The sequence below is a fragment of the Ambystoma mexicanum genome, chromosome 6q, assembly GCF_040938575.1.
Source record: "Ambystoma mexicanum isolate Mex_15411 chromosome 6q, UKY_AmexF1_1, whole genome shotgun sequence".
NCBI classification, from domain to species: domain Eukaryota; kingdom Metazoa; phylum Chordata; class Amphibia; order Caudata; family Ambystomatidae; genus Ambystoma; species Ambystoma mexicanum.
Genome location: NC_090937.1, coordinates 451,406,930 through 451,479,018, shown reverse-complemented (window position 1 = coordinate 451,479,018; position 72,089 = coordinate 451,406,930).

The following is a 72,089-nucleotide window of genomic DNA, read 5'->3' as shown; positions in this document are numbered from 1 at the left end:
CTGGTATATACCGCAACTGTGTGGCGCTGTTTCTTCCACTGCAGCGCGATACGAGGACGGTCAGCATCTGGTAAGCTTTTGTTTTATCTCTGCATTTTGCAGTAACACGCTTTGCTCACCATAGCACCTAGAGACTGAGGGACGCATTGTAACTATGCCTCCTTTCTCTATTAGGTTTTACAGTCAACCTTCACGAACGCAGGGTCGCCGAATGGGAGGCAGTGAGCGATCGCCTCCTTAATCACACATCCGAGTTTTCAAGTTTTGTCATTTAGCCTCAGATCCTTTTTTCGCTTTCAACATCTGGGTAAACTGTGTCACAGGCTGTAATAATTCACTGGCTTTACTTCTAGAGTCTGTTAATTATGCCCCTTGGCTGGGGCTATTGAAGAGCCTTGTGTGCAGTAAGAGCCTGTAGCCTTTGAACAAATTATATATATATATATTTTTTATATAGTGAATTATGCACCCACCGCAGGCCAGCTCCCTTTCTTCCGGGTTTGATCTTTTTCCTTTGGAAGACCTTCTCATACCTATGATACCCACCCCAATTGTAAGTTCAATTCCTGAATGGGGCATTTCTTATTTCTTTCGAGGACATGCATAAATCTGATTTCTTGGAAAGCAATGTTAGTTTAAAAGAGGAACAAGGATGTGTAAGAGATATTTTGGTGAATAACATCGAAGTGAAAATTAGGAATGCCAACCCATAAAGAGCGGCAGGGCCCAATAAATTAACCAACATCATATTAAAACAAAATTCAGGGTTGTGGGCCAATATTCTTCAGATAGAATTTAAAAATATAATGGACACACATATTATTCCGGATTCGTGGAAAATGTCTTATATGGTTGCAATTTTCAAGAAGGACTCGAGACTGTCACCATTGAATTATAGAACCATCTCAATAATGGATGTGGATTCCAAAATGTTCGCTTTGATTGTGCTGGAACACGTAGAGGAATGGAGCTCGAGTAACAGTATACTTGATTATAGACAGATGCCCTTCTGAAAAAATATGGGCACGGGTTGTATGGGGCTATTGGTGAGTTGTCTCCAGAGATTAGCCTGGTATTCTACCGACTCTGCAATATTTATGGCCTCAATGGATCTAAGCAAGGCGTTCGATGTGGTAAATAAAATTCAGAATGTCAAAGGGCTTATTGAGCATGGTGATGCATCTGCATAAAGACTCGAAAAAGGCTATATGAAGGATCTCAGGGAAGAGTGTGGTATCATTCTTGATAATCTGGGTCTCTCTCTGGACATACTAAGAACTAACCTGACGAAGGTAAAAAATATTAATAAGAGCTTGGATTGGGAGAGGAATAGTTTGGAGATACTTGACTCTCTGATTTAAGCCCAAGTGGTATCCCCAAAAAATATTCCTGGCTCAATGGAGACCTATTTTAGTAAATATTGCAGCAGAAAGGTGAAAATTGGGATCATGATGTTCAGATTTATAATGTCTTGTCAGCAAATGAAATACATTTCATTTGCAATCCGAGGGAAGGGACTAACGGGATATGTAGACAATGTAAAAACCCTCTGGAAATTGAATCATTGTTTCATTTATTACTGTTGTGTCCGGAACTGTTGTCTAATAGGATAAAGTATGTTAAAGGTTTTGTATTAAAATCAGATAATATAATATGTAAAGGGTATTGGGGAAAGGCTGAGCATGTGTAGAACTTGGGTAGTAGTATATACCTGTTAGATTTTTAGGATATGCATGAAATTAGTACTGTACTATGTTTGTCATTTGAGGAAATTCTATTGATCTTTTTTATTGTTGTTTATTTTTCTTTCTCTGTATATGTATTTTTGATATTGATATTGTTCTATTATATATATTTTTTTTAAAAAGACTTTTGTAAAGTTTTATTTAAACCATATACAAAAGAAAAATATAGTACATTTGGGTAATGTCTCTCAGGGAACCCGCCCAGCCAGAGCCTCTGAGGGTGTGCTCATTTTATGATAAAAATGGCTTCTCCGATGGCTAAAGTCTCCCACGATCGGGCATATTGAACTTCAGTGAGCGCGACCGTCCATTGCCCTTGCAAATTTACTGGTTTGGTCAGCTTCACAGTAAAATTGGCTATTTTCTTCCCTGGGAATGTCTTGGCAGAAGCGTTGCTGGGGAGCATAATATAGAAAGGTGCAGACTCCATGTCACCTGTTACACACACGTGGCCTCTAGTGATCCGGTGGGCACTCGACTGTTGGATTTGTCAACCCACCTTAGCAGTTTGACTAGATACTGTTTCCTGGCACCATGACCTTTACTCTTTATTACTGTTTTGATTCTTTAACTCGCTGTTGGTCTTTACTGACTTTCTGGATCTCCTCCTGTAAAAAACACCTTGAACACCCTTGCCTCAATAATAAATTAGTGTGTACATATAGAGGCCCTCCCTTTGAGTCACTCCATCTACAATAAAGATCTTGTTGCTCTAGTTCTGCTCATAGCCCTTTGTATAGATAGCCATGTGTTTTGAGATCCGCACATGATCCCCTTTTTAAGGGGCATAAGCGTTGTCTTTTTAAAAAGTCTTTCGCTGTACAGTTTTTTTCCAGACCTCATGGGAATTCTATGGCATTAAGTCAGCGGGGGTGGTTTTATTAGATCTGAGATGCGTGTTGTTATACACATTTATAAAAGCGGGTAACACCTCCACATACCCATGGGTGTTTTAGCTATGAAAAATTGCAGGGCCGTATTTTAAAAGTTCATAAAATGTTATAAAATAGAGGCTTTAACTTCAGAGTGTGTTGCGAAGTGATGCACCCTGTGTTGCTTTAGAAGAATCTGTAGCATCTTATTTAAAAATTCCTTACTGACTTTGTCTGTAGTTTAGCGGGGGCTCTGCCTTTGTATGCATTTAAAAGCCATCACCACGCTGTGACCAGTCTTGTTCTTTAAAGCCTCAACATAGGAATGTTTTGATAGAACATCGATGACGGCTAGAATGTAGTGGAAACCAATGCTGTCTTTTCGGAACTGGCTCAAACTCATAATATCTGCCTGCCATTGTTGGTCAAAATTGGATATCATGCTCATTCGTCATTTAAAATTTTGTTAGGCTGGCTTGTGTAGCTTGTAGGGTTCCTCTCCAGAAAGCCACGTCTTGACCGCTCCTCATGAGACCTTCTCACCATCGGTTCGCAAGTTTACGGAACAGGTGGTCAACCCCGTCCTAACTACCAGCACCTCCTTCGTCATAATATATTTTTGACAGGTTCAGGCCAGACATGTTCACCGGTAACTGCTCAACATAAAGACGCAACCAGGTTTTATAATCAGCAGATTTTTTAACATTTAATACATGTATGTTTATTCAAAATGTATTCGCATTAAAATAATAGAACAATCGGTCCTGGTATAGGCTATGTGGTACATGCGATTATTGCACAGATACATTGCACGCCACTGCTTCAATAAGCAACCATGTCAACATTTCATTAGGTGTTCAATTAAATATCCTACATCCCAGACCACTTAGGAACTGTTTTCTCAATGATGTTTCTAACAGCTGTCAGACACAAGCGTCTAAACTGCTTAATTTTCAAAAGGGGGTTATTCATTGATTCTATGCCCCATAATGTTTTAGACATGTATTGTTCAGTCCCCACGTCGATCCTTATCTTTTTCAGCAGCTGCGTCAAGCGCAGCAAATCTACTAGACATTTAGGGCTCAACACATAACATATTTTACATAGCAAATTAACTGCATTGGATATTTCAAAACATTTGTGAGCGTCCTACTGTGAATCATCAATTTTATGTCCGTAGCACCATCTGTAAAAATGTTGAATATCACCACAGGAGAGAGCCGGTGTGTCTGTATCGTTCATCATTAGCGAGACACATTCCTTACAGAGACTCTTATCCCCGGACTTCCAGTTCATTTTGAACAGTAGGCGCAATGAATAAGAACAGTGTCTTTAACGCTACCAGTTTCCATTAGCAAAATACATTCCTTACATAGGTAATTGTCAGGATTCACTGGGTTTTCAAGTTGGTTAGAGCAGCAAACACAGCAACTATTGATAGTCTCTGGTGCACCTTGGTGCTCAGCACCCCTGCACACAGGCCCCTGTTTTTCATCAAGTCCCCCGGGGACGGTCTAGATCAATCTCAGGCACCATCACTGCATCCAAAATCCTAGATTCACAGTCCCTGTCTTCGAGGTCACCATTGGCCGTGGATGGTTGCTCCAAAAAAACATTGTCATCGTCCCAAAACTCTTCAGGGTCATAATCAGCCATTAAATCCAAGACATCTTCCATCCCATCATACACCGTAAAACAATCAGAAATATGATTATTGTCATAACCCCCGCGTCTTCCAGGGGGTGTTTCCCCCTCATTGTAACTGTAGCTGAGCATAATTGTCTTTTGCTGGATAGTCCCTGGGAAGCTGAAAGAGCGCCTGTGTTTTCCAGGCCTACCATTGACCTCCCCAGCCCCAAGACTATCAAAATGATACCACCACTCCCCACCAGAAATAAAAAAGATATTACTACAGAAAAACTTATCCCCCTCCTCCTGCCCACTATTAACGGTCTGAAGGACAACACTGACCCAGATACACTAGTAGACACCTTTAACAAAGCTATGTCTCACGCACTAGACACCATTGCACCTGCAAAATTACGCAAAGCTAAGCAAGAAGCCCACCTCAACGCCTGGTTCACCCCCCACCTTAAGGACCTTAGAAAGCAGAAACGAAAACTCCAAACCATCTGGCGTAATTCGCCCACTAACGACAACAAAGCCAAGCTAACCCAAGCTACAAAACACTACAAGTCTGAAATCATCAACACCAAAAGAAACGTATTCAATGACAGAATTACCAATGCCAAATCGAATACCAAGGAACTATTTGCCATCCTCCGGGAAATGGAATCCCCTATCCAACCATCTGACACGGTCCCAAAGGACAAGATATGGTGCACTAATATACAGAATGCCCTATCAAACAAAATCTCCACCCTCCAACTTAAAATAACGAACAAAAAAGACGCCCTCTCTCTTACTGATCAACAACTGCCTCCAGTAACTGAACCTACCACTATCCCCCCTTTTAGCTTTAAACCGATCTCCATCATCGACACTGAAAAGGCCATCCTCTCACTGAAGCCCTCCAACTGTAAGGGCGACAGCTGTCCAGCTCAAATAATAAAGGACCCTGCCAGAGACTTAGCCCCTTTCATCTCAAAGCTTATTAACTCATCCTTCAAATCTAACACAGTGCCAGCCAACTTAAAAGAATCCTGGGTCCTCCCCCTTCTCAAAAAACAAACCCTTGATCCTTCTATCCCGACTAACTATAGGCCCATTACCACGGTGCCCTTCCTACTAAAAATTATCGACAGAGTAGCCTATCTCCAAATTCAAGAGTACCTAGAAGCTAATCATCTACTAGGCTCACGCCAATCGGGCTTCCGCCCTCTCCATGGCATGGAAACTGCCCTGATAGATCTCAAAACCAAAATTGAGGAATTTAAGGATAATGGGAAAACAGCGCTGCTACTCTTACTGGACTTGTCAGCAGCTTTTGATCTGGTGGACCATGCAGTCTTATGCAACCACCTCAAGCTGGCTGCCAACTTCACAGGAGATGCTATAGCTTGGGTCCAATCCTTTCTAGCCAACCGGACTATGAGAGTGTTCTCCTCCACCACCTGTGCTGACCCCATCCAAATCACATGTGGAGTCCCACAGGGTTCCTGTGTCTCACCCACTATGTACAATATCTTCACCAAGCCATTGTTCGACAAGTTGGACAGTCTGGGCGTCACCTACACTAATTACGCAGATGACACCCAGATCCTCATACCCCTTTCGGGCAACTACGAAGTGGACCTGGCTCTGGTGAATAAAATTTACATCCTCATTCAAGCATGGATGGCCACACATGGCCTCTGCCTGAACGACGATAAAACTGAAATCCTGCTCCTCGGTTCAGACCACAAACTATCCAAACTCACCCCGGACTACACCTCATTTAACATTGATAACAATACTATTAAGGTTATGCGCGAGGTCAAAACGCTGGGTTTTTACCTTGATTCAGCTCTCACCCTCAAAAAGCAAGTGAATTCCCTCGCCTCCTCAACCACCTACAAGTGTAAACTCATCCGTGCCGCCAGACCCTTCCTGTCCAGTGCCAGCTGCCTCACCTTGGCCAATGACCTTGTCATGTCCAGACTCGACTATTGCAACGCCTTATACTCAGGTGCCAACAAGTCGGTCACTGACAAACTCCAGAGATTGCAAAATAACGCTCTTAGAGCAGCTCTGAACATCCCACGCAGAGAACATATCTCCAAACACCGGATTGAAGCCCATTGGCTAAAGATAAAGGACAGAATCCTTCTTAAAACTACTTCCCTCACTTCTAAATGCCTCAACAATCAAGCACCCCCCTACCTAGCGGAAAGAATCAACTGGAGACCCTCTAACCGACTGACGAGATCTGCCAATACCTTCCTACTGGAAGTCCCCAGATTCAAACTTACCACAGCGGGCGGTGCAAGTTTCCCAGTTAGAGCTGCACAATCATGGAACACACTCCCACCCGACCTTAGATGCCCTTTACCCTACACAAGATTCAGATCCTACGCTCTCAAATGGCTGCACAACAACGACATGCAACGTCCCTCACCCTAGTGGAAACGGCACAACCTGTTATAATGCTGCTCTTTTTGCGTTTAAACTTGATATTTTATATGCATTGTATCACCTACTGTAACCAACCACTGTTTTTCTGTAATAGCCTGTGTCAGGCTTTGTAACTAAGTTTCGAGTCCTCTTGTACTGTTGCGCCCAGATGCCCACGGGCTCGGAGCGCATTACCAAATAAATAAACAAACAAACAAACAAACAAACAAACATATATCCGGTTTTAAGCCCCTCCTCCACACTATCCTAGCATTCGGGCCATCCCTTTAGATCAAAAATTATATCAAACATTCTTGGGATTCTGAAAATATATTAAATGTTTGTAAACATTATTGGGGTTCAATAAAATTGCTATTGAAAACTTTGGGGGGCTTATCAATTTGATAAAAAATGTATATCCGCTTCCTATCACCCCTGGGTGGAACCACTCTCTGACGTCATTGTCGCATCACTCTGAGAAACCCTAGATTCACAGTCCCTGTCTTCAGAGCTCACTTCGCTCTCAGCGCTTGATCGAGCAAAATCTGCGAGCACTGCTCCCAGCCGTTCCCATCTATATATAGATTTCATATAAAATGTATATTCACTTTATATCAAAACAGATATAAAATAAAAAACACTTTATAGCCAATATACCCTTGATATAAAATCGATAACAAATATTTTGCTATCCTTTTTATATCAAATTTATATTAAGTTTCTATCAAAGCACATCAAAAGGGGCGGGACTAAAACCGGATGCAGGGGGCGTGACCACCTGTCAAAATGTAACCTTGTGCAAAAGTGGGCCCCTTGCATGGGATTGTTGGGATAGCATGGAATGATTATCACAAAGATCAGTGCGAGGTAAATAACTCATAATTAACCCAGGTCATACTTTCCACATACCCTATACCATTCGTATACCGTCCATCGTAACTCTTTACCTAGACATGAGCATGCACGAACACACACACATGGAGGTGTATCATGCCCTGCAAAATAAGGGCTGTCAAAATCGCCAATTTTTTAACTGAGCAAAGGATAGCGGATTTGGGATAAAAGCCACTCCCGCCATTCCACCTGTGGAGCAAAAATCACCATTTGGCATAACAAAATACCACAATTTGCCAATGGATGCAGGGGGAAACAAAGACAGAGCTCAGCGAGGCCCCAAGCATAACCTGAGCTATAGCCCGGGAGGCATGTGTGGGGGATGAGGCAAAGCCTCTGAAAAGAAAGCCATGCACCCAAAAAGAGCTGGGAAAGAAAATGGCAGCTCCCGCCAGCATGCAACGCCATTGGCTGGCAACATTCAAAAGAAAGGTTGTGCGGGGAGTCAGCCAATGGGGGACAGGGGACGCAGGATGCAAAAGGACCAGCGCCCAGTGTTGCCAACTTAGCGACTTTGTCGCTATATTTAGCGACAAAGTGCAGGTCCCTAGCGACTTTCTCCATAGAAAGCGACTAGCGACTAATCTAGCTACTTTCTCCCGAGTCCCATTGGTTTGAAGACGTACACTTTTTTTCTATTGGTTTGGAGACTTGCACGTTTCCAAACCAATAGAAAAGGGTGTACGTCTCCAAAACAATAGGAGTACCTCCAATCAATGCCCCCGTCCTTGCAGCCAGGCTCCCACACAACAAGTGAAGTCGTGTCACTGAAGCCGCGTCCTGCGAGCGGCACGAGAATGCGGCGAGATTTGTCCCCAATGGAACGCTGTATTATCGGGCTAGGAAGTCAACACGATTTCAAAGATCGTTCTGCAAAACTGTAGAGATAAACATTCATGTATGTAGTGTATGTGCTTCAAGCTGACGGTAGCAGCAGCAGCTATTTTATCCTCAATTCATTTACGCATTTTGGGGTTTAAACAAATCATTATCAATGTCAGAAAAATGCATTTAGAATTGATACCTTCTATGTGAATTAATGATAGGTGCACGTAGGGTTGCCAGTGACTCCATACAGCAGCCAAGTTTCCCACTGCATGCTGGGAATTGTAGGCCCACATCATTGGTCCTCTCTCCTACGTCCATTGCACAGCTTGCAAAGGCAATTATGCAAATTAAGCAATGATGTCATTTAGCGACTTTTAGCTACTTTTAGGCCAGCCTCTAGCTACTTTCCGGACTGAGGAGTTGGCAACACTGCCAGCGCCACCTGAAGAGCCTTGCAGCTGCTGCAACAGGTAGGAGCCAAGGTTATGACGTTCTTTTGCTGCAGGAGCATGAACATTTCGGCCCTTGCCAAAGAACTATCGAAACCGTAATGCAACAAGTGTCTACTGCTTCACGTCACGTGCAGTGGACGCCATATTCTTTCCACAACATTCTGGAATCAGTATAACATTTGTTCAGCATTGCGTGTGTGCTGCATAAGTAAACCATATTCGTTTCCCCTCTGTGTGTGGCAGCATGTTGTGTACTGACACGGACGCGTGGAAACAAATTGAAGAATCCCAGTCTTTGGTTTGGCGCTATTGTGTAATCTTGCAGTACTGCGCGCAGTTTCTAATTAATACCTCACTGCAGTAGCCCCCACTTTCCGCACGCCCCTTCCGCAAGCCTGACACTTAACCAACATCATCAAAAGCAAATGTGCAACCAGCCTCGTGTCCCTCACCGCCCGCCCACCGTGGCTCCATTGAGCTTTATCTGAAACCTCCGGACCAGAGAACATTTGGTGTCACGCTCATTTTCACGGGAAAATGCGTTTCCTGTAGAATGGAATCGATGTGCTGTTGTTTTTATAAGGCATACACCAGTGTGTTGCTTTTTAGAAGAAAGCTATGCTGCCTTTGTTCAGATTAATCAAATCAGGGTCCATTGCTCTCGGAGTTGCCAAGAGCTCATGAGAAAGTCATTTGCGGGGAAAGTTAGTTTCGTTTGGTGCACGGTGCCAATGTTTGTTTGCACCGTGTCTACTTGCAGATCAGATCACAGATGTTCCTGTTTGTTTGTTTTTGGGATGGGGGCTGGAGGAAGGATCTTTTGGATTTTGGACAGACAATCAAGGCATGCTCCAGACTGATGAAATCTCTGTTATGTCCCACCACCCACTCCACTTCACTGGCGCGCGCAGTCAGGTGAATTCAAGATGGCCCCAGAGGCACACGCCCCATCCATCTGAGCGCGGAGAATCCAGACCACCCTGAAATTATAGCTCTAACTAAATCCAGACTTGGCATCTTGGGAGGGAACGTTTGCACTTGCTTGAGTTGTCCAATATGTCAAAGAGTCCTTTCAGCTCTTAAAACTCCTCATAAAGTAGTATGCCAAAGTTTCCGGAAGCTCCTCATTCAGCACAAGGAAGTACTTGCTACAAGCTGTTTTCTTGGTCCCCCATCTGTGTTGATTATATTAAATAGTTGCGCATGAATAGATCATATGACCTACAAAGTGATTGTATCAAACTGCAGGATAATTCCATGACGTCACGGGTAAATTATGTTTTAGGCCAAGTCCTGTGTGATGTTATGTAACGCCGAGGTAATGGATGCCGTTTGGAAAGGTCGCTTAATGATATCAGACAGGTGCGCAGACGCGCTCACACACACACAGCTGTGGCTGGCTTGAAGAGGGCCCATACCCCCGCCGTGTAAATGCATGCTTTTGTTTTGTAAGCGCACGTTGTTGACAAAGTGTGAGGCAGCTCGTGTTCTGTAGGCAGCGGCAGTGCCCGCAGAATAAGGGCAAGGACACTTCTGTAAACAAGCAAATCACCCTAATTCCAGAGCCATAGAAAGAGCAGCGTGATGGAGGATTGTTTTGTAATCGATTGGAGACCTTTAATGTTAGAGAGCAAAGTGAGGGTGATCTCACTTGAACTTATTTATTGAAGTCATGGTACAGAGTTCACTCTTGTTCTAGTTAGTCCTGGGCGAAACAATGTGTACAAACTTTAAGTAACCCACATTTCTGGTGAGTCAGATTCAGTGAATCACCAAACTGCAACAGTTATTCAGCTAAAAATGTTTGACCAAGGAGGCATTGCAGCTGAAGGCAGGCCCGCATCCCTGTTTCTATGTTTGTAAAAGATCTGGGGCTTAGATAATACCGGCTAATGTCAGGACTGTGGGTCTCGGGGCTAGCTAGCCTTTTAGTTGTAGCCCCTGAGCTTCTCTCCAGGGCTGCAATCAAAAGACCCAGGGCAACAGCCCCCTCAACCGCTCCCCCTAGCAACGCCTCTGCCTGCAAGACCCCAAAACATGTCAGAGAGCCCTTCACGAGTCTGGATGGGCTACAGCAGGGCATAGGGACATGTCTTCTCCTCGTCAGAAGTTTGTCTAGATAACTGCGGGCGGGACACTATTAGGCAATCTATAGACAAGACCACTACAGTGCTAACCAGGCAATCTATAGACAAGACCACTACAGTGCTAACCAGGCAATCTATAGACAAGACCACTACAGTGCTAACCAGGCAATCTATAGACAAGACCACTACAGTGCTAACCAGTCGAGTATAAATGAATATTTACTGTTACATTTTCTAGCTACCCCATCCTTAGCAACTAAGTAGTATTTTGTCCAACGCGGACAGGCATCATTCCAAGAGTAGAGTGCATACTATTTCCAGTATGGCCAGACCTGTGTCAAAATAGTATTTGCTCTTCTTCTAATCTACCACACTTACCACTCTGTTCGTCTTCTTCTTTTTCTCTCTAATTGTGGCTGAAGCGCCTTATTCAGCACTACACCACTACTAAACCCGCAGCATTCCCAACCGTAAAGGTGAAACAGGCGGAGCCTAACAGGTACACCTCCTCTGCCTAATGTGGCAGCACAGGCAGCGGGTAGGCTATATATTCAAAGGAGGTTTGGGGAGCCCTTGCAAAATCCAAGATGACAAGACACCTCTGTGGTCTGAACCACCCCTTTTGGGCTACTCTAACTCCACCCTTTCCTCTGTCTGCCTACATCAAAAGGTCTCCAGTAATCAGAACCCCGGTGAGAAGTAGCCACTGTAATTGGAGGACTGCTTTAGAAGCTCCAACCCCCAGCTATCCCAGGGAGACTTTGTGTTCTGGAGAGGAGATGCCCCCAAACTCAGGAGGATCAAAGGGCAGGGTTTCGTGGCCAACACATAGGTGTAGACTGGATGAAACTCCCCCCATACAAACAGAATATATACTCAGCACCAAGCACTGTCATAGAAGGGTCACTGTCTATCAGGATGGCAAGTAATTGACATCAACGGCTTGTGGCTGTATAGATGTGTAAGATAAGGAGCCTCCATGTCAAAGCAGACATGGCATACCTTTTGATAGTAACTTGCCACCAGGGCCCCAGTACACACAGTTATTACTTTGGGAAAGGAGTGTCTGTCATTACAAAGGCAACCGCCCCGCCTCCTCGAATTTTGAGTTCTAGAAGGACAGCATTTAGGAACCAACATGTGACCTTTGGCCTGCCCTGCTGGCACTGCAAGGCAGTATCTGGAGTTTGTCAGGAGACTGTCCCTAGCAGTGTCTCTTGGGTGCACTAATAGTGTGTGACATGGAGCATTAATACAAGTGTGTCTGATTAGCAGAGTTCACCTTCAGAGTCAGAATTACCTACATCATCTTATTAAATGAAAAGTAAAAAACTTTCAGGCTGTTAGTGTCCTCAAGATGGCATTTTGTTACAGTAATCATTTAGAGTGGCTTATGTGTAGTTATCTTGCTATTGTAATGCACCCCCTTTTACCTTCCCTGTAGCCAGGCTTATGCCTGACTCACCCTACTGAAATGGCTTTCCTCAACATGACTAATACCCTTACTTACGAACATCACAATGAGCTCTCATCTCTTCTTATTCTGTTGGATTTGTTTGCCGATTTTCCAAATATTTGTTTATGCTTTTCATCTCATGTCACGGGGGGGGTTCTTCTCCTTTCTGGGTGTGAACATTCCTATTCTGTAACCTGTGTGGGGGACTCTTGCTCCAGGCTCCTACTATGCTGTGTTGTTTCTCAGTGAAAGGTTCTGGACCCTTGTTTATTGTTCCTTTACAGAATTCCTCTTCTATTATCTCTTCTTATGGCTTAGGTTGCAATATCTACATGGATGACTCGCAAATATTGTGTTCTTTTCCTTCATGCTCCGATCATCTTCAAGCTAGAATCTCTAGCTGGCTTGCAGCTGTTTATCCAACAATGGAATGTTGTTCTTTCCTGCTTGTTCTCTTATACTTGCCTTGCACTTTTACAAATTCTTTTTCCCGCTACCTTCGCTTCACTCCCTGCTTCTGGTTGTAACCTTGGTTTTATTTTTGATTCTTCGTTGCCCTTTTCCTCTGATATTTCCTTCTTGGCTCGCACCTGTTGATTTCAACTCTATGACCTCAGAAAAATCAGTTTCTCTCCAACTTTTCAAGCTAATTTTGACCTTCATAATTTCTTGTCTTAATTACTATTCTTGTCTTTTGCTCAGTCTAGTTGCTACTGATCTTCACCATCTACAACCCATACCCAACTTTAATTTTGCAATTTGTCTACTCTTTTGCATCCCTCCCCTTTTTCACAATTCTCTCACTTCTCTTCACATGCTTCCCTTTTATCCTCCTCTTCACTTTTGCATTTTTTCACTTATTTTCAAATGCATTCAGGGTCTGCCTCCTCTGTGTCTATCGTCTTTTGTTTCTCCCTAAAATCCTTCCTTTTTCTCTGTTGATCTTCTCATCATCCTTTAGCTGTTCCTAGGTTCCATGTGCTCCAACCTCTTTTCCTGCCCCCAAGCTATGGAATGCTCTTCCTCTCCCAGTGATTTCAGCTGCTAGTCTTGTTGTTTTCTGCTGGTTATTTAAGTCTGTCTTCCGCTTGCAGTTAATTTGCTAATTGTTAATAGTTCTCTATGTTACTTGTGTTTCTAATAGATTGTTAAAATGTGTACAGCTATCTGGAGAACGCACTTTAAAAAATTAAATAAATTAATACATTATAAAATGCAAGACTTTCCCTCACACAGAAATAGATAAAAATTGCTTTACCATGGATGGACCTCTTATTAGAAACTGACATTAGTTTTGGCCTGTCCATTTTATAAATAGGAACCATACTCGGACAGCTCAAGGGAAACTCATTTGTCTTGGCAGCAAGACAACAAAGAGCGTCACAGGTTCGAATCCCAGTCCCACGCTTAGAGGCTGGTCTCCAGCATTATGCGCGATATAGAAACTCAATTTAATTTTTTATTGCAGGTGGGGACAAGCACTTCGACTATTTCTATTTCTAGCTAAGTTTCGGTGTTCTCATGAGTTCACAGAAATCTTCTACAAGTTTATGAATATTCCCCATCAGGAATATTCTTTAGTTGATCTTCAAGGTGTACATTTGCTACCAGCTCAGGGGATCAAAAGTAAAGTGGGAGAAATCAGTGAGCAGACCTCACTCACAAATACAAAAAAAAAACTTCTACTCTGAAAAATTAACAACTTTAAGTCTACGACAGCAACCGTTTTTGCAGTGCCACAGCTGCAATTAAATTGAATGAGACAAGACTGTAGCAGTCTATGTCCCCGGCAGAAGCAAGGGCTAGCCCAGAATGTGAACAGCCTCACCCTGGGCATTTGAAAACTTAACTAAGTACTAGATGCTTTACTAGTATAGTGTGCTTATTTCCAGGTGTGCCTGTAGCACACATTGAATCTTGTTTTCTGTAAAATCGTTGGGTTTCTTCCTTTCCGTAATACCAAAGCACTCCTATTGAAAATTCCTTGCATTCACACATGGTGTATAGCAGGCAGATTCCGTGGGAGTCCATTATGAAACGCTGCCTGCAAAGCGTAATTCACAGGCACCGTTTGTTTCTCACAAAGCGTCGAGTAAAAGTGAATAGTAAAGGCAATTTCACCTTTGTTTACTCGTCATGCTCACACTCCACTTTTTGAATGTTGAGAACTGCATGCAGTGGACCAGCAGCATCCAAGTGTACACGTTAGTGGTCCCCTGCATGTGTAAAATGAACCCCTGTGATTGTTTGTACACAAACTCTCCTGACATACCACACTGGAGAGAATATACTGTCCTCAGATGACAGTAGCCAAGCATAGGGAGTAATACTATGTGTGTTTGCCTGTTTAACCTATAGGATTGAAACACCTCTTTGGTACATACCCTTATCCTGCTCCATACTGTCTTTACTCAGAGGACGATTTCCTCCCACCTTGTTTCTGCTTTTGTTAACTTGGCTATGCTCAAAATGTAATTACATAGCCTCTAAGCTACGCCTAAAAAACGGTCCTACTATGCACTCACTCTTATTATTTGAACCCTTTAGAAAAAGCCGCCAGTAACAGTAAAACAAGATGCTGCTACTGACTCCATGGAATTATTCCTGGACTTTTCCACTTCTACCTGTATTGTATTGGGAGATTTTAATCTACGGGTCAACAATAAAGACCCATATAGAGAAGATGTAGTGGAATCTTGCTTCCTTTCTTGGTTTCTTTCTGCATCATGTGCACCACTCATCAAAATGGCCACAGATTAGATTGTATTCTAAACCTGAATGGGTTGGTGAGCAACATTGTTGTACATCTTCCATTCCGTTTTGGAATGAACCTTGTCAGTCTGCTGTCTGACCGTCCTTCTCATTCTACTTCCTGATCTACTTCTGAATCATTAGGCCTGTTAGGCTGTAACAAACTCAATATATTAGACCTAGCATCCATACTGGATTTCAGAATGTACCTATTTCGATTAGACGTGATCATCAATGCATTTATACAATGTTCTTATTCATATGTCTGAATCCACTGATCCTTAAAGACATTTTTAAAAAGTCATACATTCCCACACCAAACCTGGTACAAACCAGACTTTGGAACCATTCTAATTGGACTACAAAATGTCCAAGAATCTAGCAAGAATGAAATACTATACAAAGAATAACAAGCTGTAGAAATATACTATTTATTAATTTATTTATTCAGATTTGTAGAGCGCACGGCAGCCCGGGGCATCGTGGCGCTTGTTACAGACAATGTCTTGGTTACATAGGATACAGTAATTACATACAATTATGAATTTACAGTAGACATATATACATTGGCAACGCAGTATATTTACATGGATTCCTGAGAATTTCCTGATTATTTTGCAAGGACAGAGGTTTTTAGTTTCCTGCGGAAAATAGGGAGTGAGTATTCTGCTCTGATGACTGCAGGGAGAGCGTTCCAGGTCTTGGCTGCAATGTAGGGGAAACTAAGACCGCCGGCTTTGGCTTTTTTGATGCGTGGGATGCAGATTAAGTTGGAGTATTGCGTCCTGGTGGGACGGGAGGAGGAGGGTTTGAGGATGGTTTCAGATAGATAGGGCGGGGCGGAGAGAGAGAGGCATTTGTGAGTGAGGGTGAGGATTTTGAGAGTGATCCGTTCTTTGACCGGAAGCCATTGGGCTGAGTGCCTGGCCTGGGTGACATGCTCTCTTCTTGAGATACTAAGAGCGGCCCGGAGGGCATTGTTCTGCGTGACCTGTAGTCTGTTTATGTTTTTGGCTGAAGTGCCTGCTAGGAGTGCGTTACAGTAGTCCAGTTTGGCTCCAATGGTTGCCTTCGCTATAGAGAGGCAGTTGGGTTTAGAGAGGTAGGGTTTGATGGCGTTTATGAGTTTGGTGGTGTGTGCGGATGCGGATGTGATTGCGCTGACTTGTCTAGTCATAGATAGTGAAGAGTCAAGGTATACTCCCAGAGTCTTTACGGCTGTGGATACGGGGATGATGGAGTTGTCTATGGAGAAGTTAGCGTATAGTTTGTCAAGTTTGTCTAGGGTGTTCTGTTGACCGAATATCATGATTTCAGTCTTATCACCATTGAGGCAGAGGCCATTGACTGCCATCCATGCCTTGATGACGGAGTAGATAGTGCGGAGCGTCTTAGCGTCTTCGTTGTATGATCCGGTAAGTGGTAGAAGTACTGGTGTGTCGTCCGCGTAGTTCGTGTATGTGATGCCGTATGAGTCAAGTTTGTCAACTTGGTGAACAAGTTATAGAGTGTGGGTGCAGTGCAAGATCCTTGAGGGACCCCGCAGTGGATTGTCGTGGGAGTGGCGTTGGCGATGTCCGAGAAGACTTTCATGGCTCTTCCCTCTAGGAAGGGAGTGATCCAGAGGGCTGCTTCTTTGGAGAAGTTGGCTGAGTGTGTGAGGTGTGAAGTGAGAGTCTTGTGATCAACCAGATCGAAGGCGGCTGAGAGATCTAAAAGGAGCAGGAGAGCAGGCTTGCCTTTGTTCATGATTTGGGTGATCTGACTCTTCAGATCTAACAGGGCTGTTTCTGTGCCATGTCCTTTCCGGAAGCCCGATTGCCTAGTCCCGAGGATGGAGTGGGTTTCCAGAAAATGTTGGATTTGGCAGTGTGCGGCTTTGTCCAGCAGTTTTAGCAGGAAAGGCACCGTGGTTATTGGTCTGTAGTTGTTTGGTTGTAAGGGGTCGAGAGTAGGTTTTTTTAGGAGAGGCCGGACCCAGGCCTCTTTGAGGTTAGCTGGGATGATGCCTGTTTTAAAGGACACGTTGATGAATGCCGTGAAGAGCGGTGCAAAGCAGTCTGGGCAGTCTTTGATGAGTTTAGGGGGGCAAATATCGCCTTTACAGGGGGAGGGTTTGAGTTTTTTTAGTAGGTTAATACTTCTGGTTCAGTGACGTCTCTGAAGGAGAAGTCAGGTATGGTGGGCTTAGACGAGGTGGGTGGGGTGTTGGTAGGTTTAGTTCCTGTCTGTAGAGGAAGTGCTTTGCAATGGTCTTTGATTTTCTTTTGGAGAAGGTCCATTTTGTGTAGCATGGCAGCTTGGATGCTGGTACACCAAGCTTCATCTTTGATTATTTCATCTGGTGTATTAGGGGGGGAGATGAGCTCATTAAAAATGGCAAAGATCTCTTTGGCGTGTGATTTGGCATTGGAGATACGTGTGTTGAAAGCGTTGGCTTTGGCATCAGTGATAGCTATCTTGTATTGGTGGGAGATTAAATTGAATTTGTTTTTGGTACTGGTACAGGGGTCAGATTGCCAGTTTTTTAGTGCTGCTCTTTTGTGGGATCGCATTGAGTGCAGTTCTTCAGTAAACCAAGAGTTGGTGTGTAGGGATTTCTTCTCTTTTTTCCATTCGAGTGGTGCTATTTCATTGATAGCTTTGGTGATGACATCTTTGTAGATGTCTGCTATGATATTGGGGTCATTAACGAATGGGGGAGCTAGCTCGGGGGTATTGAGGTATGGGCGCAGGTTCTCCTCTGTGAGTTTTTTAGAGCTTCTGACTTGTGCAGCGCCAGCAGGGGTCAGGGTTTTGTGGTTTTTGGTGACAGGAATACAGAACTCGATGCAGTTGTGGTCAGTCCAGGGCAGTGAGGAGTTAGAGGTGATAGTGGAGAGGCAGTTATGGTCTGCAATCCAGTCAAGAATGCGGCCTTTGGTGTGCGTTGGACTTTCTACTTTTTGGGTGAAGCCCAGGTCATTGAGTTCTTTGGTGAGAGTGGCTGCAGATTTGTCCTTAGTATCGTTGAATCTTAGATTGAGGTCTCCTAGTAGAAGGGTTTTGGTGGAGCTTTTGATATTATTGCTGAGGATATGGATAATGTTGTCCTGGGGGTCTGGGGTGTTGCTTGGGGGGCGGTATAGTAGGTGGATGTTGATGGTGCTGTTGGGTGACAGTGTGAGTTTGGCTGATAGGAGGTCAGAGTTGTTGGTTGAGGGGTGACTGACAGGTCGGAGCTGGAGGTTCTCTTTGTAGATGAGGGCTACTCTGCCTCCTGTTCGATCTGGCCTATCTTGTCTGAGTATGGTGAAACCAGGTGGTAGTGCAAGTGCAACGGCGGGGCCTGATGCTTCATGTAACCATGTTTCAGTGATGGCTAATAGGTCAATGTTATTGTTGGTTATGAGGTTGTGAATATCAGATGCATGAGCTGGGAGTGAACGGACATTGAGGAGGGCACATTTGATGTGAGGTGTGTGTGGTTTGTTTGTGGAAGTGCGAGTGGTGGTCGTATCTGGTATGTTATGTGAGGGTGTGGCGAGGTTGGTGGGAGGTGGACTGTGGGAGAGTGAGTATCCCATGTGGGGGCAGTGTTTGGAGGTGGTGCGGGCACTCAGTCTATGGTTTCTTTATTCTGTGGGAAGGGGTAGTGTGCTAAATTCTGTGGTATGTGTGCGAGCTCTGAGTCTTTCTAGCCTATGCATAATTATGACACCGGGTGTGCGATGTGGCATAGTTAGTGTGATCTCCGGTGTAGCGAGATGCTTGTGGTGGGGGAGTGAGCTTAGTGGTGTGGGTATGGGGGGATGGATAGGAGTATAGAGTTTGAGAGCAATGAGTGTTGCGAGGAGAGTGAGCAGCGTGGTGGTGGCAGCGCTGGGCTTGGGCGCTATGGGCATGATTGTATGCTGGGCGTGGCTGTGTGTGGAGGAGGACACAGTCAGAATAGGTGGATCTAGCCTTATGTAGGCATGAGTGGATAGGTTCAGGGTAGGCTGATAAAGATCTTAGGTCCTGGGGGTATCAGTGTGGCTAGGTGCAGCAGGAGGCACCGGCCGTATCGCAGAAGAGCGACTATAAGGCATAACACACTTCAAATGTGGTCTGAAAGCGACCCTAAGGCACAACACTAATCAGGAGTCGTCTGCTGGTGACCATAAGGCACAACACAGTTTAATAGTGGTCTGAAAGCGACCATAGGGCACAACACAGTTTAAATGTGGTCTGAAAGCGACCATAGGGCACAGCACAATTCAAGTGTGGTCTGCAGGCGACCATAAGGCACAACACAGTTTAAATGTGGTCAGTGTACAGCAACTTCACGAACATAGATCAAGCTTCTAACTCTTCCAAGCACCTTTTCTCAATCCGGAGTCACCTGCAAAATAAAATGGCTAATCTGATGACTAAAGCTCCTACATTGAATTTGTTATACCAAATCCAGAACTCATTTGAGTCCATATCATAATATCATGATATCATCATACCATTATATGCAGAGGAGAGGTGTTGCCTCCCCCATTGGTACATTTATGGGTTATGCAAGACAGAAATAGCTCAGAAATCCTGTGTAGCCTGGATATTGACCACTGAGGGATACCACATGAATCTCAGGTCAGTGCTGTGCAAGGCTCTCAGCCCGGTGCTCCCTCTCAACATGGGAGGTCAGCTAAGAGCCCCACCACCAGCACCTACTCCCCACTCACCTGCACTGCTCTAGACTAATGCTGCCTAGAAACGCAACCACTGATGCTCGATCCTCTTAATCAAAGTAAATATCCTCACATAAAACCATATCTGTTTCTACTTTTGAATCCAACCTGGTTACACTTGAAGAATAGAGATCAATTATAGAATCAAGGAACCCAACATCCTGTTCAGGAAATTCTTGTCTCTTATTAAAGTAAAATAAATAAAGTCCTCCCTTTATTGGCAAACTTATCTAATCACCCCCTTGTTGAGAGCTACCTACCAGAAGCTCTTAAAATCTCCTGTATTATATTAAAACATTGACTGTGGATCCAGATATTGCATCTAACTATGGATGCCTAGTCAATCTAATTTTTCTTCTTGTCCGATTCATAATTCTGACTTGCCACAGTGCCCCCTTTGCAATTACAGGATTTCTTTGAATATCTAAACTGTTGAGTTGATAATCAATTTGGGTTTCAAACTTACTGAGGTACAAAGATGGCTTTACTGGAGGTCAGAGAAAATCGATTATGGAACATGTATAATCACAAAGATTTCTTCTTGGTCATGCTAGATTTATCCACAGCTTTAGATGCCCAAAAACCAGATCATCCTGGAAAAACAGAAAATGGTGGCCAAGCTGTCAGAATCAGCCCTAAAATGGTGTGCATCCTTACTTACCATCCAGCATACTGTTCCCCCCCTCTAGATGATTTAACTTTGAAAAATCAATAAATATCAACAGAGCCCTGTAGGGGTCCATATTAATATCCCTTTTTTTAACATCCATCAAAAGCCGCCTTCATGATCTTTCAACTAACTTGGAGATAGGCTACCCCTGTTATGCAAATGATACACAGTTATATTCCAAACTTTCCAGTGACAACAGGGGTGCAAACTCCTTCATGTTAATGACATTTTGGTCTCCATCAAAGGGATGGAACTAAACCGGTGAAGCCTCAACAGTCTCAAAATCAAAATTGCCATTGCAAATACCACAGCCAGGTTAGAAATAAAGCTTAAAGATGATTTGCCTACTTTTACTATTGATCATATTTTGCTTCCAACTCTCCCTACGGTAAAATCCTGGGGAACAATCCTTGATTCAGCAGCTTTGGGCAAGTATACTCAGATTTTCATGAATTTATTATGAGTTCACCCTCCTATGCATGTACGTCATATGCCCTCAGAACCCATTTATAAAACTTCAAGTTATTCACAAACATACTGCCTGAGCAGCAGCTAATCTCCTTCCTTTTTCTCATATTACACAAGTATGGCGGAAATGTGCTGCATCCTTCTATAAACAATCATGTCTGGATTCTCTGGGGATCAGGAAGAGCGCCAGGCATGAGAGGCAGGAGAACCTTCTGACGGTGGCAGTTTAACCAGAGAGTGGATGGGTGTGAGAATAAAAAAAATGGAACTTAACATCATGTGGGACAACTAAGCCCTCCTCCCAAACAGGTCACTATGAACATCACTAAATACACAACGTTTCGTTGGTTACACAAACTATAGTACCCTTAATCACATGGCCCCCTGCCATTGGTTGGCCCTCTAGCCTCCCTCAGTACTTTTCCACCCACGTTTAGCAGAACGTCGGATGGCCTTGCAGGTGCTGGTGAGCTAGTCTTAACCATAGCTTCCCACCAATTAGCATATTCATCTATTATGACCTCAGTGGTCTGCTGTCAATTAAGGCTTTAAACTTGTCCTTGGGAGTGTTCTTTTGCTCTGGAGAATTGAGGGGAGTGAAGGCATCCTCTGCCCTCATGCGTAGGTGTGATCGTCGTGTTCATCCAACTTCATCCTTCCACATGACTGAAGACCACAAAATCAAGCCCTAGTGTATTTAAAATACTATTTTCTAATAGACCTCTGATGTCTTCCTTGTTTTTGTCCATGTCTTCTAAAAAAGAGTTTAGTTCTTTCACACGCTTGGGATCCAATGTCTTCTCACCCCAACCTGACAAGACCTTGGCTGCTTGGGGCACGTCCAGCCTTGCCTTTCTGAGATCTGCTCCTGTAATTCAATAGTTTATTTTAACTGTGACACACTGGAAAAGTGGCCTTCCTTTTCTGGCCCAGCTCTGCTGTAATACGTAGTGGAAACATCCATTCTTTACTCACTTCAATTATATGTACAATCTATTCACTATAAAGCTAGCCTCAAGAAAACTTTGGACCTTGGACCTCATTACAAGTTTGCCGTCGGTAACTACGGTACCGGTAAGCTTGCTGTTACCGTAGTTACCGGACCGGCAAACTATGAGCTCTGCTTGCGGGTGCCTTTTCACCCACCAGGTTGGACCTGGCGGGCGGAACGGCACCTCTTGAACAGACACACCTCAAGCGAACAGGTTGCATAGCACTACCTGGCCAACTCTGGGCTCTTCCCTGGAATCCCAGTCGATGTAGTAGAACTTTGTGAAGGTGTGCGTGGACCTCCACATAGCAGCCCTGCAGATGTCTAACAGGGGCACACCAGACAGGAACGCCGTCATTGCAGCGATTGCTCTGGTGGAGTGGGCTCTCAGACGGCCGGGCGCCAGATGGCTCACCAACCAATGACAGTGCGTGAAGCAGCCAGAGAGCCACCTTGAAATGGAAGCCTTGGACAAGGCTTTCCCATGGTTCACTGGATCAAAGTTCATGAAGAGTTGTGAAGTATTCTGAAAACTCTTTGTGCGTGTCATGTAGAACTTCAAGGCACGAGAAACGTCCAGCGAGTGCAAGGCCCTTTCAGCGGGTGACAAAGGCTTTGGGAAAAAAACAGGTAAAACCAAAGGCTCGTTGAGGTGGAATTCCAACTGAACCTTCGGCATGAAAGAGGGGTGCATTCGCACCACAACCCCTCAATTCGTGGAAAGTCAAGTATGGTTGGCTGCAGGATAGGGCCTGGACCTCACCTACCCTCCTGGCAGAGGTGATGGCCACAAGGAAAGCTGTTTTCCATGAGAGGCACTTGAGAGGGGCCTTCTGCATAAACTTGAAGGGAGCCCCCATAAGCCTTGACAGTACCATGCTGAGAACCACTTTGAGTTCCCATGCCGGAGCGGAGCCTTCACCGGCGGAAAAGATCAAAAAAGTCCTTTGAGGATCTCCTTGACGAATCAATGAGACCAAAGTAAAGATCTTCCTGGAGACCTAGTGTAGTGGGAGATAGCCGCCAGATGTTCCTTGGTAGATGCGTGTGCGAGACAGGCCTTGGCCAAGGTAAGCAAGAAGGACCTGTAGGGGCATGACCATCAGAGGGGTAATCTTCTGAGACCAGCACCACGTAGCGAAACGCTTCCACTTGTGACTGTAGCACTTCAAAGTCGATGATGCCCTTGCCTTAGCAAGGACCTCAATGCAGTCCTCAGGCAACTCATATCCTCCAAACTCTAGGGCTGGAGGAGCCAAGTCCTCAGGTTCAGTGATCCTGGGTCGTGATGAAGGATTGCGCCTTCTTCTCTGGTGAGAAGATCCGGAACTACTGGCTGCTTGACCGGAGGCGACGCAGGCAGGCTTAGACAGTCCGGATACCAAATCTGCCTTGGCCTCGCCAGGCGATGAGTATCATCTCGCATTGACACTGTCTGAGTGTGTTGATGACTTGTAGCAGGAGAGGGAACGGGGGAACACGTACAGGAACAGCCCTTTTCCTCCGTCCGTGGCTTCTCGCATTTCTCGCGTAGTTTAGTTGTGGTAGATTACTTCCTCTTCCAAGAGGAGCTTGATTGCGGGCTGGCAATGGAGGCGGAAGGTGATGTCGATCGTGCCCTATACACCTTGGGACCTGCTTCTGCAGGGAACCCATTGGACTCAGACTTGCGGCTCTTGGCCTCATCTTGGGCCCCCATGGATGGGGCACCCTCAAAGGACTTAGAAGACTGCTCCTTGAATCGGCCAGTCCTGTGTGAGGCATGACCCTGCTGGGAGCACGGGTCAGAGGCATTGGCGTTAAGCCACGCTGCCAGTCGACTGTGCCTGTCCTTCGTTGTCTTCTTGGAGAACACAAGGCATATCTCACACTCCACTTCTTTGTGGTCCGAGTGCAGGCAATAGAGGCATTCCAGGTGTTTGTTCTCCACAAACATGTTCCGTAGCCCGCATTTGGTGCAGGGCCTGAAGAGGGACCTTACCTCCTTCTTCTCCTCCATCATGGTCAGAGGTCGCGAAGTAGGCCCTGATGGCCTTCTAGAATCTTCGATGATCTACGCCCTTGAGGGGCGCTTACCTTCACCGACAACGGGTCCCCACTGTCATCAGGAAAAGCAAAGAGCACACAGGCGTCTTTGAAACAAATATACAACTTTTTCCATCAAAAACACGAAAAAATTTACAAATAACTCCGAGAGCATACTTGGCGACTCCGAGCACTGAAGGTGGCTGCCAGAAGAGGGGCTTAGGGGGAAGACTGTCATTGGATGGGGGCAGTATGACCCAGAGGGCAGTGATTGGTTTAAAGGAGAAATACACTTTTTAAGTGAAAGTGAAACAGTTTTTTTCTTTTACTGAGGATTCCCAGCCTGACGACAGGGAATATTCATGAGCATGTGAATCCAGGCCAGACCCCATACTGGAGAATATCCACCTCCCACAGCCACCCCTTTCCCCTTGGAAGCAGGGCTCGACTGCCCCACCCGGACATCGGGACATCCCCGGTAGGCCTCTGGCCTTAGGGCCTCTTTGGAGCGGAAGGATACACAGTGCAGGCTGCCATAACCAGGTCCTGCGCTTTTTTTTTCTTCCATCAAGGGCTGGGCCCACACCTGCGCCTAAGGGCCTCCAGGGCTGGACCTCGGAGCCGCACGTGCCCTGCACAGTACACAGATTACCAGCAAGGTCAGCAGGTCAGGCTGCAGTAGCTGGCCGGGCTGCGTGAGGCCTTCGTCTGGTAGTGGCAACTTCCATCATGTCGACTAAGGTAAGCTGAACAACGATAATAGGAACTGAAGGAACTTTTATTCTGTCAATAAATTAATGACTACTGACTCCGCCCTCCAAGTGTCAGTTGCATATCATTTTGATCATAAAAACTGTGCTCTTTGCTTCACTCAGAACTTTTGGCTAACTGCTCAAAACACCCATACTCGCTTGTAGTGGGAAAGGTTGCTTTAATGTGACAGGCAAAAGCTTACAAATAACCGCTTACCTGGCTCCCATGGCCTTACAGACTAACAAAATGTTTTAAGCAACCAATTAATAATTCAACACTTTCATTTTCCCCAGCAAATAAATAATTAAATAGTTCCACTTCCTCGATAACTATCCCTTGGTTCCTACCATCTACTTACCACTTCTCAAGGCATCCCGCTTTCTCCCTTGGGCTATGCCCCTTTAGGTTCAATACCTGTCCCTCGGGGTAGCCCGTTTGTGCAAACAGCACCATCCCATCCTTTCCCGTGCTATTCCCCCATTGTGCTTCCATCCCCCCACATCTAAAGGGGCCACGCCCCGGCAACCAAACAATTTCAAATACCCTAGAACTCCCCTCTACACCAAACTCCACCTTCCTACGACCTGTAGCCAGTCTGACCTGCCACATCAGCAACAGAAATGTTACATCACAACTTTCCCAATTAATGCCCCAACCTGTCACACAAAAACTGCCCAAAAAACCAAATAAGGTCCTTAAACAGAGACTAAAACCCATGAAAATATGAAAGCGGGTAGAACCAGACAGAGACTCCACCTAAAAGGAACCCCCCCTTATAAATTAAAACCAGTGGACTGAGAGAGAATTAAAAGGGGGTCGGAGGGCGGGGTCAAACTCACGTCCCAACCGTCGCCTGCTCCAGAATCTTCCCTGCCAACTTAAATACCTCAGGGGCCCTCTATGCGCAGGACAGCTCGCTGGCCTGTGCAGCGCCAAAAATCACCCCGGGGGAAACGCTTTGAGTTCCCCCCAGTACCCTGCTTTTGGCTTACTGCACAAAACACCCAGACTCGCTTGTAGTGGAAAAGGTTGCTTTAATGTGACAGGCCAAAGCTTACAAATAACCGCTTACCTGGCTCCCATGGCCTTACAGACTAACAAAATGTTTTAAACAACCAATTAATTATTCAACACTTTCATTTTCCCCAACAAATAAATAATTAAATAGTTCCACTTCCTCCCTAACTATCCCTTGGTCCCTACCATCTCCTTACCACTTCTCAAGGCGTTCCGCTTTCTCCCTGGGGCCATGCCCCTCCAGATTCAATGCCTGTTCCCCCAGGGTAGCCCGTTTGTGCAAACAGCACCACCCCCATCCTTTCCCGCGCTATTCTCCCATTGTGCTTCCCTCCCCCCCACATCTAAAGGGGCCATGGCCCCGGCAACAGAAAAACCCTCCACTGAGGTGTTCTTTCTGCCCACCCCCCACCATTTCTTTCTACTTCCAACCCCTAACTATCTCTTCCACTTGCAACGTCAAATCCGCCAGATAATGACTATTCCTGAAAACTGACAAGTGGACACCATCCTCTCTGAAGATCATGAAGACTTCATAAACTATTTCTCTGTGTTCCAAAACCTTTACCACCACCGAGGCACAAAATGTTACCATATCTCTATTTATTTCCTTCCTTGCCTGCTCTATTGCTCCCTCACTTCTCACTCCCATCCAAACTCTCCGCGGCAACAACTTAGTCCAAACTACACATGCTTGGGGCCACATTTCCCAGACCCATACCAAATCCCTTTTCATTTTTCTAAGAAAAGCCACACCTGTATTTCTTACAAGGTCATTTTCCCCTGCATGAATGATCACCCCCTCTGGAGACCCATAGCGTTCCCTCAACCCCACCAACATAGGCAGCAGCTGATCCCAGCAGAGCCCCCCTAAACCGGACCATCTTACCAATGCCACTTTGTAGCTGCAACCCAACTGCCTGCCAAAGACCCTTTTCTCTGCCTCCTTCCCCGCCCACTTAACAATAGAGTGGCCCATTATCCATATCTGCGGCATCTCAGAGCAGCATCTGAAAAAGAAAGTACAATTTCACTTACAAATCACAAATCACAACCACCCTACCAAATTCGACACTCCTGAAATCCCCCAAAACCTTCTTTCAAACGTCCCCTTTACCCAAGTCCCTGACGTACCCTTTGTATCTCCCGGACTTCCACCGCCCGAAACTTTTCACCTTATCCTCCGATAAGCCCAATCTGCTACCTTCAGATGCTGCACCCATCCTAAATTAATGAGTTCCTAACTCCTCCGCCTTTTCCCGTACTGCTACCAAAACCCCCAAAACTTGCGCCGCTGATACTGCCACCCCATCGTCATGCTGAAAAACCAAACCTGTCTCCCCCCCACAACGCTTCTGCCACGCCAAAACTGTCTGAACCAGGCACAAATCCTTGCTCCCCCGACCCAACAAAACCCAAGAGCCCTTTCCTTTTTGATCTGTTTTAGACCTCTTAATCCTGATGTCCAACCCTAACTCCGTAAAATGAACATCTTCCTAGTGCAGACCGCTTACCCCACTTTTTCCCCCCACCAGCTCAGAAACCCCAAAGGCCCCAAAGAATAGCCATGAAAAGCAAGTCGCAAACAACTCTACTTCCCAGGCTGACCAGAAAACCCCCCCACAGCCCGACACAACCTTGCTAGTAGGTGCGCCGATACCGGTCTGCTCTTGTCCTTTTCCCTCATACTTTCCCTTGCCCATCCTTCCAACATCCTGTTCGCCATTTCTCCACCACTCGGCTGAAAACCCCAAAACCATTTCCCATAGAAAGCGATCCCTGCCAATTTCCCCATTATAGTTGACCTAGACCAACCCCTATCAATGCACCTCAAGAGAAAGTTAGTGACATCATCCCTTCTCCGCTCTTCCGCATCCCCCCTACCCTTCCAACTACGAGCTCCCCCTCCTATGAAATCCTCCCAAGCTCTCCTGTATGCTTCTCTAGATGCCAGGGTAAGCGAACCCTCCACCAATGAAAGCGCTCTCAGCCTCCTATCTTCCACAGCTCCTCTGGAATCCGCTGCCCCTCCTGTTCCGCTCCCGGAGCCAATCCATGGAATCTCTGCCACTGAAAATGAGATAATGCATCAGCGATGCCATTATCCTTCCCAGCACATGTTTTGCCTTAAACACCACATTCCACTCCATGCAATGCAGAACAAACTCTCTCACCAGCCTTACCACCAACTGATCCCTTGCCGACTGCCTGTTCACTACATGAACCACACATTGGTTATCAATGTTGAAATTCACTTTCTTGTTCTGCAACTCCTTCCCCCACAACTCCATTGCCACCAGCAAAAGAAAAAATTTAAGAAATGCTATGCTCCTCCCTTCCTTCAACCACCGCGATGGCCACTTCTCTGCGTACCATTTTCCTCCCCAAAACACTCCAAACCCTCCCGCACCTGCTGCATCAGAAAATATCTGCACTTCCCATGACACAGGATCCCCTTGCAACCACATGGACACCCCGTTAAAACTCTCCAGAAAACGCAGCAAAATCCTACAGTCTTCCCGAACTGCACCTGATACACGTACCCGATGATGTGGGCACTTTTCTCCCGCCATAGACCGCGCCATGTTTCTACAAAAAGTCCACCATGGGGCCACCACCTTGCATGGAAAATTCAAATGCCCCACCAGTCTCTGCATTTCCACTAGAGTCATCTTCCGAGCCCCACGCTTTCTCCAGCAATCCTACCAGTTTGCTCAGCTTGTCGTGCGGCAAGCGTGAGGTCATTGCCACTGAGACCAATTCAATCCCTAAAATGGTCAACACCACTGCCGGTCCCTCTGTTTTGTCCTCTGCCAAAGGCACTCCCAACTTTCCCATCAAGTCCTGAAACATCTGTAGCATCTCCCAGCACCCCCTCTCTCTGTCTGCCCTGCTAATGAACAAGAAATCATCCAGGTAATGCAATACCCCTTCGGAACCAGAACTGTATGAGAAAACCCACTGAAAAAAGGTATTGAAACGCTCAAACAAGGCGCAAGAAATTGCACACCCCATTGGCAAAGCTTTGTCAATGTACATGCGGTCCTCAAATTGCATTCCCAGCAACCAAAAATCCTCTGGGTCCACCGGCAACAACCTGAAAGCCGCCTTAATGTCGCACTTGGCCATGAAGGCCCCGCACCCACTTTCCTCACCAAACCCACTGCCTGGTCCACACTTGCGTGTACCACCCCACACTCTTCCGGAGTGATAAAGTAATTGACATACATGCCCTCAGGCCAGGATAAGTGGTGTATCAATCTAAATTCCCCCGAGACCTTCTTGGGTACAACTCCCAGTCGGGAAACCACAAAATCTCCCAGCAGATCATCAAATGGCCCTACTACCCTCCCCACCACTATCTCCTTGCCCAATTTCTCTCTCACCACCTCCACATTTTCCTTGGCGGAATTCAAATTTTCCACCCACCGACGCACCCTTAGCCCCTGGTAACCCAGCCTGAAACCATTACGAAAACCTTCTCCCAAAATCTCTGCCCCTTCTCTGTCGGGATACAATTTCCCCACAACCCCTCTGCCTGATCCTCTCCCCCTCCCCTATCTCCAAGCTGGAAACATTGCGTGAGTGGGTGCTTCCCTGCACACTTGCTACATTCATGTCTGAACCTACACAAGTTCTTTGTGCAGCCGTCCTTATTAAATGCCCAGCATGCCACTGAAGGTTGCCCTCTGCTTCCTCCCACCATCCCCTCATGGGTGGGGCAACCAATAAAGGGCCGGAAAGGCACGGGCAAACCACTTGCTGTGTGTGCAGTGTCGGGGCAGGCCTCGTCGGTGCCATCCACTGCAGCCATATATCCATATCTATTTCACCCCAGACCGCCTGGCTATCCTCTGCCATCCTTGCCCTAAACTCTTCATCGTAACGCACCCATGCAAAACCCCCAAAACTTGTAAATGCCTTCCTAATTACATCCATATTTTTTAGCAGGGCCACACATCTCCCCAGAAATTTCTCACAGTAGACCCTCGCGTAGATAATAAAGGCCGACGTCCAATTTTCAATTGTGACTAGTACTCTTGGCCGCGAGGCCAGTTCTCTCTTCTCTTCCTTAGAACCCTCCTTTGCTCTCACTTCCCTATGAAGCAACTTAAACACATCCACAAATTCCCCAGCCTGAATCTTATCCTTAGTCGCTGTCATCAAGTGTGCTCCCAAAGGTTTTGTGATGCCCATGTATGGTAGCTTTTTCTCCTTGCCCTTCACCTCAACCTCTTTTTCTTTTGAAACCTGTACCTCGAGCGCCAATGGCTCAATAACCTTGTCTGTTTGTACCTCCACCGAGCAATTTTTCCCTTCTCCCACCAAGGCTCCAATAGCCTGTACACCCACCTCTCTCCTTACCCCTTGCAATCTAGACCCTTCACTTCTTGCCCCTGTTTTTGTTTCCCCCCTCTGCCATGCAGTTGACCAGGCCCCTTCCCGCTCACCTCTTTCCGCCCTGTCATCGGCCATCTGCGGCCTGCCCTCCACTCCGATGCTCCTCATCTCCTTCCTTACTGGGCTCCTGCTGAGGGGACAAAACATGTCAGCAATCTCACCCAACCAATTATTTTTTATTATTTTTATTTTTTATTTTTTATGTAACATCAGTTTATACAAAAGGAAAGACAAACTTTAAGTTACAGTTCATCACATAATCTAAAAACAAGTAATCCCAAGGATCCACACATCTCAGGCCAAGCCCTCAAGATTGGATAACCCCAAAGCGTCCATGAAGTTTATAATCGCACAAGTTAATTGAGTATTGAAACCTCCAATCAAATAGCACCACCAGGCATCCATGTTTCCAGATAAAGGAGCAAACTTGGCTAAGTGTAGGGAGCGCTGAGCACCAATCACCTCACAGTCAATGATTAGATGCCGTAACGATTCTGTCGCTTGACTACAAAAACGACATTGGTCGACCTGTTCAGATATCTCGCGCCTCCTTACAAGTGTTTCTTTGGTTTTATAGAGATTGAGACGTAATCGTAGAAACATGTTCCTATGGTAACTAGAAGGGAATCTGTCCAGATATTTTGGGAGGGCGTCCAGTTTGTTTCGGGCGCAACCAAGGTCTAAAGAAGAAGCCAATTTGTTTCTACTCTCTTCATTAGTTATCCAGTTTTGTTGGCGAATTTTCTTTTTTGCCACTTGTGGTCGCAAGATTACAGTCTCAAGAGACACATCAGCATTGTGTAGTATACAGATCAGCTTATCTTTCCACATTTTTACTAGGCTGGCAGAAGGGTGCTCTGAGACTGTGTGCATAATTTCATATGGTTTCGCCGGGGGCTCCAACATCATTTTCCTCATGGCGGAGATTGATTTCCACAAGACTGTACCGTAGAGTGATTTGATACATAACTCGTATCGTATCGCAGCCACTGAGGAATTTTTTGGCAGGCTTAGGACTTTTCGCCAGAATTTACCCTCCAGCTTGTCCCACAGATCTTGGGGGATATTCCAGCCAGATTCACTCCCAAAGGTTATAGAAGGCGTCACCTTTTGAAGGTAGAATGTTAATATTGGCATAAAGGAAAATTTACCATATGCTGCGTGTAATTTTGCACCTTGAAGTGCAAACATTTGCATCCGGGCCAACAGATCTTGTGTCCAGTCCCATTCACGAATGGAATTGTTAAATTGAACTCCTAAGTATCTGATACTGTTCGATAACTCTAGTTGTTCTTTCATGATTTGCCAGTGAAATTTTCGAGATAGTACTTGCATTCCTTGACCGACCACTATTATCTTCGACTTTTTAGAATTTATTCGTAAGTCATTTTGCAGGCAGTAGTTTTGAAGCACATCTAACAATCTCTGTAGCCCAATTGGAGTGGAATCCATGAGAACAATGTCGTCTGCATAGATGACCCAGCTTATTTTTTGCCTGTTTACAGACGGCGGAAAAATCCTTAGGTCTTTTAAGGCCAGTGATAAATCTGAAATGAAGAGCTTAAATAGTTGTGCTGCAAGCGGGCAACCTTGCTTCACGCCCCTTTTTGTAAGAATTTCATCCGACAGATCACCCTGCAGGTTTAGCCTTACACTAAAGGACGTGTTAGAGTGTAGTGCAATCAGGGGCGCCAACAAATCACTTGGGCAATTCCAATCATTTAGTTTTTTCCATAAGAGGTTACGGTTAATGCTGTCAAATGCCTGACTCAGATCTATAAAGGCAAAGTACAACATGTTCTTCCTCATTAGGGCTTCAAGTTTTAAACAATTTAGGAGGACCAGGTTTAACTCAACTCCTACCCCTTTGGTAAAACCTGTTTGCCGAGGATCACTCACTGTAGCCTCTTCCGCCCAATTTGCCAAACGCTTTTGAAGGAAAGAGCCGAAAACCTTACCAATTGTGTCCAACAGGGCAATCGGGCGATAGTTGTTGGGATCATCCCGATTGCCCTTTTTGAATATTGGCACCACCACTGCCCTTAACCATGACTCCGGCAGGGTTTTTTCATACGAAATTCTTTCGAACAGAGAACACATCATGTTTGCCCATAAAATTTTATGGGTTTTCAGCATCACGTTGGAGATTCCATCAGGGCCTACCGCCCTGGAAGACTTTAGCTTTGTAATTGCCCATTCGATGTCTTCAGCAGAATCTGCAACGTTCCATTTTGCAGTAGTTAAAGATAATGGTGGGACCATGATACAGTTGTGGTAATCAAAAACATCTGAAAAGTGAGCGACCCAGCTGGCCCCGTTCACACCATTCGACAATGAGTAAGTATGATTTAAGCTGCCAGTATTAATGATCTCCCAAATGTGTCTGCTGTCCTTTAATATGATCAGTTTTAACATCTGTTCAGCTTGATTCTGCACACGCAACAAATTGAAAGATTTGATCCAGTTTCGATATTGCTGGCGTCTGGATTTTATTATCGTGGTTGCACTTCCTGGATATACTTTTTTCAGAAGCTTTATATCATCACAAAGTTTTTTCTTTTCATTACTTATTGTTGCATTGAAAGGATGTTTTTCTTCAATCGCAGCCCCCTTGTGAATGATGTTCCTTGCTTTGAAATAGTGAAGTAGCAAAGGGTAGTTTATCCTTGACGTTATTGTGGTTGCTGTCTCAAGATTGCTAGTCAATGTTAACAGCTGAGGTGCACTCAAGCGCAGCCTATTTGCTCTATTATTTATTGTTACACTCTCATAATACTTGAGTGAAGCAGGTTTTGTTGCTTTTTCCCAATTTAGCAGTATTGCGTCGTGATCACTCTTTTTTGTCTTTTTTATTTCAAGTGAGGTGACTTTTGATAAGAAATTTCTGGACACCCAGATATAATCGAGAGTCTTTTTACTCAGGCCTCGCTTCCATGTAAAACCTGGGGGAATATCACCCCGGGTGAATCCGTTTAGCATTGAACACTCTCTTAGAGCCATCTCCTTTAGCCATCGGTCTCCACGATCCTTCAATCCACCGTTGATCAGTGAGCCTGCTGCAGCTCGTTTTGCTATTGGGTTATTTAGCCAGGCATAATTAAAGTCACCACATATTATGATTTCCAGGTCGTCATAAGCCAATAGGCACTCGTCTACCGCCGCCAATACAGCACCAATGAAATTTGCTTGCGAGATCATTGCGGTATTCCAATAGATGTTGACAATCAGTATCACGTGACTACGGGTGGATGAGGATCTGGTGTTTTGGATTTTAGTTGTTTGCACAAACATATTAGAATTTTTGGAGGATACAATCATCCAATCGAAGTTATTTTTGTTCATTGTGACCAAACCGGCAAAGGGACGACCGAATAGGTTCTTTCCTGCAGGATTCAGAAAAACTGTATTGCCATCACATTCAGGGCATTCGCGCAACCAAGTTTCTTGTAAGCATATAATAGACAAATGCATCAGAAATTGCCACTTTCCATCAAACAGATGTGTGAAGCCACGAGTATTCCAGGATAAGAGCTGATGGTTGTCTTCAATAGTGTCCACTCTTAGCTAATTATCCTGTTGTTTTGCGTCTTTGAAACAAGGCGTGTGTTTAGTGCTCATGTGTGCCCACAGTGCTTGCCTTCTTAATTCATTTTCGGATTGTTCCACTGGCGACGGGTGAGGATTACCCTCATCGCGAGCGTCTACACTTATTACTTCAAAACCAAAAAACATGAAGTCATCCGCAGCATCCAATACGGCCGCCCTAAGAGATCTAGAGTTTAGATGTAGGTTTACCCAGTCCGAAAAATCCTCAGACATATATTCTACAACTGCTATGTCTTCCGATTTTGTTGCACGCAGCGTTGGGATACACTGCAGCAGTTTTAGAATGTTCTTTCGGTTTAAGTTTACTTCCTTCTGTTCGGGCAGGGCATTTTTGATTTGAATTTTCCAAGGGCCTTTACATGAACCATCAATTCGGTTTTTGCTAAACATATTTGCACCTTTTTCAAGTTTCTCAGTTTGTGCTCTTGTTAGTTTTGGATTTAGTTTTCCCCACAAGGGAATTGGGAGTTCAGCCATCCCTCCTTTATTCGAGTTTGACCCTTTACTCTCTTTAATGGCGATCGGTTTTTGAAGTGCCCTCGGAATTTGCTTTGATGCCTGCACGCCGGGATGGGGTAAAGACTTTTTTGAGTCATCCGTCCGCGGCTTAATTTCCTTTGCAAGTTTTTTGAAGTCCGAATTTGTTACTGCTGCAGTATCGTTGCCCTCGTGGATGTCAACATCATCTACTGAGTATGTTGAATATTCACATAGCTCTAGTGAGGCATCAGAGCTTGGATCATTGTCACTGTTTGAGGCTTCTCTTACTCTTTTGGCATTTGGTTGGAAAGTCGACTTTTTCACCAGATCAAGTTTGGGTTTCAGTAGAGCCCCCAATTCCTTCACCGGCCGATTAAACAGGGAAGGGGGTGGCGGTGTTGATAAATTCCGTATACATTTTTTCTTACACGTTGTACGGGCACGTTTGGCTAGTTGTTTCTGAGTTGAACGATTTTGAGGAGATTTTACACCGCAAGACTTTTTTTCTTGAATTTGCTTTTCACTTTCTTTCTCCAACACTGTGGCCTTGTGGAAGATCCCAAAGGAGAGTATTTCCGTTAAATTTCTTGTATCTCGTTCTGCTACACCTTTTTCCAACTGAATATCAGCGTTTAGCGGTACAGGCGGGGAAACACCATCTCTGGCGATCACTGGATCTGCCCTCTGAGGGTTATGAGTTAATACCCCAGCAGGCAGGAGGCAATCGCTCTCAGAGCTCGCCGCCAGTCTCTTTGCCTTCAGGAGTGAAGCTCCTTTTTCAAAAGCAGGGCATCCTGTAGCGCCACTGCATTCAGGACCACCTGAGGTCTCTTGTCGCTTCTGGTGTACCTGTCCGGCCTTTAGAGGTGATTCCTTAGCCAAGTTAGTTTGACAGGGCGGACAATGGTGCCTTCTAACTTATTTTTATGCATGGTATGGTTTTGTAAGAAACTGGCATTCAGGCGTTCATAGGTGGCTAAAAAATCTTCTTTCAAGCGGGCAGTCAGCCGTGCTTCACGAGCTGAAAGGTCGGTAGAATTTTGCACTGTTGCTGGCAAAGGTTCAGCAAACTCACCCTCACCAGAGTGCATATTTATTTTAGATTCACTGCAGTTGACATTTGTGGGTCCATGTGCCTCTAGAGTGTTTTCACCCTCAACAGACATTAATAAGGGCGAAGAGACCCCAGGCTTACCAGCACTTTGAGTGTCAGTCATTGGAGTTTTGCTCAGTTCCTCATCCTGTGTTAGGACATTTGGCAAATTAATTGCCATCAAATCAGAATCAGTCAATTCAAATGGGGATGTAAGCGCAACATCACTAGCATCAACATACACTGAGGGAGAAAAAGCCGGGACCAGTTCAGCAGGGCAAGTGTCAAGACTCCCCCATTGATTACCTAAGCCGCTGGGGCAGTCTTTCGCTTTTCGAATGGGGCCCAATGATGTTAGGGACAATGCGGCTAACAAAGGTACCAAGCCTTTTTCTAAGCAAGTGAGCACCTCCATGCCGTTTTCAGTAACAACCTCAATTAAGTCATTATGAACATTTGACTCCGCTGAGGCAACAGGGCTTACCTCCTTTGGAAGACTTGTGGGCACTTTTCTTCGAAAAAGCAGTGATTTCTGATGGGTCTGTGGACCCTCCTTCGCCGTCACCATGCTGTTTTGGGCTTCCAACGCTGCCAGTACTTGCACACTTAAACTAGTACACGGGATAAACAGAATCTGTCAGAAAATCTGGAGAAAGAAACAAGTGTCCGGCTGTGGACGCGCGGCGGACTGCGGAAGACTGAACTCGTCGCCGAACTCCGCGCTGCGCTCCGCGCCCCCACGTGGTATTTGAAGGCACGTCCCAGGAATTAAAGCGGCAGTAGGGAAACACGGTCCGTAGTCGCAGCAGCTCCTCTTAGACAGCCACACACAGCGAGATCAGCGGAAGACTGAACTCGTCGCCGAACTCTGCGCCGCGCTCCGCGCCCCCACGTGGTATTTGAAGGCACGTCCCAGGAATTCAAGCGGCAGTAGGGAAACACGGTCCGTAGTCGCAGCAGCTCCTCTTAGACAGCCACACACAGCGAGATCAGCGGAAGACTGAACTCGTCGCCAAACTCCGCACCGCGCTCCACGCCCCCACATGGTATTTGAAGGCACGTCCCAGGAATTAAAGCGGCAGTAGGGAAACCCGGTACGTAGTCGCAGCAGCTCCTCTTAGACAGCCACTTATTCCCCCGACCTCTTGCCCCCAACCCGTTTGCTCCTGTCTTTCACAATCCCACCTAAAGCCCCTTCTCGTCCTCCCCCTCCTCCTTTCCACCCTATATCCTTCATCCTCCCACTGCCCCACATATTCCTCCATCCCATCTTCATCACCCCTGAAATACCATTGCTGCTGCAAGGACATGCTCGGCTTTTGTAGATCGTCTTCTTGGGAGCCTGGGGTGTCTGCCCCACCACTCCTCTGGCATCTTCTGGGCAGGGCTGCAGAAACCCCTTCCTGGTCCTCTTCTCTCGGGTGAGGTGTCCTCTCTCCACCCTGTGATCTTCATCGCTAGGGGCCATGCTGTGCCCTCTAGACTGTCCTCGCGCCGTTCGATGAGGGGCCATTCCTAAACCCTCTCCATATTCATCCTCTGGAACAGTGGGGGCTGCTCTGTGCCCTCCGCCCGAAATCCTCCTAGCATTCCGCGCCCTTCCCTAACCTTACTAATTGATGGGGACGGGTCTCCCCTCCTCCTACCTGCACTCTTCTGCAGGTATTTTACACCCTTTTCGTTCTGCCCTGACCCCCTCTCTGCCCCGTCACCTCCACCTTCATGCCCCGCCCGACCTACACCTTTTTGAGCACTCCTGAAGTCCCCTTCATCCACCCGTTCATTATCCCCCAAACCCCTTTCTGCCCCCTCTCCCCACTGCACTTCCCTCATAGATGCTCTCCTGTCAATTGCTCTCCTCATCTTCCTGCCCCTGGATTCCCAGACCTCCCCTCTGCCAGCCGCCGGGCTACAAGCCACCACTGCCGCGAGCGCTCCATCTGCCACTGCTCTCTGTTGTGGCCTTCCTCCTCCTTCCTCCCCTTCACCAGTAACCTCCACCACAGCCCCCTCCAGCTGGGCCTTGGAAGCCCTACTAATGATCTCCAATGCTTCCCTCAATGCCTTAGCGTCCACCAGTCCTTTCTTTTTTGCCCCCTGTCCCACCATACTTCTAGAGCAGAGAAGTTGCACACCTGCGCAATGCCCCGCTGAGTTGCCTCCTAGAACCCAAGCCTTTTCCCCCTATAAAGCACTGGGAACCGAGGTAACCCGGTGCCAATGATACTACTGACAATGGCCTCCGAAAATTAAAACTTACCAAACTGGATAAAGAAAATGGGAGGCTGCCAAAGATATTTTGCCCTGCCCAATATAATGAGAAGCTATTAAATACTATTTAATTATTTCTTTCACATCAAAACCTGACTGCGCCACAGAGCCTAAAAGAAGGGAAATATCCTAAGAAGTACAGATAACTCAACTATGGAAACAACATTAAGGAACCTAAATAAAATCTATGTTCTGTTTTTTTTATTTTTTATAAACCCTACCTAAATGGAAGAAATTTGAAAGGAGGGGGCCCTAAAAGCTATCTGGGCCGGGAAACAGTAATCCACAAAGCTTTCTAACCCAGAAGCAATATAATAAACTGTAAAGCACACACTGACACCTGTAGGCGTGCCGCCGTCACTGCACGTCCCTTACTGCTAAATCACATGAAACGTGCGGCCCCTTTAAAATACAACACTGCCGCCTGTTTCCACAACTTGCCACTGCACTGCTGTGCTGGCGCCGGACGCCGGGGTTCGTGCACTGAAGAATAATATGCCTGTAAAGCGGAGCGGCACACCGCCCTGCCCACACGCCCCCTCCCCCGAACCTGAAGAAAAGCCCGAACGAGGAGAAAACCAGCACTCCCCAGAGCAGGTGTTCCGAAGAGGAAGCTGCACACCCACAGACACCCACCGGGACCGCCCCCGAAACAGCAAAGAAAAACTATATTGAAGGTAGAGGGAGGTGCCTTATGTACTGCACCTCCGACTATTTATAATTATTATATATTTTTAAAAAAAATATCTAACAAAAGCTAGCTTACACCTAACCGCCCACCTAATAGGCTAAACAATAACTGCCTCACCCCCTACGCCAACTACTCTGCCGCAAATATAGAAGGCTCGGGAGCAGGCGACCAGGACTGCAGTCAAACTCACATCCCAACTGTCGCCTGCTCCAGAACCTTCCCTGTCCCCTTAAATACCCAGGGGGCACTCTATGTGCAGGCCAGCTCTCTGGCCTGTGCAGCACCAAAAATCACCCCCATGTTAATGAAGGAATATTGAAATTCAAAATTAGGAAATAAGACATGTAGACAGACACCTCTTTCGTAAAATGAATGCTTAGCGTTCATGTACCTGCAGGGTGACCTGCTTTTATTTCTTTAATTGCTCTTTACGATTAAAACAGAAGTCGCAATTTGCCCATGACAGGTCATTACAGTAGTGATGTACAGGCACATGAATTTGTACAGTACGGCAGTAAAATGCCAGTTTAGAAAGAGCGTGGCATAAAACATAGACCAGACACTCAGGTGCCAAGTGCTATTCACTTTTTCTCAAGGCAGAGAAGGGTCACAAAGATTCACTTCGAGAGCCCGTCCCTCGCGGTCCATAGCCCCTTCCCAAGCCCGCCAGTGCCAGTAATTGCAGCAGGTGCAGCTTTAACGTGCATGTATTTACGTCAGGCCTGTAATTTGTGTCTGTGTGGGATTGGTCCACTTGCCAGGAGGACCGTCTCTTGCAATGTCCCAGTTTTACACGAGCCAAGCACCGGTTTTATTCTCCATCGTAACCAATGCAGTCCAGACTAGGAAATGGGGTGAGGCTTGGGCACTACAATGGAGATCCTGGTCAATGGCGACCGTAGCGAAGGAGAACTCTGCACTCCCCTTTCATGAAACTGGGCTGGTTTACAGAGCATAAATACAAAACAATAAACATCTGAAGTAGAACAATTACAATTATTTAATAACTAAAGGGGATTCATAAATTAAATATGGGTTGCAGTCTGGGTACATTATTTACTTCCATTTTCCCAATGTAAGATGACACTTTAGAGAGGCGAAAACGACGGACCTAAGTTGATGAGCCTCCTTGCTGACAAACTGCCAATGTCCGTAGGAAAAGAATAGGGTCATGGAAAAGTCAGTAAAAGACAAAGCAGTGACAAAGCCAACAGTGTGGGCTTTTGTGTAGATACAGGATTAGCATTTTTCAGGCACTGCTATAATGGTACTACCTAGTCATAATATGACAACAACTGGCAGATGGCGTCAGTACCTGGGCATATCATGTCCATGCATGACAGACGCGTATACAAGAGACAGAACTGTTGGCTTTGCCAGTGCCTTTTATTGTAAGCAGGATTTCAGTGCAAGGAACAAATGGAAGGGTACACATACTGCTCATAAAGCAGGTGGCTGAAGGCACACTTGTTTAATGCATTTTCTATTACACCAGGGGCTGGTTTATACCTTGAACTAACCCATTACCATTCATATGGCTCTGCAGAAAGCACAGTGTTAGCTCAAACAGGTCCCTATGGGATGTGTTTTGGCAGGGCAAGAGCAGTTACAGGCTGGGAACAGCCACATAGATTATCATGGCCATGCACGATCCATGAGTAGGTAAATAACTAAACTGAAACCAATAGGCAGTGTGCCCCTACACGCACCCCATCTCCCTCTCACATGTTCACTTCTCAGGACAACAATTTGGCTTACAGGCAGCACTTACAGCTCAGTATAATATCCCACACTAAAATCAAAACACGAATTGGCAATGCTAACCGGTTGGGCTTTTATGTAGGCATGCGAATGACACCCGTCAGGCACTGCCATAGTGATATTAACTGGCCATTGACGGAAGCAGGTGCAAAATGGTGCGAGTACCTGGGCATCAAACAGCAGTGTCTGGCAAATGCCTAGTACCTTATACACAAGACAAAACTTTTGGCTTTGCCAGTGCTTGTTTTTAATGGGACTTCAGTGAAGGACATGCATAGTTATTACAAATCGAGTGGCAGAAGGCAGACCTGGTTAAGACATTTTAATTACAACAGTAGCAGGTTTACAATTCCAATTAAGTAAGTGATTCTCAGAAGACGGCTTTGAAAAACAATGGCAGGAACTTCGAACATGGTCAAGATTGATAAAGTTAGCTCAAAGAAATCCCAGGAGGATGTGTTTTGGGCAGGGAGGGGCGGGAACTGGATGGGAATGACCATAGGAATTAGCGTAGCCCTGTGCAGTCAATGGGTAGGCAAATAACCAAACACCTACAAGCTTTGTTTCCTTTCTCTTGTGCAATTTCTCCCCATCTGTAATGCAATGGCTTGGGTTTATGGGTGGCGCAAGCACCACATCACAGTCCACATTATATATGAAGAGCCTCAATTCACACAGAAAAGGAAGAATGCATACAGATATTGTATATCCTAATGGATAACAAAGTGCTATAGTCCAGTGTGTACTGAGGAGTTTTGTGGAAAGGCTGGCTGAAAGCAGAGCGTGTTACAGATGGCATTATAGGACATTAAAACACTCACTAGTTACGGATTCCTTTCTTATGAAGATATTTCCATTTTAAATGTAGCCACCTCCCACATTATAACAGCAAACAGAGCAAAACTACCGGAAGACGAAATACATTTTGCGAATGAACTAAGAAAAGGCCTTATAAAACTAACAGCTCTGGTCCTGTCCCCAAACGCGATCACGGGAATCCTTTAATGCTGCCCCGTGGACAGTCTATGCCGCCAAAGTGGCCTCTCTGGGAAGCAGCGAAGTCAGCTGCTTCATTTCACATTTAACCTTAAAGAGTGATTATGGTTATAATGCCTAAGGTTGTGCGCTATGCCCACTCAAAGATACATGAAGGGGGCTGAGCTGCGTTGCCAATGTTACAATTTAAAGAGTCCCTACAGACATCTGTCCCAGAAAAAGAAAACTCTTCTATGAAATTTCAAAACATTAAAATAAACAAAAGAGCTGTTGTAAGGCTCAACAAAGCCTTGAAGGGCAGTAAAAAGACGAATATGAAATGACAAAAAAACATGGGGTTGAATCCGGTTTGGGATGTGATGTTAGCATCCGCTGCAGACCACAAGTAAAGCGAGAACGTGAAATTCAGATGGCGAAAGCTGCATATTGTCAGCGTATCATGCAAGCAGCCCGGAATCACTCGCCACTCCTTTCAAAGAAAATGCGGTTGCATTCGCCATTTTCCGGAAACAAAGATGGGACATTCTATTTTAAAAATGGATGGAAGTCGGTCAACTCTGTTCATAAAAATAATGAACAGTATGTGCGAGTTCTACTGTAAACCGAGGCTAAAAACTTCCTCTAAGCTTCAGGTGACACAGGGAGATTTGCACGAATGGCACAGCTTCCAGGATAAAGAGCGAATATCTTCATTAGAATAATTCATTTTTTAAATGCCTACTTCCTCCTCGGATGATATGTTACTGTCTTGTACCCAAGATCAAGAGGGAGACGCCATGACTCCTCTACTAATCCGGGTCAACAGCTCTCATAACTGCAAAGGAGTCCAGGGAGGATAGCTCAGGGGCAACGTGCTCACCTTGGAAGCAATGCCTCACGGAGCAACACAGGTTCAATTCCCGGGTCCGCGCTCAGACGCCTCTGGGTAATAAACGCGTTATAAATAACCAATCATATCAAGGCATCTATTCTAGGAGTATTTGGCGAGGGGTGGACTTGCCTATTTTGAACTCAGGAGATTTCCCAGTAGGCCTCGGCACCCTGGGCCTCTTTTGTGTTGCATTTCTAATTTTTCCCATAGGAAAAGGGCTGTTGTTGGTGAAAATGTGATATATGGGGCCACTTTGAACATTATTTCCAGGCCCTGTTTTGGTTCCCAGTCCACCCCTGCTTGGAAGGCCTGTAGAGTAAACAGTGAAGGGCCAAGAGTTATTGAGCTAGTCAACGAGCACTGCAGATTACCCGTTGAGCCTACAGTGGGCAGAGCAGAGAGCTAGTGAAACCATCTTTCACCAGGACAAGACCATCTGCTGGTAGAGAAGGGACCCTCTGGAGCTGTTGAGCAAACCTGACAAGATGGCAGAGTTACTGAGCCACCTACTGGCAGGAAGGGAGGGTCTTAAGAAGTCTGTGAGTCCACCTCCCTCCTGTCTGCTGAAGGCCCCTCAACCCAGACACCGGAGATCGCCAAATCAGTCAACATCCCTGCACTACTGCACCACGGGGCACAGGATGTATTGCACCACATGGCAGGGCCAGGTGAAGCTCCAGCATGCAACACGAAGCCTCATATTAGAAGTACCACTATAAACAAGCAATCTGGAAAAATAATTACTGTTGTACACCCAAGAAGTACCTGTGTGAAAGCTCTCATTTTGCAACTGTAAGTACAACTCTGCAAGTCCTGTGCAGCACTAGGCCTGTAGGGTATTTTAAGTAGATTTGGGGCCTAGCAGTATTTTCTTACCGCCAAAATGAAAATAATTCAGTAATAATCACTCTTTGCATTCAGATTAGATTTGGTATGTAGTACTACAGTATACATACATTATTTCAGCACACTGATACATTTAGTGGTATACATTATGTTGGTATGCGTTATTGGTATGCGTGGTTGGTGGTATTTTTGGTGAGCATAATTCCTTTGTTTTATTTGTAGCCCCAATATCCAGAACCCCTTATTTTTGTTTAGATTGTTCATGTGATCACTAGAGAGACCTCAGGCTTACATTTCAGGAACACCAAATTTTCAATTGGAGTGCCACCATGGGCAATTCTCACTGAATTATTTACAACAGCGAGCTAACATGTGGTACAACACTCACTATTTTATATACAATAGTGAACTATGTCCCGGGTCTCTATTTCTGCTGACTCATTTACCTTCAGCAGGCTATTTCACACGCACAGTTATTTAAAATTGCTCATACTGAATGAAATCGTTCACACAGCTGCAGCCAAGTCTTATTTTTAGCTACCTTAAAATGACAATTGCACTGTCTAAACATCTCCCCACATCATCAGCACTGTAATGGTAAATGCACAAAGGAAAGAGAAAATAAAACACAATACCCGTCTGCTTTCAGATATTTTTGTGTATTATAAAAATTGCATTTAAACACGATCTTACTCTTTTTACAGAAATAAATGAAATAGCACAGTCAACATTATCTGTAACAAAATGTGAAGAGGGCGACGAGAACAGTCGCAACATTAAACCTGATGATAAAACACTGGAATTCTTTCTTCTACACTGACTGAATAGTTTTGCACTCATGCACACTGCCCCCGTACTTTGCAATGTATAATTACCTAATCAGTTCAGCATGTGAAATTCTTCGGCTGGTCGCCTTCTGGATGTGGCAATTCCCTCTTCAAGCACCCCCAGTGAGAACAGGCATCTGCCGTTACTCAAACCGGGGATTATTGTCTGGGATTCCCAGTCTCTGCAGCAGTGCTGCTGGGATCTGCTTTTTCAATCAGGAACTCCACAGCCACCAGTCAGGTCTTTCTCCGAGCTGTGTAAAAATGTATTCTGCCTTCTTCTCCCCCCAGATTCTACAGGAAAACTTGGTTACAGCCTCTAATATGATGCTTGTCCAATAAGAATCCCTCATGTTCTATCCTCCTCCTGCACACAATAGAAATATTTTACAGTAAGCAACTGTAACAAAATTGATTTCCTGCTATTCGAATCTTTGCTTCCTGCAAATACTGTGGACAGAGCAGCACAGAGCAGCAAAAAGAAAAATAAATCTGGATGCGCATTTAAAATGACTTTCAGAGCCTGTCTTTTCCATCCATTTTGCACTGGAGAACACATTATTTTATTAATGAGTTAGCATGTTAGTTTTTTGTTAATGAGGTTAGTTCATTAATCCTCAAATGTGTCTCCTGCAACAGAGGAATTTCAGGTAAAAAAATTATATGCTTTTAACTGTGAAAAAAAATGATTTGCATTTTATATGTAGAACTCATTTTTGACTGCATAGCCTGTTTTCATTTACATGTCCATGTTACACTGGCAACACATGCCTTGCTGTATCACCTTATAGCAATGCACCAAACCCATGCAGTGGTGCTGCACTTCAAAAAACATGCTATACATTGATCCTGTGCAGTGGTGCTGTGCTCTGTGCTCCCAAAACACACTAAACAATCCTACATATCCCCTCCTTTTTTTTTTAACTTGGCTACAATCCAAGCCAATTGGAAAAAAAAACAATTTGCCCCCCTTTTCAAAGTGTATCAATCCCATAAAATGAATTTTCACGTGCATAAATGAAAAAGTTGAAAACCACTGCTCAACATATATTAAAATTAATCTGAGTCCATCAGTTCTTTTAAAATTTTCTACATTTGCCTTCCCAATGGAAGTGTCCATAGTTCAGTGTTTCAATTTTATACTTGAAGTCAATTGAAAACAATAAAATAAAACAACTAATTAAAACAAATAATTAACATAACAGATTAAAACAATTAATTAAAATAATAAATACGTGGAACTCCATATGCCAGGACACTTGTCTGCCTCTTTTGGTTCATTCGGGTACTCTTTCATCTTGGTACTCTTGGATCCTTTTCTATAGAAGTCATCTTTTCTTTGGCATTCCGGTTATTTTGTCTTCACCTCCACCCGGAGGCAGGCATCATTCGATCTTCATCCAGGGGACTCCAGGACTCCATCGTCTCCCGTGACCTCCGGTCCAAATCTGTTAATATTCTAAATCAAATAGAAAAGAAACAGATTAAGTATATAGCATAATACTAACTTCACCCTTTTGCCAAAAATAAAACATGCTTTGTAAAACATTTCGCCCTTTTTCTTTCGCCTTCTGAAATTAAGCACAGGTTATAGAGAACAAGCATACATAAAAACAACATTCAATATTTAATGCATTTTCATTCTGCATACCGACTCCATAAACTTCAGCTTCTTTTTATATTATATATATATTTACATATATTTCAGTGTTTATGTGCCATTATAATCAACCATCTTTATTTAACTTCTCTGTCACTGCCTCCTGACTGTACCCATTTATTTTACCTTTTTGTGTTCAAGGGACTTTATCTGTTTCTACACGCTCCTGATTTTTTATCTCATGTCTTGGATGACATGGCTTGATTTGGTTTATATGCACAAATTGTTCGATTGCTGTTTCACCTTCAGCCTTTAAAATTTTATAAACTACAGGAGAGACCTTATCTATAATTTGAAATGGCCCCTGCCAGGCTGCTAGAAATTTAGAATTTTTCTGTTTGCTTTTCCCAAAATGAAACTTATACACCTGATCCCTACACTATATTCTCTCACTGATGTTCTTTTATCGTAGTATGACTTTGCACTGTCAGCAGCTCTTTCTAGATTTCTCTGTACAAAAGCAAATGCATGTTGCAAATGCTTCCTCAACTCATCAATGTACTCATGAACTGTGGATGCACTCACAAGTGTCTGCTCATGTGTTCTGTATAGCAGGTGTTGTGGTAACACCATTTTCCTACCTGTCAAGACCTCATGTGGGCTAACACCTGTTGCTTTGGCCGGAGTTGATCTGATTGCCATTAAAACCAAAGGTAAACGTAAATCCCAGCTGGAACCTGCTTCTGCCACAAATTTCTTTAACATGTCTACAACAGACCTATTGCTCAGTTCAACTCCACCTGAAGACGCTGCCCGATATGCGATATGTAGTTTCCTTTTCACACCCAGTATTTGCCATACCTTACTCATTAGAGTACTTGTGAAATGACTTCCTCTGTCTGACTCAATTCTTTGTGGCAACCCAAACCTTGAGAACACATGGTTCACCAGCAATGTGGCTGCTGTTTGCGCACTACAATCTGGTGCAGGAATACATTCAATCCACTTCGACATCAAACATATCACACTTAAAATATAACGGTTTCCTCTGCTCAACCTTTTTAAAGGGCCAACATAGTCTATTTGCAAATCTGACCATGGAAGAGTTAGGCCTCTTTTCATCAATGGGGCTCTATGCATTGGTGAAGCAGGTTTAAATTGGGCGCATACTAGACATCCTCTAGTATATAATTCCACATCTTGGGACATATGTGGCCAGTAAGCATAATCTTTTAGTATTTCCAATGTTTTTTTGTGAACCTCTGTGGCCTGCAGTTATTGCATCATGTGCATGTTGTAGCATTAGCCCTCTGAATGAAAGGGGTACCACCCACTGTATCTGTCCTGTTATGGACTCTCTAATCATGAGTCCATCCTGTAAGCTAATTCATTTTTTATTCTTTAATAGCACCCTCAACTCTTCTTTTCCCATACAATCATTTTCTGTTAAAGGGTTTTGTTCAGGATCTATCAAATGATTATAATAGATTCCCAAAATTCGATCATTCTTTTGTGCCTCAATCAAATCTTGGTCTGGCGTATCATGACCCCACTGTACCACTGGTTGAGCTACCTCCTTTGGTGCTTTAGAACATGTTACTGCATCAATTTCTATTTCACCCAGTAATTCATCAATAGGTAGCAATTCTCCCATCACAGCCCCAATTTTAGCCAGGTGGTCTGCCTTATCATTTCCCTCTTTATCCTCTCCGGGTGTTTTTAAATGCCCACAAATATTTCTCCAGTATGTTGTTAAATCATTCTCTGACACCAATTTGTCTATGGCTTGCATCATTTTTCCATGTTTAAGTGGCTTTTTGTTATATGTAATCATGCCTCTCGCTTTCCAGCCAGGTAAATACTCCACAAAGCTATTTCGTGCGTAGTCAGAATCAGTCACCAGGACAATTTCACTGAATTTATTATCAACTGCAGTAGCAATTGCTTTATAAATGGCCGCCAATTCCGCCACTTGGCTGCTCCTAGCTCCAATCCTCATCCCTATACTGGGGACGCCTTCACATTTCAATCAGACATTTCCTATTCCTGACACTAATTGTTTATTACTGTCATTTTCAATGTGAAAAGCACAACCATCCACATATACAGTTGGCAAATTCTTGCATGTTTTTTCATCAAAAGCTTTGTGTGGTGATTGTTCAAATTCCTGCAAACTAGGTTCCACTTCCATTTCGTTTGTACCTGTTCAGCTGCACAGTCATGTAAGTCAGCTAACCCTTGAGCAGTTGGGCTCTTTTTATTTTGTCCATATCTCACTTCTACAGGAAAACCTTGTAATGCCAGCGTCCATGAAGTGATTCTGGACTGCGCTAGATTACCTGACCTAACTCTTTTACTCTCTAAAAACTGCAAAGGTTGATGATTTGTCTCAATAATCACCTTTTCTCCCTGAACAATGGAGCGGAAATGTTGTAGCGCCCACACAGTGGTTAATAGGGCCTTTTCACATTCATTGAATTTTATTTCAACTTGGGAAAATGCCTTACTTGCATAGGCAATGGTTTTGTGATTCAAGTCATGTTTTTGTGATAACACTGCTGACATACAATGTTCAGAGAAACCTATTTCTATAAAGAAATCCCTGTCCCATATGGGAAATGCTAAACATGGTGCCTTTACAAGACATTCCTTTAATTTAGCCACTGCCTCAGACTGCTCTTTTTCCCATTTCCAGGGAGTATTCAGTTTAAGCAGTTTAGTCAATGGTTGAGTGATTTCAGCATAATTTTCAATGAACTTTCTGTTATAGCCTGTCATCCCTAATAAACTTTTTACCCCTTTCACATTTTTAGGGTCCTTTAGTTTTGTATGGCCTCTATTTTCTTCTTTTGTGGATTTAGCCCGTGTTCAGTCACTTCATTTCCTAGAACGTTAACTTTTTTCTTGCACCATTGTGCTTTTTGTAAAGATACTTTGGCGCCTGCTTTCTGCAATTGACCAAGCACACGTCTTATTTCATCAAAATGGCTTTTCAGGCTTTCGTTTTTTATTAGGACATCATCCACATAAACTATGGTTCCTCTTTCCGCTGCATCAGGCATGGCTTTTCTCAAAAATATGCTAAATTCACTCCCACTATTAATGTACCCGAACGGAGTTCTAACCCATGCGTATTGAGTCTTGTCAAATGTAAAGGAAAATAAATTCTGTATCTCCTCTGCCAATGGCACGCACCAATATCCAGAGGTGAGATCTAATGTGGTAAATACTTTTGAACCATGTACCTGAGCTAGGCCCTGATCAATGTATGGCAGTGGCCATCTGGATACTGGTACTCTTTTATGTAACTCCCTCAAGTCTGCACATAGCTGCCATTGACCATTTGGCTTTAACACACCTAAAATAGGTGTATTGGATGTGCTATGAATAGGCCTGATAATTCCCGAGCTTCCACATTTTTTATAATCTCTGCTAATGATTCTAAACATGCCAGCGGTAGTCTATACTGGCGTACAAATACTGGACTTCTGCTACACCCTTCTGGTAGTGTGGCCACATGTAAATCAGTTAAACCGCAATCATAAGCATCTTTTGCAAATACATCCTTAAACTCCATAAATATCTCCCTCAGATTGTTTCTATCCTCATCGCTGTCACATGCATCCGCTGATAAAATCTGCTCTTCTACCATTTTGGAAAATTCTGGAAAATCCTCTGGTAAGGGAATCTCGGCACTTTCCTCTAACTGTGTGGCTGTGTCTTTTTGTAAAGCTGCCACTTTAAATATTTTGGCATATCAGCTTCAACTTCAATGGGCCGATTTTCTGTTTCATTTTCATTTAAATCAAATGTTATACAACTCTCTTGATAACAGCACACTGTCTCACTTGAATCATAAGGGTACACAGAATGAATTTTAAATATTCCTTTGGGCTGAGAGTCCAGGTATTCTGGTAACTCACCCTTGGCATCTACATACTTTTCAGGGATATTTCCAATCACCATGTTATTTAGATCTGCAGTATAATGTGATTTTTGTATGGGCATTCCTAATGGGGAGTTTTCCTCTAAAAGAATATCTTGACAACCTTTATTATTCAACATAATTTTTACAGACCCTTCACCAATATCTACCAATGGAATGCATTCATAACCCAGCCCTTGCTGTTTTATGGATTCATTCAGGCACACACATGCATCAGAATCTTTCATCTGCTGTCCATTTTTGCACCTCAGTGTCATTGAAAACTGGTGAATGCAGGAATAATAGTATCCTTCCTCATCTGTAATTCAACTGCATATGGGACCAGCTGTGCGCAATGATAAGCCCTTCTTTTGTCTTCAAATTCAGGTGCAGGCCCACCTAGGCGCGACCATATTTTTTGATTAAGGGAGTCTAACACCATACACATTCTGTGCATGATGTCATTGCCCATGTACAAGTCATTTTGTGCTCCACTCACTATCCACACATTATGGTGAATTGTTTTTTGTTCAATGTTAATTTTCAGCATGCATCTGCCTGCAATTCGGTTCTCAAAGTCTGGACTGTCCAAACCAGAGACATATTGGTACTTAATTCTAAATTTCGGGATCTCCTCCCTCTCCATTATTTTTTGCAATAATTTCTCATTAATGAAACTCCTTCCCTGTTCAAGCGCTAAAGTGGCATTTATTGTTTTATAACAGTCATTTATACCAACATGAACCCATGGTTGCACATCTTCCATGTGTATTTCAGCAAGAGTGGTACTGTGTTTTTCTGAATCTGTTTTAGGAGCCATTTTCTGTTTGCATGTTTTCTCGTTTAAATAAAAACGTAATGTGTGCTCATCTATGGCAGTCTGCCAATTTTTCCTTGGGTCCAAGTATATTTGTACAGGTAGTCTTTCATTGTCGCTCTGCATTTTGTCTTGACACATCAATATAACAGTGACACTAGGTATGCAACTATTCTGGAGATATACCTCCACTGCATCATTTGTTTTGGCAACGGTGTGACATTCATTTATGTTGCTGTTTTGTGATTTTAATTTCTTAGGTCTCAGTGGTTTTTTAGTTAAGGAACACAGTACTCCATTCACCCCAACTATGAGAGGAGACAATCTTTTCAGGCAATCTGTTCCCATCAGAAATGGAATTTCACAAATAGATGTGATCAATACCTCTTGTTTCATTCTGTGCTTTCCTATTTTTATGTCAACCTCAGTTACACCTATGATGGGCACCTCCTCCCCATTAAAGTTATGCACTGGACCTTGATTTTCCTTCACTGTGATCTGATTCTGTGGGGATCTCCCTTCATTGATACTCTTTACCAGCTCCTTGGACATAATTGTGACCTGTGCGCCAGTGTCAATCATTGTAAATGTTTGGCATTTTTCTTCTACAGTGATGGGAGCATAATACCTGTCCTCAACTTCCTCTAATGCACATAAGAAGTGTGAATTCTTACTGATTTCAGGACTCACCTTTCTCAGGCCTTTTTCATTTTTGGCTAAGCACATTGGTAAATGGGAAGACATTTTTCCCTCCTTTTTACCCATTTCTGCGCGAGAGACTTTATTCATTTCTCCATGTTCAGAGGTTTTTTGGAGTGTGGCCACTGTTCGCCCATCCATCTGGGTATCATCAGGGACCACATCACAACCTTCCAACTGAACATGTGTAACAACATCATTTAGTAGTTTGTCAATGTTTAATTCTGTGCATTTGTGATCATTTAGTGTGGTACCAGCCCTTTCAGCCTCTTCAAAAATATGTGGCTCAAAGAATTCTTCAGGTGATTGATTTGTACCCTCTTTTTGAGTATTTCCTTTTTCTGCCTGTGTTTGTTCACTGTTTTGACTGTCCAGGGAAGGAGCTATAGCATCCCCACTTACTCCCTGTTCACTGGTATTCCCCATGCATGAGTCATTTTTCTTAAATCTGTCCCTTTGTTCTTTTGGAATTTCAGGTGTTTCTTTTTCATTTGCACAAACCTTCAATGTTTGATTTAGCTCTAGGTTAAACGGTACCTCTTTTTTAGAATTATTTGCACTTTCTGTTACATGTTCATTCATTGGTGCTTTCACTTTTACATCATTAGGCATCTCAGAGTCATTATGCAAAATTACATTAGGGCAATCTGTCTTTTTGGTGCTGTAGGTATCATGAGTACTTAGTCACTTTTCAGAAGAAGCCCCCTGGTCATTGCTATGGCCATCGGCCCCCTCCTTTGATGGCTGTTTTTGTGCTGTACAAAGCTTCCCTATTTGTTCAGCTAACATTTTCACTTGGGCCTCGAGGCATTGGTACCTTTCCATCTCTCTAGAATCCTCTTTCTGTGGCCTAGGTCGATATTGGTTGTTTTCCCCCTGATTGGATCTATTCTGATACCTCTCAGGTGAGTGATTTCTATTGGGATGGTTCCTGAACTCTTGATTCATTTGTGGAGGGGAGCAGGGTGCACCCATCCTTTGGTTGTAGTCCCCTGGCGGGGAATCATTGTACTGACGTGGAGTGTAATTCATGTTCTGCCTCATGTCCTGTCTCTCAGGTTGTGGGTACTGACCCATATGTTGATTCCCATTATCAGCAAATCGATCCACATATCGGAGTCTATCCTGATTACCATATATCATGGTGTTGGGATCAAATCTGCTCTGTGATCCCAATGTCTGGTAGGGACCATCATTTCTTTGATCTTGATTTTGTCATTGGTTATTATTCATACCTGACATATCAGGCCGATATCCTGCCCGGGGTCTATCCCCTAAGTACCTAGGGCTGATGTATCTCTCCCTATTACTAGGATCATGTGATTGGAACATTGGTACAGGAAATGACAATCGTTGTTGATTACCCCTTTGTTCAGGTGTCACATTATTTTCACCTGGACTTTGAGCAGACTCAAGAGACATTTTGGCTGACCTGATTTCCATCACTGTGGCTGAGGGTTCTTTAGATTTAGGTCTAGCATCTTTCATTTTATCACTTTCTCTACCCTGACAATAGAGTACCTCATATAGTTTTGTGCTTTGATGTACAATCTATTCAAGGGACTTGTCACGGTCAAATTCACGGACCAATTGTGATATGATGTCTTTCTGTAGCCCATAGAAGTAGGCAGTTTTAAACTCATTGGAATTGGGGTCAAAAGATACATCAACGTGAGAAAATGCCCTTTTTAAGTCCTGTAAAAATTGGCGAGGGGATGTGTTAGGCCCAGCAGTGATTGTGTAAGCGACTTTCTTTGTCTCCTGCAATGACTGAAAAGGAGAAAAATGACGCCTAATTTCTTTTTCAAACTTCACCCATGTCATATTCTGCTGTTCATTTAATCCCCTTATGATGCTGGCCGTCGGAGCATCTAAAGTTAAATGAAAATATTGTCTGTACTGTTCCTTAGGTATCTGGAGTGCTTTAAAAATGTCATGCACCGCTTCTAAGTGATCCTCTATGCAGCATTCACCTCCCTTTTTAAATGGTTTGATCAGGGATTTAATAGATTTCATTATTTTTATGGGGCTACTTGTTGCAATGCATGGAATTGCACTACTTGGTGACTCAATCCTGGTTCCAGGTGTATGGGATTGGTGGCTGACCCCAATGGGAGTATCAAATCCACCAGGGCGCTGCAACCAAGTTCAGTCACTGGCCCAGTCACTGGAGCACTAGCTCTTTGGGCAGAACTAGAATTCACCTCCACTCCATTGAATGTAGTACCCTGCCGCCTCTCCTGGGACCTGGGAATGCACATTTGTTGTTCTAAATCTTTGCACTTTTTAAGGAGCCTGTGTGCTTCATTTTGCAGATAATTGTTTTCATCACTCATTTTATTTATTACCTCCTGCATGTCGCACATTTGCATTTGGCATTCATTGAATTCTTTGTTTCTCTTGTCTCCTTCTTGAATCATTTTAACCATTTCTTGCTCTGCACCTTGGAGATCACTTTCTTTTTCAAAATGTTCTTTTTGTACAATCTGCATTTCTGAAACAATCTCATTTTTATCCTGTCTAATGTGATCCACTAAGGCTTTTAAGTGTACCAATTCTTGCTCACTGTCTTCAAACTGTTTCTTGCTTTTGGACAACTGAATATCAAAATCTCTGCATTTTAATTGCATGTCTTTCTGACAGCCTTCTAATTCTGTTCTTAACATCTCCTCTTTTTTACTTGCCCCATCTAAGTCAGTCTTTAACCTGTTAATTAGCTGCGTATCATGTTCTTGCATTCGCAGGGACCTATTCAAAATAAACCATATTTTGGCGCATAGCCGTATTAAACAGTCTTTCTCTGCACTTTTATCGGCTGCATTCAATAACCTTGTAAGGCAGACCTGAATTATGCTGCCTTCTGCAAAAATATTGTCTAGTTTTTCTTTCTGCACCTCACCCTGAATGCGGTCATGCCATTCTGAGGTACTGTTCGATGACCACGTCCCATGTGCAAACAACTTTGCCTCTAAATATTGCACTAAGTCTGAGAATGTGGTTTCCCTTTGTGACATTCTGAAATTCGTTTTTGGTGACACACTGTTATTATGAAATGGGTTCCCTTTAATGTACAGATGGCAGTGTGAGACACAATTGCCACGCCCAGTAGGTGCTCTATGATCACTTTCCCAGCCTGCAACGCACCATAAATATGTAGGGTATTTTGTGTAGATTTGGGGCCTAGCAGTATTTTCTTACCACCAAAATGAAAATAATTCAGTAATAATCACTCTTTGCATTTAGATTATATTTGGTATATAGTACTACAGTATACATAAATTATTTCAGCACACTGATACATTTAGTGGTATAAACTATGTTGGTATGCGTTATTGGTATGCGTGATTGGTGGTATTTTTGGTGAGCATAATTCCTTTGTTTTATTTGTAGCCCCAATATCCAGGACCCCTTATTTTTGTTTACATTGTTCGTGTGATCACTAGAGAGACCTCAGGCCTACATTTCACGAACACCACATTTTCAATTGGAGTGCCACCATGGGCAATTCTCACTGAATTATTTACAACAGCGAGGTAACATGTGGTATAACACTCACTATTTTATATACAATAGTGAACTATGTCCCGGGTCTCTATTTCTGCTGACTCATTTACCTTCAGAAGGCTATTTCACACAAACAGTTATTTATAATTGCTCATACTGAATGAAATCGTGCACACAGCTGCAGCCAAGTCTTATTTTTAGCTACCTTAAAATGACAATTGCACTGTCTAAACATCTCCCCACATCATCAGCACTGTAATGGTAAATGCACAAAGGAAAGAGAAAATAAAACACACTACCCGTCTGCTTTCAGATATTTTTGTGTATTATAAAAATTGCATTTAAACACGATCTTACTCTTTTTACAGAAATGAATGAAATAGCACAGTCAACATTATCTGTAACAAAATGAGAAGAGGGCGACGAGAACAGTCGCAACATTAAACCTGATGATAAAACACTGGAATTCTTTCTTCTACACTGACTGAATAGTTTCACACTCATGCACACTGCCCCCGTACTTTGCAATGTATAATTACCTAATCTTTTCAGCATGTGAAATTCTTCGACTGGTCCCCTTCTGGATGTGGCAATTCCCTCTTCAAGCACCCCCAGTGAGAACAGGCATCTGCCGTTACTCAAACCGGGGATTATTGTCTGGGATTCCCAGTCTCTGCAGCAGTGCTGCTGGGATCTGCTTTTTCAATCAGGAACTCCACAGCCACCAGTCAGGTCTTTCTCCGAGCTGTGTAAAAATGTATTCTGCCTTCTTCTCCCCCCAGATTCTACAGGAAAACTTGGTTACAGCCTCTAGTATGATGCTTGTCCAATAAGAATCCCTCATGTTCTATCTTCCTCCTGCACACAATAGAAATCTTTTACAGTAAGCAACTGTAACAAAACTGATTTCCTGCTATTCAAATGTTTGCTTCCTGCAAATACTGTGGACAGAGCAGCACAGAGCAGCAAAAAGAAAAAAAAATCTGGATGCGCGTTTAAAATGACTTTCAGAGCCTGTCTTTTCCATCCATTTTGCACTGGAGAACACATTATTTTATTAATGAGTTAGCATGTTAGTTTTCTGTTAATGAGGTTAGTTCATTAATCCTCAAATGTGTCTCCTGCAAAAGAGGAATTTCAGGTAAAAAAAAATATGCTTTTAACTGTGAAAAAAAATATTTGCATTGTATATGTAGAAATCGTTTTTGACTGCATAGCCTGCTTTCATTTACATGTCCATGTTACACTGCCAACACATGCCTTGCTGTATCACCTTATAGCAATGCACCAAACCCATGCAGTGGTGCTGCACTTCAAAAAACATGCTATACATTGATCCTGTGCAGTGGTGCTGTGCTCTGTGCTCCCAAAACACGCTAAACAATCCTATAGGCCATAGGGGTGCCTGCCAAAGATGACAGAGCCCATACATAAAGAGGTGTGGCCAGAAAGCACAGATTGGATATGAATCAGGGAATGCCTTGAACAGGATGGTGGAGGGAAGGGGAAAATGTTGTCACTAGTGCCACCTTTCACTTTCCCTGCTCATGTACCCATTGCCTCAGGGGGAGTTTGAGTTTGAGTTTTGATTTCACTTTTTTGTTAATGAGAATAAAAAAGCACAAACTACACATATGAGAGTAAAATATTAAAATACAGATTTGAGCAAAAACATAAAATAAAAAGACAATAAAAAGGTACAAAATATCAAAGCAGTAAGAAAATTATGGTCCTTGATATTTTAAAAAAAAACATACATGTTAGAGGGAGCGGAAACACATATTCCTTCCAATCCTCAAAAAGCAGGCTTGTGCTATCCTAGAGCGCCCAGGCAGAATGCAAGGAGAGGAAAATATGCACCTATCAGTCCTACAACACCAGGCTCCTGTAATGCAGAGCCCCTCAACGATTTTAAGTCAATTCATAGGTTGAGTTTGTCTGTGAACACCTTTCTGGACCTGATCTTCCAGGCTGCGGCTAAGAAACTGACTGCCATCCTTGTGTCTGACGGGTCCCTAGCTCATCGTAGATAAAGTATAGCATCCTTCAAAGTGGCTGATCCTTCACTCGCAAGGGCCTTTCCTCTGCTACCCACCCTCTGATGGTAACAATACAAAATGCTGTAGGTCTTCCACCTCACTGGGACAGCTGTTACACCTATTGGCTTTATGCACCTTTTAGATATGCTGCCAAGAAAATTGTGTCACACATAGCCAATTCAAACGTAATCTTTCTTGTGGATGAGTCAATATTTTAAAATAGACCTTGTTGGAAGATGTCAGCTGAGAAAATGTCTGCCAGGGACGACGTCAGGGCCTTTTAACTTTTTCAAATGACATGGGCCTCTCTCCTCAGGGGGGCGCCCCAGCAACTGCCATCATTTGGTCAGCCAGTAGTCTAATAACATGGAAATATATTCCTTTATATATTACTTATGTTGTGGGGCTTACAGTGTGTGCTTTGCAGTACCCGCCTTACAAGCTGCATTTGATGGAGCCTGTCCGGCCGTAACTTCCATTGGGGAAAGCATAAGTGTTACCACCTCGTTGCCTTTCAACACTGGTTTCTCCACATCTGCCACTTGCTTACAAGGAAGGACTCATTGCTATTCAGTGGCCATTCAGTGTTTCAGCTCACTGCGGCTCGCCATCTCATGATAATTGGCGGCTATTAAGCTTATCTTTATCTCCATTATAATATATACCTCCCACGGGTGCCTCAGGCTGTTTTCTGCTCTAAGCAAGGGGGGGCCCCAACCATTATGTTGAAATGGGCCCCCACACATCTTTAGTCGGGCCTGATGTCCGCTCAAAGAAGATAAAAGATATTTTGCCAGGCGTTCTCCAGCAGTCTCTTATTTCTTTCCATCTCTCTGTGCTTCATTTTAGCAACTCTGCCCAAGGAAATCTAGCAATCCCTCAAGGTGCAGACTTTGAAGCTCCTTTATCAAGTCCTTCAGTCACTTGGCTGGGCCGAGCATAGACCCATAGCATAGACAGGTACACCTTCCAGGCCATCTCGACCGGATTACTTATGCAGGAAAATTGTTTTTTTCACCAGGCGAGAGTAAGCTATGCCGTTATTCTGGCATCTTGAGGATTTTAGCCCGAGGCCGATCACATAGTCAGAGGGCCAGCATTATTCAAATGTTCTTAATGCTCCACTCATCAAGTGTAGCTGATTGAGAATAGTCATCATAGCTGGGAAGATAGTTCAGCGAGTTGAGAGCTTACTGCTGCGTTCTGTGTGTGATCTGCACGTCGCAGGTTCAAATACTGGCAAGGCCAACTCAGCCTTTCATCCTTCTGAGGTCGATGAATGAGTACTAACTTCAGTTCGGTGATTATCGTATGTAAAAAGGCTCCATGTACAATGCTTTGGTGAAAGCGCTATATAAATGTCAAATTATCATAGGTTGTACAAGTGCGGGGCTTGAGGGCCGGTATCCTGACAGGTTTTCAGGATATCCCTCATTAATATTCATGAGGACAATGTGCATACATTAAGAATCATGGTATGCAAATTTATCTCATGAATATCAATGAGGGATTTCCTGAAAACCCGTCATGAATCCGGCCCTCGAAGCCTGGAGTTGAACAACCCAGGCTGATGCACAAGACTTTGCATATTTCTGGAGCAAATATGCTCAGGTATTGACATCACCATGACTAGGCTGGAATGCAAAGGTATCTTGTTGAAACAGAAAGTCAGGGACCCCCAAACCCTAAATGAAAGTGCAACTGTGGGGACGGATGCTCGGGGGCAGAGCCTGCCTCGACATTTTTGGGGGCTCGATGACAGTTAATACACCTTCCTTTGCCCCCATCAGATGCATTTTTCACCCCAAATAAGCCCTCCTAAATCGGGGGGTGTTGGTGTCGGTGCCTTAAACGTTAAGGGTCCCAGAAGTGCACCACAAAACCTGCTCTCCAGGATGATATAGGCAATTCCCATTGCTTAAAGCAAAGGATAGGAAAGTTCTGCTGCAGCACTGCACCGCCGCAATACAGAGAGAGACACCTGGATGCTGCACCATGGTGCAGTGTGGACTCGTGTAGAGGAAGAGAATAAATACCCGACCTGTTGTAAAATGATCTGCAAAGGGGAGTAAATGGGCAAATGGTTGCAAAGGGCAATTAATACAGGTAATGTTACACAGTAAAATAAGAACACTGGCAAAAAACTACGCAGAAAAAATTCTCTCGTTCTAAAACTCAGGTAGCAAAAGCACAAATGTATCACAGACAAAGCTACTTTTAAATATGTCTCAGGAAATGTGCAAAGATACAAGCCATATAAGCACAACGGTGTCCTGCTTTTATAGGCTATATATTGTTACCTCCCCAGAGGTGAAATGCAGGAATGTTCTTACGTATTCATAACTTATGTGCAAACATGTTTCGGCATAAAGCGGTAATGTACAAAGCTACAACCAGGGCCGGCCTTCGCGGCAGCAGCACCCTGGGCAAATTGGCGCCCCTGGTCAACAGGGGGCGTGGCGTGGGTAAGGGAGGGTGGGTTTTTGAGGGGGCAGGATGCACCACTTTTTAATTTATACCTCCTCGCTCCGGCGCCTCGCAGGGGGTTAATCACTGGAATAGGGCGCTCATGCTAATGCAGGAGCGCCCTATTCCAATGCAAACCACCTCGCTCCGGCGTCAGAGCGAGAAGGTAATCATGTGAATAGGGTGCTGAGGCAAAGCATCAGCACCCTATTGTTATTAAATGCACCCGCCGCCGCAGGCGCATTTAATAACTAAAGGGTGCCTGCCGCTCCTTCTCCCGCTATGCCAGCTCGTGGAGCCCTTGAAAGACTCCCCCAAGCTGGCGTGGCGAGGGGCTAATGGTGCCCTGAGGGGCATGGTGCCCCGGGCGGTCGCCTGGCCCGCCCTGCCCTAAGGGTAGCCCTGGCTACAACGGTAGAGTTACTACACCAGTGAAATGCTGTATCGCTGTGAAATCTCAGTCCATCTTTTAATGTGTTGCTCTCTACATTAGCGAAACAACCATAAATTGGCTAAAAGGTTCAATTCATGAATGTGTGATGAGTACTTCGGGACAAAAGTGTGACCTGATCGAGATGCAAATGTTTGGTAGTAGATTTAAGCACACAGGTGCACATTCTACGAGAGGACTTGCTGCGGCTAAAGCAAGTAGACACGTACACGCTGAAATGAAAAGGCAGACATGTGAGTAGTTCATTATGACACGCAATGGTGCAATTAAATATTCACACAGGGAAGCAGAGTTTTGAAAGGACACAAATGTGCACGATACAAGAGTACTGTTTGTTTTCAGACCAGGGTGGCCACATTTACAAAATGGTTTTGCAGGGCACTATAGATGTGGTAGCACATCAGAAGCAACCTGCAGTGCGCACATGACGTCATTCGCAGCCCCATCCACTTTTTTGGAAACATTAGGGGCAGATGGCATTTTAACACATAAACAGCACAAAAAATGACAAAACTGTGGGACCAATTTACATGCAGGACACTTATCTGTTAGAACCTAGGACTCTTGGTGTCCTGCAGACGATGTCTGCAAAACACACCACAAAACCCATCAATACGAGTAAGTCCAGCAAAATATAGGAGGTTGGCCACCCTAGAATTTCAAACACAAGGCGCCACAAACTATAATGAATAGCACATAGTAGCAAATTAAACAAGTACAAATGTGTTCTTAGTGAATTTAAAGGTTGAGACAAAGGTGCAAACATTCTGCTCAAGCTGTTATGTGCAAGTGTGAAACATGTGCCATCAATGTGATGTTTAAAGTTGTGTGTGAGGGAGGACTTGGAAATTAACAGCTGCCAGCCTGAGCTGAGATAGGTGTGAACGTAGCCAGCTCTGTTACTTTGTTGCCACATTTTAAAAGTTGTATTAATTGCTCCGAAATCAATTTTTCTAGATTTACTGCCATGTTTAATGGCTGCTCTGTATACCTCTTAGACTTTTTAGCCTCTGTATATAGCTGTGTTGATTAGTTTTATTCCTGCACTTTCAAGCCGTGTTGATCGTTTATGCGAGAACTACATGTCCCATTAGTTTTGTAGTTCTTTCCCCTCACTAATTCCGCAGCCAGGTGCATGAGTGCCGTCACGTGAGTAAGGCCGATAACTTCCGGTCCGTTCTGGGTCCCGGCGAGCTGCGAGATTGCGCTAGGTACACAAGATAAAGGGCTGCCCGCGCTAGTAAACAGTGACATGGACATTTACAATCTCCTACCGGCCCCAATTCTTCCTGACTTTCAGGAACACGTATTAAGGGCCAGCAGGAAACGAGCACAGATAGTCGCTTGTTACTTGCAGGAGCCTAATCCCTTAGATAACTCTCTTAAACCAAAAGCTGGAAAGATGCAGAGTCCCCTATCAAGCAGTCTTTCCTCTATGTCAATGCGCATGAATGAGGAAAACTGTGAGATGAGACAACCATAGGCACTAAACCGGGAAGGGGTGAGCATGGCCCGCATGGGAATAAATGTCTCTCTGAAGGTAGATATGGATGAAGTAAATATTCCTAATAAGCGGGATCCTTCCAACCATACACAGATTACTGACCCAGCAAGCAACTCTATGTTTAAAATCATGCTACTTAACACACGATCACTGTTGAAACATGCCACTGACATTGCCTCTTATATAACTGAACAGGATTTAGACATCTGTGCTATCACAGAGACCTGGTTATTCAAAGCAGCCAGAGCCACCCTATCCCTGGCAATGTCAAATGGATATAACATTTTGAGGCAGGATAAAGAAGAAGATAAAGGCGGCAGAGGGACTTCCATTTTGAAGACTACGGTAGACATTTGGGAAGCGGACATGGATTGTATAAGTGGTTGTGAAACACTCCCTTACAAAATTAAGACAAACCCAGAAACTAGCCTGAACATGATATTACTATGTAGACCGCCTAATCCTATGAAGGATTTTTCATCACACTTGAGTAACTGGCTGCTCTCATTCCTCAAACCCAACACCAAAGCTGTCATCCTTGCCGACATGAACTTGTGGTTGGGCTGCAAAAAAGATCTAGCAGCCAAAAGCCTGGGAAAATCCCTTAGCAAGCTGGGTTTCTTACAGTGGGCTAGAGAGCTGCCACATATTAAGGTAAATGTTCTAGACTGAATTGCCGCACGTGACATTTCCACAACTGATCCAGTTGTAAGCCAGTGCCCTTGGTCAGATCATTCCTTTATTCATCTGAATATCGTATGTGAAACTCATATAAAAAACGTTAAAATAACCAAACAGCACAAAGGGACGGTAATATTAAGAAACTTACACCAGAAGCTATGAAGAAATGGCTGTTGCCATTAACAATAAACATTGAAATGTCAGACAGTGCTAATGCAATGAGTGAAGAAATCCAGGCTACCTTACAAAAGGCTGTAGATGCTCTTGCACCCAGAAGAACTACCTTAGTGCCTATCAGGAAACTTAATAGCTGGTTCACACCAGAATTACAGAGCCTTAAATAAAAGAAATATAAATACTTCTATTACTGGAGACAATCTAAACTGGAGAGCGATAGACAAGACTTTAAGGAAGCGTCTAAAATGTTTATAAAGTCCACAATAGCAGCTAAAAGAAACATGTTGGAGCACAGAATTCACGAAGCACAACATGAATCTAAAGAATTGTTTAAAATCTTAAAAGAACTAGAAACTCCATGTCCACCACCAGAAAAAACTTGCCAACTAAAATTGCAGAATGGTGCACATCCATTCAAAAAGCCACGCTAAACAAATTGGGCAAGTTCAAACGAAATATTGAGGCTAAACAAACGAGAGAAGTCCCTACTAAATAAGACATTGGGAAACTTCCTGATAAAATAGCAGGAACTGCCTTCAATTTCCACCCAGTGACGCAGACAGAACTGGCCGAAACTATCAGTAAGCTGAGACCAACTAACTGCAAGGGTGATTCTTGTCCGGCTTAGACTTTTAAAGCTCGTTCCGCTATCTTGATGGAAGCCCTTACGAAATGTATCAACACCTCGTTCCTGGAAAGTCATGTCCCGGAACATCTAAAAACAGCATGGATTACTCTCTTGATATAAAAGACGGGTGTGTGCCCCTTGATGCACTTGATTATAGGCCAATCACCAATACTCCTTTTTTTGCTCAAAATTTTAGACTGGGTTGCGTACACCCAGATCTTAGAATTCTTGAATTACCACACAGTTCTTCACAACAGAGAATCCGGTTTTAGGCATGGTCACGGCATGGAGACAGCCTTGCTGGGCCTTAAGTCTAACTTATTGCGTACCATTTATAAAATGGGGACAGCAGTCCTGATGTTATTAGACTTGTCGGCCGCCTTCGACCTGGTGGATCACCACCTATTTGTTGCCAGGTTGAAGGAGTTAGCTAATATCTCAGACACCACCTCAGCATGGATACAATCCTTCCCGATTAATAGAACATTGACGGTGTGCAGTGACCAAGCAGAAGCTCCACCTAGTGTCTCGCATTTTGAAGTCCCACAGGGTGCCTGCCTATCACCTTCTCTTTATAGCATTTTTACTGTTCCCCTCTTTGAGTTGTTATTCAGAAATAGTATTGAATTCACTAACTATGCGCATGACACGCAACGTGTCATCTCGCTATCAGAGAATTACGAGCAAGACAATGGGCCTCATTACGACCCTGGCGGAGTGGGTTTACGCCAGAGTTATTCGCGGCGGACCCGTCCGCCCTACTACGAGTTCCCGTAGCGCCATGGAGCGTTTTCCGCCTGGTTTTTCCGGGCGGAGAAATCCATGGCGCTACGGGACCTTGTTGTTAATTACGCCACCGTATTTTACGGTGGCGCAATTAACGCCTTCCCCACTCCCATTATACCCTATGGGGCAAAAATGGGAATGGGGAAGGGTAAAATGGGGAATGGGGATTTACCGCCCCGCCAAGGTAGGCATGGGGCGGAAAATCCGCCAACCCCCATGGCGCTATCGGCAGCTTTCCGCCGTGCTCCGCGGTGCATTTAGCACCGCGATTTCCGCCAGGGTCGTAATGAGGCCCAATGACAGATTGAATGAGGTCTATGATATCATTCAAGAATGGATGGTAGAGAATGGCCTGGCACTAAACAAGGAATAATCTGAATTTATGGTAGCTGGAACACCTATTCAAATAAAAAGGCTAGGGGAGAATTATAAATATTTCATACTTGCAAGGCACAAGACCAAAACCAAGGTTAAAACCCTAGGAATTGTTTTGGACCAATATCTCAGTATGAAGGCACAAGTAAGTCCTCTTGTGTCTTCATCAGCATACTACATAAAATGACTCACTCAAATGCGCCCGTTTATTTCAAAAGATGATTGTGAAATAATATCAGGAGCAGTCATCGAGTCTAAGATAGACTATTGTAGTAGTCTTAACATAGGTATCAATAAATCAGAGTATGTCAGACTTCCGATCCTACAGAATAGTGCCGTTAGAGCAATTGCGGGGCTGAGGAAGTTTGATCATGTAACCATGGCAAGAAGGGATGTTTGCACTGGCTGCCGATAGAAGAGACGATTACATTCTGCCTATTGGGCATGATGCATAAAAGCATTAGGCGCACTGGGCCTGCATATTTATCTGAAGTCTTGCTGGTGAAGTCCAATATAGGAATGCACAGAGCAAATGACACATTACAGCTAAAAGAGCCCAGATGTTCACTCACACAAGTGACATAAGGCACCTTTTTTGCAGTAGCCCCAGTGGTCTGGAACCTTCTCCCGGAAGCACTGAGAAAGATTAACCTGATTAAAAACTTAAAGAAAGAACTGAAAACACATCTATTAAAATAACGCGCATCTGCTTTTTATGTGCTCCCCCCCTCTTCTTTTAGTTGTGCATTATGTTACATGTGTAATCCTTTGTTTGTTGTCAGTGGCGCTCATAAGCCTCCGGGTCCTGAGGTGGACAGTATATATTTTTACAGTAAAGTAAAGTAAAGGTCTGAGCAAGGGCTGTGAGACGTTAATAGCCAAGCCCGCCTGCGAGCCATTAGAACTGCGGCACAGGGCACATGGTGTTAATAGCGTGTTTGCTAAAAAAAAAACAAATAAAAATGTTCACTTTGGTGAAGGGTCACATGAGGTCACGCACCCCTAAATGCAAAGGTTTACCCAATTTCAGATGGCCACCATGGAAGTGACAGGGACCAGAGAGCAAGGTTTTTGTCACTGTCCAATGGGGGCCAACTTGCAGGGGGGGGAATTGTGGCAGCCAGTGTCGCATATGCGGGAAGAACAGCTCACATACGTGTGATTAAAATAGGGGCAGATGCAGTGGGGATGAAAGGGAGCATCAGGGGATAGGAAGAGAAAAGACAAACCAGTGCCATGGCGCACAATGGCAGCAGGGTGCTGGGGAGCAAACAGTTCCCTCCTGATGAAAGCTTTCGCTGTCCTTTCAGGCCTGGAACTGGTGCTAATGATAAGGGGGCAAACTGTAAACAAAATAGTAGGGGAACTGTTCCCTCAGCCCAGACTTCAACCCAATAGGCATATGATACCTATTGTCATTGGAAGAGGGGAGGATGTCTTGTATCCTACTCAAGAGAACCCTGCCTGGATGCTGTAAACTTCCGGCGGTGTGATATCACACTAATAGCTCTGGGTATGAGAGGTGAGATAAAGAGCTCACAGTGCATGTCAGACCTGAGAGAGAGTGTGAATGGGTGGACCAGTGGATGTTAACAGATGATATCCTGGTAGCAAATTGCACATGCATATCTGATGACCTGACTAACATGAAAAGAAGAATACATCATTGTCCTACTGATACCGGTGCCAGAGTTAACTTCAACATCTACACAATTATATTGCCAGAATGGTTGCTAATCCCCCATTTTGCTCATATTACCCTATGTAAATGTGCAGTGTGGGAATAAGGACAGGCTCACGTGGGATTTTTGCAAACAACCTTTATTCAACAGTTTAAGCGGAACTCCAGAGCTGGATGGCAATGAAAAAGCCCTGGGTTTATGGCACCATAGAACAACAGAACCACTGTGGCCGGTGCTGATCCACCCCCCTCAAGGTCTTTGATCAACTCTTGTCTATTTCGAAGGTAGGGGCTGAAGGATTAAGGAAACTACAACTCTCAGTGAATCGCTCTCTCTCGTTCTCCAAGGGACTGACTGCCCCTTGTTGTGGTGTCACTGTGGGAGGAGGGGGAAGCGGGCGTGCAGTTGAAACCTCCTCCTGAGTACTCCACTGTCAATCACCCCTCTATGTGGGTCTGTGATTGTTGGCGCAATGATCCGGCACCTCTCTTATCCGTGCCCCAGCCCCGAATGCAGGCTGATAACGAACAGCGCCCCGGGGGTGCAACGAAAACTTCTCTGCTGGTTTCGTTGTCTCCGGCCCCAACGCGTGCTGATCACCAATGGTGCCTCGGCGGCGTAACAAAGAAAAACCCTATCCTCTCCTCAGTAAATCCACACAAAGCCCCCAGCTTCTTCCTCCACTTCCTGCCAAGACAAAAGAAAAGGACCCATCAGCCTCTCTTTCCTCCCTGATTCCTTGCTGCGGCCATCAGTCATTCCCCTTGTCCCTCCTCCTCCACCCTTTGATTGCCGTGGTGCTCTGTGCTTCCTTTGCCACATCATTGTCTGACTCACTCTCCTTTCTTGTGTGGGCACCTATCTCCATTGCTTCTTCACACCCTAGTACAGTGGAAATTGCTCTATTTCCCAGCTCAAACTCGTATTACTTTTTAAAGTGCCACCCTAACACATGTCTTTACCGACATTTTCCAGCCTACCTTAAATCCAGAGAATGGCCCTCTCATCCAGGAATTTCTCAGAGGCACTTCATCTTGGTACACCTAGATTAACCTGAGATCTGCTGGTGGATAAAGGGACTGCTATGTGGGATGATTTGTCTGTTCAGTGTAGAGCATAACCCCAATCTGCTGCTATTTATTAACAATTCAGAACATATATTTCTTGGCAATTTCTGAATAAATGTCTTAGGATTCCCTTTTGCATTTTTGTGATTTTTATCAATGAATTATTGTTTCCTTAGCACTTAAATGCCTTCAGGCGTTTTATACATAATTCATTTGATTTAAGCACGATATAACACAATATAACATAACAAGATGGAACACAAATGCACAAAGCAAATGGGCAAAACAATTGAGCAACCAGTGTCACAGATGGCGTCAATAACACCCATCTCCCAAAGCCATGTCAAATATTTTTTATTAGGTTTCTTGAAAGGGGCTCTGAGGGGCATCCCTTTCACTCTTGGCTTGAGAAAGCAATGCCCTCCCTAACCTAGGTCCCCCTACTCCCCAGGTTAGTATCTACTACTTGTTTACCCCTACTATCTAGTTTCTGAATTGCTATCCATGAGGGCCTAATGACAACCGCTGTATATCTACCCAACCACCCTCTGGGCCTTCCTATGTTTGACCTAAGCTATCCTTGAGTTAGTTTTAATGGGTTGTGGGCCCTAATTTGTCTACTTCCTTTCATATCCTGATGTTCCTCTCCATGTGTCTCTCAACTACTATCCTCCTTTCAACTCCACCCACCTTCTCTCCTCCAGCGTCTTCCCCATCTGTCCAGCGGCTGTTTCTCTCTCTATCTCTCTCTCTCTCTCCAACCTTCCTCCACGCTCTGATGTTACTGCTTTCTACTCTCTCCTCTCCTACTCTCCCCTCTCCACTCCCACACTACTCCCCCTCTTCTCCACTACTAATCTCCCCTCTCCACTCCACTACTACTCCCCCTTCTCCACTCCACTACCACTCTCCCTTTGCCACTCCACTACTACTCTCTTCACTTCACTACTACTCTCCCTTTGCCACTCCACTACTCCTCTCCCCTCTCCACTTTACTACTACTCTCCCCTCTCCACTACTGCACTCCCTCTCCACTACAATGCTACTCCACCTTACTTTCTACTCAGTCAACCTCCTTTCATGCTCTCAGTCACCTTCCACTCAGCCTCTACTCTTTCTCTGACACTGTCACTCACCCAGCTCACATGCACACTCACAACACAGTACCTACCCATTGCTCTCATCCACCAATAGCTCACCTTCTGTGAAAATTGCCTCCACACTCCTGTTCACCATTCTTCCTCCCTCTGGTCATTTGGTCTATCGCCCAATAAACCACAGCATCCTCTTTCCTTCCTCAGGTTTATCCTCTCCCTCCATCTCCCATTGGTCCTCTTCTTCAAGGCAACTGCGTCCTGTCTTTCCTGCCCTGGAGATGTTTGAGATTTCAGAATGCATAAAATGGAGGGTAAGCCCCATCCCTTTTATTCTGAACAGCCCGCTGTGCCGGGTTAATGGTGGATCGCGTTGGAAAATGTTCCCGTTCATATGAGGGAGCCACGCCACAGGAATGTTCCTTGAATTAAGGTCGGGGAGTCGCCCCGCATATGTTTTGAAACTATCCATGTTAGGGAGCTGTGTGTGCCACAGCTGCTGGATCGCACTTTGCGCTGGTGTCAGCTGGTGGCATGAAGCATTCTTTGCAGCCACGTGTTGTCTAGGCTGTCTGCAAAGCAACAATAACTCGCTCCACCATCATGCACTGCTAAGACTAACACCTAGGACATCAAAGATTACATCACATATCTATCTGGCCCACTTGTTTTTGTTCACTGGCATATCTAGGCCAGGTGGTTGTGTTCACTGACAGTCAGAATATTACAATTCAAAAGGTGATATATATCTAGACGTTAACCTTGTCATATGTTCTTAAAGTACTTTCCTTAGGGTTTGGTCTCAGCTCATGGTGCACATACATGGGGCAATAAGCAGGCCTTAAACACACAATTCATTTGTATACATGAAGATACACTTTAATTTTATTACCATATTCTGATGATGCTGTATCTTTCTTCCTTACTTTAGTTTCCTTGTATGTGCCTCTGATTTGTATGCATAGTGGGTCTTCATATGTATTGTTTGTAATAGCACAAGTGTGTAGTAAGTCTTGAATTGTTAGCTAGTTATTACATGTTTAACATTACTTAAAAGTCGGATAAGGTAGCATTCATTATTTTACTATCTAAAATTACAAGATTATAAATATTTTACTTCTATGGTGCATGCTGCAGCGATTGCCGATGTTTATGTATGATTAGGTTCCTGTATTAACAACAACTCTCCAATACAATGTTGTTTAGATGGGTACATTCTTTAATGGATTAAGTAGTTCACGTTAGGTCTCCCGATCACCCCTGACATCTTGTTACAAACGTTATAAACACAACCCCTTGTAGGGACTTTTCATCAAAATTAATTTCACATGTGATGTCATCAGTGATATCATCAATGACTTTAGTGATGTTATCGTTGATGTCCTGGGTGTTAGTCTTAGCAGTGCACGGTGGTGGCGCGAGTTATGGTTGCTTAGCTTACCATAATTGGCGAATTTCTGAGGTTTTTCGGGTTTACTTGTAACCGTAACATCCCTTTAACAACGTTTTTTCATTGAATTTCATAAGTTTTTATTAGTGCAACTTAACCATAACATCCCTTTAACAACATTTTTGCACAGAATTTTATGGGTTTTTACCAGTGCATGCTATTTTCCTACAACTTACTAATATCATACTTACCCCAATATACCAACATTTTTGTCCAATTTATAATGTTTCACCTTAAAACTCTGTCATTTCCCGCCTTCTAACATCATTTTTAACACTTCTATACACTTTTTGCAACTTGTTCCACTGTTTTTTCATCCGTCGACGTCCACGAACGTCTGACGTCATCATGGACCTTCCGGACAGTGCCACGTGAACATGCGCTCGCACGCGGCATGATGACGTGTCTGTGAAGGCGTCTGCACTTCACAATTGGGTCCGTGCTTCGAGGACAGTTCGGAACTCAATTTTCTACTGATCTAAGAACTTTCAAGCTCACAATGTACCCTTGCACAGCTCCTACACCTATACTTACTCATTATCCATTTACAATCTAGTACAAAGCACATACTTGGAAGAATATTAGCAAAACTGCTATTTACCTTCAAAATGACATCAGCTATTGCCACCCCTCCTCCCCAAGAGCCACCTCCACCAACAACAAAAGCAAGGTTCCTTTAGGAACCACCTTTCACATTTAAAAAATAGAACTAAAAAAAAAATCTTATTGACTCCATCTACTTTACATTTCTCAGTAAAGTACATATACTCAGTAAGATTTTCCAACATTTCCATTAGCATTTTATGTTAGGCTAATGGGAATAATGTGGCATTCATCCTCCGTTCCAGGGACTGGAATGGAGATAACGGCCCTGCAGCTCAAGTAATCGGCCCAAGCGAAGCGAGGGTGGTTAATGAGCGCTCTGGACCATTATTCCCCCGTTCCAGCATTTGCAATGGGGGATGAAAGCCATTAGCACCCCAGGTTCCAGAGCGGGAACCTGGGGTGCTAAAAAATAAAGGATTTTTCTTCCTACACCAGGATGAAGGCGGGGCTCCATACAGAGCCACTCTTCCCTTTCCATGGCAGTCTGCATAAGGCGAGGATAGAACCCTATGTGCATATTACTACAAGCACCATTTTTTCCCTTTCAAACCTATCCTACTTTCGTATAACTTTACCACATACCAGGTGGACATGGCTCCTTTAACCCCATTTGTCATCCCTCGTGGTCATGGCCAATGTTCCCTCTAAATCTTTTGGGCTGTGTGCGCCAAAGAACCGTTGTGTGTGGGCTGTTTTTGAGTCATGTGCGCAACTGAGTGATGCACCCCCAGACCGGTGGTGGTCGGCGCCGGCCCGGCGCCCCACCATTGAGCAAGTGTTTAGTAATTCGATTCCACAGTGTGCAAGCGAGGAATGCGAATTTGCGGCACAACAAGCTCTACGTAAAGGGACATTTGGGTGCTCTATTCTCTTCCTAAGACTTTATCTCATCTCAAGTTGTGTCCTTTTACATCTCTAAACATTAGCACAATCTTTTGTTTTATGATGGATTGGTACAAGGACAGAGGGGTTCTTCCAGTGGAACACAGATTCCGCCTCACAAATTAATATTAGTTGCACAGTAGTAGCGCCTCCTGCATTCTCAGTTCACTAAATGTATGGAATATAAAGGAAGTGCTTTCTATTGGTTTAATGAAATAAGCAATATATGAACATGATTAATGACAAAGACGACTTAATAGAAGAGAGGGGATATGGATGGACACTGGACAGTTAAATAAAAAGCACTGAATCGTGTAATGTCGGATTGTCCTGACAGTTAACCCGACAGTCTCTCCCCCAACATTATGCTGAACCAGAAACGTCCCCTAGCCAAGACCTGTGAAGCCTATTCTGGCCCAAGGAAGAACTGTTTGAGGGGCCAAGTCATGGCCAACCCTGGAGAACTCACGGGTGAGAAAAGGGAACAGCACTCTTTGTGGGAGCGCATCTTCCCCAAAGTAACCAGACGAGTCAGTGTAGATGGTAGCTTTCATGCCCTGCCTGGAGGGCGGACACAGCCTTTAACAGCCCACCAACCCGAGGTAAGGCAGGCCCGACCAAAGCTTGGGCCTCAGCTCGGGCTGTGGGCCGTTCAAGGCTGTGCCTGCCTGACAGGTAGGGCATGAAAGCCATTCGCAACCTGGGGTTCGTCCGGGATTCAAATTGCTTTCACAATTTTGCATCGTAAAATCTGCACTGATTGCGCAGCCAATCTCCCTATGTAAAAATAAAAAAAAGAAAAATAAAAGAAGGCTGCCGCCATTTTTCCATGCTTTTGGCGGCGGCCAGAAGGAGGAGATCAGGACCGCAGCGCAATGCTTCAGAGACGACAGATAAGTGGAGGGTTGGGGGAGGGGAGGCAGGACATTATGGGGCAGGGAGCAACAGGGAGAGGCAGCCACAAAAAATGAAGCCTCCTCTCTGAACCTATCTAGCATTTCTAATGACTCTTCAAAAAGAGAGTTCTGGTGCTGCAATTGTTTGACGACTCTGGCTGTTGCTGGCAGCACCTTTAATGGGTGGAGGCTGATTATGCACAACCACCGCTCACAGCTACAGTGAAGATATAAGACCACATATAAGACAAAAAAGGCTGCAGCCCAGTTTGGGCCAGACCATCTTGTGCAATTTCCCATATGCATCATCCACATCATCCCAGAAGACTTGCACCACATCCTTTATCATGATTGATGTTCCCAAGCTTTCTAACAGAACATTTGAAGATCCAAGTCTTAGTGTTTTGTTCAAGAATGTTAGACATTTTTAAAGGTTCAACTGGTAAGGAAAATAACATAACAAAAACGACAACTCTAATAAGACAATGCCACAAAAAATGAAGACTCCTCTCTGAACCTCTCTAGCATTTCTAATGACTCGTCAAATAGAGTGTGCCAATGCTGCCAGTGTTTAAAGACTCTGGATATTGCTAGCAGCACCTTTAAGGGGTGGAGGTTGATTATGCACAACCACCCGCACAGCTTCAGTGAAGATATAAAACCAAACATAAGCCAAAAAATGCTGGGCCAGACCATCTAGTGCAATTTACAATACGTATCATCCACATCATCCCAGAAGACTCGCACCAAATGATTTATCATAATTCATGTTTCCAAGCTTCATATGCCATTTAATGGTGGACATCTTTTTTATTTTCTTTTTTTAGTTGCAAAATGCTGGCGTCTCTTCAACCGAATAAAGACACTATTAGTACCCTGGGATGAAGTGGATGAAGACTTCTTGCAGATGCATTGCATCAGAAAGAAAACACCCTGGGAGGGACTATCGCTCATCCAAGTGGCAGTGCTGGAGATAAGAGGAGCACATCTGTAGACACTTCATGAAAAGCCTCCTCTCTGAACCTCTCTAGGATTTCTAATTTCTCTTCAAATAGAGTGTTCCAGTGCTACAAGACTCTGGCTGTTGCAAGCAGCACCTTTAATGGGTGGAGGTTGAATATGCACAACCACTGCTCACACCTACAGTGAAGATATAAA